Source organism: Telopea speciosissima, chromosome 8 (assembly GCF_018873765.1).
Source record: "Telopea speciosissima isolate NSW1024214 ecotype Mountain lineage chromosome 8, Tspe_v1, whole genome shotgun sequence".
NCBI classification, from domain to species: Eukaryota; Viridiplantae; Streptophyta; class Magnoliopsida; order Proteales; family Proteaceae; genus Telopea; species Telopea speciosissima.
This window is the reverse complement of record NC_057923.1, coordinates 2816340-2887570: the sequence shown is the minus strand read 5'-3', so window position 1 is coordinate 2887570 and position 71231 is coordinate 2816340. Positions and strand designations below refer to the sequence as shown.

The 71231-nt window shown below is 39.4% G+C and overlaps 4 protein-coding genes and 1 long non-coding RNA gene across 12 annotated transcripts; 2 read left to right on the top strand and 3 right to left on the bottom strand.

Annotated features, from left to right (window-relative positions):
* The first annotated feature begins 11628 nt into the window (after nucleotides 1–11628).
* Nucleotides 11629–20328, top strand: LOC122672649. The gene is made up of 5 exons (XM_043870110.1): nucleotides 11629–13096; nucleotides 13211–13462; nucleotides 15506–15586; nucleotides 17322–18038; nucleotides 20112–20328. The coding sequence occupies exons 1-5, from the start codon at nucleotides 11789–11791 to the stop codon at nucleotides 20166–20168; spliced, it is 2415 nt and encodes an 804-aa protein (XP_043726045.1). The 5' UTR covers nucleotides 11629–11788; the 3' UTR covers nucleotides 20169–20328.
* Nucleotides 20329–22843: 2515 nt separating this feature from the next.
* LOC122672651 (leucine-rich repeat protein 1-like) lies at nucleotides 22844–24317 on the bottom strand. The gene is made up of 7 exons (XM_043870116.1): nucleotides 24146–24317; nucleotides 23877–24009; nucleotides 23712–23783; nucleotides 23477–23620; nucleotides 23321–23392; nucleotides 23129–23200; nucleotides 22844–23029 (listed from the first exon to the last, which is right to left on the bottom strand). The coding sequence occupies exons 1-7, from the start codon at nucleotides 24240–24242 to the stop codon at nucleotides 22957–22959; spliced, it is 663 nt and encodes a 220-aa protein (XP_043726051.1). The 5' UTR covers nucleotides 24243–24317; the 3' UTR covers nucleotides 22844–22956.
* A 678-nt stretch (nucleotides 24318–24995) lies between these two features.
* Nucleotides 24996–41014, top strand: LOC122672652. Its single transcript, XR_006334450.1, has 3 exons — nucleotides 24996–25006; nucleotides 29262–29263; nucleotides 40754–41014. It is a non-coding gene; the product is annotated as an uncharacterized LOC122672652 (long non-coding RNA).
* LOC122672650 (acyltransferase-like protein At3g26840, chloroplastic) lies at nucleotides 28871–49402 on the bottom strand. 5 transcript variants are annotated; one of them, XM_043870112.1, is made up of 14 exons: nucleotides 48910–49402; nucleotides 43048–43099; nucleotides 42794–42849; nucleotides 42240–42398; nucleotides 40756–40860; nucleotides 40235–40341; nucleotides 39263–39384; nucleotides 37465–37573; nucleotides 35895–36025; nucleotides 34848–35214; nucleotides 33597–33710; nucleotides 31639–31724; nucleotides 29735–29844; nucleotides 28871–29076 (listed from the first exon to the last, which is right to left on the bottom strand). In XM_043870112.1, the coding sequence occupies exons 1-14, from the start codon at nucleotides 49112–49114 to the stop codon at nucleotides 28886–28888; spliced, it is 1914 nt and encodes a 637-aa protein (XP_043726047.1). In that variant the 5' UTR covers nucleotides 49115–49402; the 3' UTR covers nucleotides 28871–28885. The 5 variants fall into 5 exon arrangements, 4 of the variants coding, with proteins under 4 accessions (XP_043726047.1, XP_043726049.1, XP_043726048.1 ...); XM_043870114.1 differs by lacking the exon at nucleotides 48910–49402 and adding an exon at nucleotides 44320–44689; XM_043870113.1 differs by lacking the exon at nucleotides 48910–49402 and adding an exon at nucleotides 43847–44152.
* Nucleotides 49403–61451: 12049 nt separating this feature from the next.
* LOC122670455 (zinc finger protein CONSTANS-LIKE 15-like) lies at nucleotides 61452–64981 on the bottom strand. Of its 4 annotated transcripts, XM_043867333.1 has the most exons (5): nucleotides 63998–64981; nucleotides 62338–62538; nucleotides 62021–62086; nucleotides 61824–61942; nucleotides 61452–61693 (listed from the first exon to the last, which is right to left on the bottom strand). In XM_043867333.1, exons 1-5 carry the CDS (start codon nucleotides 64916–64918, stop codon nucleotides 61576–61578), a joined length of 1425 nt encoding a protein of 474 aa, XP_043723268.1. In that variant the 5' UTR covers nucleotides 64919–64981; the 3' UTR covers nucleotides 61452–61575. The 4 variants fall into 4 exon arrangements, with proteins under 4 accessions (XP_043723268.1, XP_043723267.1, XP_043723270.1 ...); XM_043867332.1 differs by having other exon boundaries at nucleotides 61824–62086; XM_043867335.1 differs by lacking the exon at nucleotides 62338–62538.
* Between the last annotated feature and the right edge of the window lie 6250 nt (nucleotides 64982–71231).

Genomic DNA, 71231 nt, shown 5'->3' with positions numbered 1-71231 from the left:
CATGAACAAAGCTTATGACAAACTGGAATGGAATCTCCTTCGAATGACCCTTATACAAATGGGCTTCAGGGCGGATTGGGTGGAAAAAATAATGTTTTGTGTGCAGAATACCCAATTGAGCATTCTTCTCAATGGATCCCCATTTTCTTTCTTTCGACCGTCTAGAGGTCTCCGTCAAAGGGATCCACTCTCCTCTTATCTCTTTGTATTATGTGCAAAGGTTCTTTCCACAAAGCTCAATAATGCACTGGCAGGTAGGAAAATCAAGGGTATTCAAATCAGTAGAGGAGGAGAACGCATTTCTCATATGGCATTTGCAGATGATTTAATTTTGTTTGGTGAAGCTACCATGACTGAAGCTAGAAGGTTGGCTGAGGTAATCAGATCCCATTGCAATTTCTCAAGGCAGGAGATAAATATTTCAAAAACTAGAGCTCAATTGAGCTCTAATGTTGATTCTGAAATCAAGAGGAGATTGCGAGAACATTTTCAAATCATCCCAACATCACATTTGGATAAGTATTTGGGCATTCCTTATGTTGGGGGAAGATTAACTAAGGCTTACTGCCAGGAGCTCATTTCCAGAGGGAACTCCAAACTACAACATTGGAAGTCACAATTCCTCAGCCCAGCAAGTAAGACTGTACTCATACAATCTACTCTCTCTACAATGCCACTCTACACCATGTCGTGTTTTCAATCCCAGTTTCCATTCAAAAGTCCCTTGATACAATCTGCAGAAATTTCTTTTGGTCCAATGGCACAAAATCATTGACTCCAACCATCTGTTAGAAAACTATTTGTCAAACCAAAAGATCGGGAGGCCTCAATATTAAATTTTCTGCTCCAATGAACTTGGCCTTACTTGCTAAGAAGGGATGGGAACTCCTCCACCCCCTGACTCACTCTGGGCCCGCCTGATGAAGGCCAAATACTTTCTCACCACCACTTTCTTCCATGCCAAGTGTTCCCAATCAACCTCTTGGGGATGGAAATCTATTTGCTCAACTAGAGCTCTTCTTCGGAAGGGCATTTTCTTCCAAGTAGAAGATGGCAATTCAATCAACCCCTGGCTTGATTATTAGATCCCCAATCACTACCCCTCAGCTGCCCCATTTCCACAACCATCAATGGCTCCTCCTACTGTGGCTTATTTCATTGATGCAAGTTCTCACTCATGGAATCAGGAACGTATCTTTCATTGGTGGCCACCAGATATTGCCTACATCATCCTGTCTATACCTCTGCCTTTTTTCCCTACACCTGATAAGCTTGTCTGGGTGGCCACGGCTTCAGGCAAATTCACTGTGGCATCGGCATATTAGATGGCGATTTGTGAAGGAGTCTCACCTCCCTCAGGCAACTGGCTAAAGATATGGCATCTCTCAACCCCTCCTAAAACACAATTTCTCCTTTGGAAGATCATTCACAATAAATTGCCTCTCCATGATCTGCTCAATTCCAGAGGGTTCCAATTGAATCCCACTTGCCAACTCTGTCATTCCAGTCCCCAAACTGCCACCCATCTCTTCCTTCTCGGTCCGGTGGTACAGTCCATTTGGTCTCAGACAGGCTTCAATAACCTGCTACATCTTAATACCATAGCGGAAGGAATTTTATATATTATCCAAGTCACAAGGTTTTAGGATCGAGCTCATAGACTTAAATCATCCCTTTTCTACAATCTACTCTAGCACATTTGGAATAGCTACTGGGATCTTGTCTTTCATAATTCACCCTTCAGTGCTACTTCTATATTCCTCAGAGCCAGTAGTACAGCTCATGATTTCCTGTGAAGATCACAAGTAACGGGCTTCAGGAGCACCAGATCAGTCTTTTGGTCGCCCCCCCTCGATCCTTTCTGTAAGTTCAATGTGGATGGAGCTAGTAGAGGTAATCCAGGTCAGGCTGGCATTGGTGGAATTTGTCGTTCATCATCCTCCTTTATTGGATGTTTCGCCTTTGGGATAGGACACAACTATGCGTTAGTTGCAAAAGCCAGCGCATTCAGACAAGCACTTTTATTGGCTTCTAACTAGAGAATTTCCAATCTCATAATAGAGAGTGACAACCTCTTACTGAGAAGCATCCTAACTTATAAGACAACTCACATACCGTGGCGCGTTGCAACGTTGGTTCAAAATTGTTTGCATCTATCTCGGCAATTCGAAGCAGTTCATTTTCAGCACATCCTTAAAGAAGGAAACACCACAGCAGATATTCTGGCTACTAATGCAGCTGATGTTCAACCATCACGAATTTGGATGTCTTATCCCCCTCCCTTGATCTCAATCCCTTTGTTTGTTGATTTGACTGAAACACTGTTTCTCAAATAATAAATTTTGTTTACCAAAAAAAAAGTATTGCAGCTTGTACCCAAATACTCCTCCTCCCTTTGGAATGATCGCCATAAAATGATAAAATGAAAAATCTCCCTCATTGATGTCCTTGTGTGTCCCTTTATTGGCCCTCACCTTAGGAATTAATATTAGATACAATATTGATCTTGGTTGATTTTTAGCCGGATTAACCCTTAGTGATCTGGATCAGATGGATCTACTGTATTTTTTTCCTTCAAAAATCAAATTTTTTTATTTTTTTTATTTTTTACTCTTGGTTCGTACCAATTCATCAATACGTGATAATTTAGAAAATGGTATTGGCCTTTGCTGATATTGATATGAATCAATCAATTTGATACCGAGTCCTCAAACCATGCACCATACTAGTGCAGGAGCCACACGTCCTAGCACCACTCTTCTTCCCAATGTTTAATGGAATGGTTTCACATATGGGAGGGCAACGAGTTTGTTTCGTATAAGGAGAGAGACAGAGAGAACGCATCCTCTCTCTGATTGTTGGGGAATATTTTCCTCAATTTTATTTGAATTGAGAAATCTTGATGTCTACTAATACAAAATTTCAACCTCATTTAATTTGATATGTGGCAGAACCGCAACTAAGTACGCCTATCCATGAATTTTTTTCTTGTGTTGCCTATATAGGAAACTCACATATCATTAATTAGTATTATTATTTATAGTAATATTTGAAATTAATTTGGGTTGTTATTCATGTAACAAGGGTAGGTTACGCTCGGAAAAATAACAAAATGGTGAAAAGACCAAATATGCAATAACCAGTGGGATATTAAACGATTAATTATTGGGGTAATTTTGGCATTTCATTTTCTTTTATTAAAATCACAAGATTGTATTTAAAATTAGTATATAAAATGGCGTTTCTGTCATTTCATCGTACTCCTGTCTGGATTTTTATCCAACGGTCCAATTTAAAGTTCCCCTAAAGCGCAATCATTCACTTCTCTCTTTAAGTTTCCCGCATTTACCCCTCCTCTCTCTACTCCTCCTATGAGAAAGAAAGAACCACTTTGCCGGAGATAGGCAGTCTGAGATCTGCAACCCGCGCCACATCGCTACCACTCCTCACAGTCTCAGATGCGATAGGCGGTCAATTCTCTCGCAAGCGAACCAGGTTTCTCTTCCAACTCTTAATCTCTCGTCGTCGGAATACCATCGGAGATGGCAACCAGAGCCAGATCCGTCGATCTGCTGTTGTTCCCATCTGTGAAAAAACCGAGATGTCACGCGAACTCCTCTCTCTCTCTCTATCTCTCTGCTGTTCCCATCATTTTCTAATGATGGGTAGAGAATTATAGAAAAATCAAGATAATAAAGTCAGCAAAAATTCTCTGGTCATATCTCTCCCGCAATGTGCCAACAAAACTTTAATTTTTCTTGGGCCTGAGGTTGATCAGATTATTCATTTGAGAGAAACTGAGTTTTTTTAAACCATTACAGTTCTAAGAGTGAATGCACAAATAAGCACTTGGGTATTGGCAATAGTGATCAAGATGTGGTAGAACATGGTGCTGGCTTGTTAGGTTGGAATCAAAGTTCCTTCGCTACCACAATCACCTCATTCAAAGCTCTAAATCCACGATTCTAAATTAAAAATCCTAACTCATGATTTCAGAATCTAATCATAAAATAGAGAGCGAAGGTGGGAGGAAGAGATGGCAAGTTAGCCATGGAGTATACCTGGAGTGATTGAAGTTGCAGGAAGGTCCATTAGTAGAATGATTGAGTTGTAGAAGGAGATTCCTTTCTCTACTGTCTGGTTTGGTCGTCGTGAGAGAGGAAGAAATTTGTTCGGCTTAGGACTTTTATGGTAGAAGCCGCCAATGGAAGCAGCTGCTTTGACGGATTCCTTTCTCTACCGTCGCGTGAGGGTGCGCCGGCATGAGGGTGTTGCACCATCGTCGGAGAGAAGCCTGGAGAGGAGACAACGGATTCTGGTTTGGTCGTCGATCGTCATGTCGTGAGAGAGGAGAGTCGAAGGAGGAGCAACTCTGATAGGTGAGGTGACTTTTTGGGTAATCAAAATTGACTGTTAGATTGTAGTGCATAATTACATTTTAATCCTTTTTAAAAAAATTAAATTAAAATTTGTGGGTTTTCTCTATTTTCAAGCAATAAATGTGATTTTACTCAATTATCCATATAAAATTATTTTCAACTAGTCCTAAACTGTAGTTTGAAGAGGGTAATAGGTGTTTTGTTATGTTTGGATAAATAACAAACCCTTGTTACATTAATAATTCCCCATTTTTTTATTTTGAACTTCATATTTTACTTCATTCCAATTTTTTTTTGGCAAGTTTCAATGGGTGTTTGTTAAGGAATGATGATGCATCATAAACACAACTTAACTTTATCAATTCAAATGTTGAAAATAAAAATTTAATAGCATTTGTGTTACATGAGATGAATGAAATATAGCAAGGCAAAACATTTTTTATTGGACTCAACCATGATTATTTTTTATCGACACATCTATTTGTGTCATATGGAAGGATGATGTGACAATTTTAACCATTAGAAATTTAAGGAATAGTTTTGAATTTTTCCATGAGGCATGAAAACTAAGAAAATTTATAATTATTGAACGGAAAAAATATATCATGACTTAAATTTTATCATACTAATTCAATCAAACTGTTTCCTTATATTTGAAGAACTTTTTGAAAATCTCTTTGTTATATATATATTTTTTCTTTTGGATTTTCTGGTGACACTTTCATGGTTAGGTTTGTCTCAACGTGAGGGTAAAAGTGACAATTAGTTTTCATTTGTGATCCCCACTAAAAAGTAAAGGGTTGATTATAGTACCAGACTTATTTGCTCACCTCATTCTATTTATCTGAATTTAAAGATACAATATTTTTGTAATTTTCGTGTCCTTCTCTTTCTCTCCAGTCCACCACACTTAAGAATTCTAATGGTCCACTCAACACTTGAAATGGCAGTGACATCTTTTTATCCTTTCTAGTGTTGGGTGGATGGTTGGATTCTTAAGTGTGGTGCATTAGATAGTGCACTGCACTTGAGAGGATAAATTTTCCTTGTTGACTCTATCTTCCCTGACCCAACCCACCCCTCTTCCTTGTGCACAATACCTTCTCTCCCCGTGCCCTGCTTTATGACACCTTTTGGATTAGATTGTGTGGCTCCTATGCTCAAGACACTAAGGGGGTAAAACGATGACTCCACCCCTATGAAATAGGGAAACCCATCTCTAAGGGAAATAGTTTTCTATCTATGAGTGTGGTCTATGCCAACATTCTCATGTGTTTGTCTCTCTCTTCCTCAAAATAAGGGGGTGTAGAGAGACTCATTGGAGTACTGACAGACTCATTGGAGTACTGGCATAAGCCACACTCCTGAACGGAGAACTTTCTCCCCCTTCTTAATTATCCTGCCCATGGTCTCATTGGCCTACACTAGTGTAGCAGCCACACAACCTCACGATCTGCACCCAAATTAAAAAGAGGAAAATAAATTTATATATTTTTAACTGAAAATGAATAAAAAGAGAGACTTATTCATCATCATTAAAATAAGTGTTAAGCCCACCTGTTCGCCAATGCAGGGGAAAAGAAGCAAACCCAATTTTTTTTTTCGATTAAAAAATCAAACGGATAAGATATGCCTTGAGGATCCAAGAAATAAAGATAAAGGTTTCATAATTTTATGGGGAGAGGGTTATCCAAACAAATGGAATCGGGGGGAGCACACCAGTGACGTGTGATCAAAGGGCTGATTACAGAAAAGGACAGTGAGGTCATTTCAAGTGAAAAGGAGAGAGACAGAGAGTAGATATAGAATACCCTCCACTAACGGCTTAGAAAACATTTTCCAAATTGTATTCAAAAATTTTTTTTTTTTCGGTAAACAAATTGTATTCTATTGGTAGTGTATCATTAAGCTTTTTTTTTTTTTTTGGTACATGGAAAAGGCCAAAAATACATGATGTGAAGTTGTTCACGTGAAATGGAGTCTCCCATGCCCAGCGAATGAGAGCATAGAAAAGGGCACCACACTGTTTATATGTATCGGAACCCACATTTCATTTTTTTCGGCAAAACTGAACCCACATTTCATACAAGGGAGAAAGAGTAAAATCTCACGACCTAGGGAGGAATGAGAGCGAGGGTGCATGATATAATTCTTATACACAATAAAACATGGGGGTAATTCGATCAAAATAATAGTAATAATAATACATGACGTGAAGTTGTGTACAACACCATCTCCAAAAATAAAAGGCATATCTTCTCATATATCACTGTTCATTTGAGGAGATGATAGGTCATAAATGCCTTTCTTTTTTGGGAAATTTACATATACCATCCTTGAAATTTGATGAAATGATATTTTTACCCCCCAATTTTAGAAATTCTACGTACCCCTCTGAGGTTTGCAAATGGTAACAAATAAATCAATTTCGTCAGTTCATGACTAACACTGTTAAAAATTAGACTTGAACTGACAGAATTGCCCTTTTAAGAAGAACAAAAAAAACAGCTGCAACTCATCTTCCCCAAATCGTTTAGGATTTGAAAAAAAGAGAAGATCAGTTGCACTAAGAGAAGGGAAGCAATTCTTACCGCCATTAATGCTTCTCAGGAAGAAAACGTGACCTATTGAACTTGCAAATCTTGTTGAAGCTGTTGTTAAGGTAACTAATTCAGAAACTTATCTAGAAAATTGCATTTTATCTATACAAATTTCTATACAAATTTCTTCGATTTTCTGCGTCAGAATAAGAAACCCATCACAATTTAAACCACAAAGAACTCAATTAAGCAGCTTCAAATTCATTCACAATTCAAACCAGAAAATCCCCACCTAAGGATGGCACATAAGATGAGAGAGAGAGAGAGCAAATGGATATACCAAATGCCATTCGAATATCAACTAACACCCCCAAAGACCCACTCCAAAAAAGGGGATTGTCATGCCAAATACAGAATTAACTTGGGAGAGAGAAGAAATTCCATCAAACAAACTCAGAAAATGAAATCAAAATAATGATCCGGATAAACAACAAATACGCGCCAAAAACCAGAACAATTTGAGAAAGAAAAATAAAGCAGCACCCATAATTCAGATTTAAGAAAGGTAGAAGTGGTAGGGGAACAAAACCACAAAAAAGATTGGGGCTGTCACAAAATATAATCTTAGAACATTTTCTGAGATGCCCACTTCCATTATCAAAAACAATTCCATAGACATTTCCAGGAAGAAGGCAAAACAAAATTGGCCCTAGAAAGAGAATGGGGAAATAAAAATAGAACAGCTCACCTCCAATGTCCAAAGCCAAACGAGATATGTCATCAGACTGGTTAGGCAACAGAATTGTTGGGCCTCTCTCCTCGAAATTCCCCTGCATTGCAGCACCGCTGAGATCGAGCTGAGACCGAGAGCTCAATCGGTGAACTGAATTCGTGGCCGTCATCGCCATTTCACTGCCCTCCGGTTTCTCACCTTTCTCCACCTTCTGCTCACTTCCCTCTTTTATATTTATGGTTTCAGGAGCTGGGCCTTCACTTGAACCAGCCATTACCAACTTCCTTCACTTGACCTAGCTTTCTTCTCTCGCTTCTCTTTGGGGAAGATGAGTTGCAGCTTTTGTTTTTTTGGCTATTCTTAGAAGGGCAATTCTGTCGGTTCAAGTCTAACTTTTAACAGTGTTAGTCATGAACTGACGGAATGGACTTATTTACTACCGTTTGCAAACCTCATGGGGGTACGTAGAATTTTCCAAAACTAGAGGATGAAAATATCCTTTCGTCAAACCTCAGGGGTGGTATGTGTAAATTTCCCTTTTTTTTTTTGTCAGGTTCCAAAGAGTGTTCCTTTATTTGCCCAACACTGCACTCGAACAATGTAAGAAACCCACTCCCATGATATATTAAGGAAAAATTTTCTTTGAACAATTGAGGTGGCTGGATATGCTAGGGATTAGACTCCTCTCCAAGGAGGCCAGTGCCTAGGGAGTATCCAGGGGGCATCCAACGGTTGGGTTGTGCCGCACACATCCTGATGCTGACACATCCCGATGCAAGTCAGTCAGCATCAGGATGTGTGCGACACAACCTAGCCATTGGATGCCCCCTGGGCACTCCCTGGGCATTGGCCTCCCTGGAGAGGAGCTCGATGCATATGCTAACACCTTTGTCTATCTCCATCCTCTTCGCATAGTCACATGGAATGACTTTGCTACCCTCCTATGTACGATGTTATGTTTTTTTTTGGTAGAAATATGTACGATGCTATTTGTTGCATTTCATTAGTACATTCTTTATGCCTCTTGCTTAGAAAAACCTCTCCCTATATTAATACATGGGTTGACGTTCTTTGTGGAGGGAGCGTGGCCTCTATGCATACGCATGAGGGGGGGGGGAATGAGAGCACGCACATTGGCATCATGGGGGTAGTCATTTCGCCCTCTTTATGTCTAGATGTGGGTTTACTCCTCCCCCCCCCCCTAAAAAAGAGTCTAGAGGTGGATGGTACACACCCTCATAGAGAACTTTTTTCCTTAATACATAATAAGGGATGACGCTTTCCTTCAACCAAGATCATCCCTTGAACGAGACATTCGGATGGTGTGAAAAGGCATGAGGAATGGTAAATGGGTATTATCAACTTCATATTATAAGGGAAGATATTAAAGACCCTAGCGAATTTTTATCCTCTCCTGTTACTGCACAGTGCAGTGCAGTAATGCATCGTGCGGCAGCTACAAAGGCCATGTGCACCATATGGGGCCTACTGTGCCACATAGCCTCTGTAGCGCCGCACGATGCAATACTACACTGTGCAGTAATAGGAGGTGATAAAGATCCGACCCTAGATGGATATACTTTGCTTGCAAGTACAATATGGGAAAATTCTCCTATTGAAAATATGAAAAAAGGTTCTATGCATGGCAGGCTACATTACCACCTGTGTATCTATTTCTATCCTTTCTATGAAAAATGATCTTGTGCCCTTTTATATATGATACCATTTTTGTCCCACTTGATTAGCGACTGAGTGTGCTCTCCAACAATCAGGATCCTTTACTTCCGCCTGCGTGGTATTGTCGTGTACATCCTAGACACAATAGGACAGTGTAAAGACCACCTTAACCCTGCTCAAACGCCTTGCCCGAGTTGGGATAAGGCGGTCTTAACTCTTTACCGCCTTGCTATGTGTAGGGCACACGACAGCACCGGACAGACAGAAGAAGAAGATCCGGATCCGCTCTCCAATGCCATTTGCTCAAAGGACCCTCTCCTATGGGATATTCTAAACCAACGGACTTCGTTGCTTTGCGGGAATGATTCTGTGTTCTGGTTCATTCACGGGCTTTAACACAGGGCGTTACATCATCCGATTGAGGATATAGACGTCTTTGCAATTGCAGACGAGAGAGAGAGAGAGAGAGAGAAGAAGTAACTGACTTCATTCCTGAAAAAGTGAAAATTTATAAAATAAAATACCGCTCTCAGAGCTCTAAAACCTTGGGCAGAAATGGAGAAGAGAGAAAAGAACCAGAATTTCTGCCACAAGTCACAATGGGAATGGGGATGGGGTCCATCTCTGATCAGTCGTCACCATGAAAGAAGCAACAAAAGCGAGGCGAGGGGGAGAGAGAAGAAAAAAAGAAACCGAAATGGTAAAACCTTAATAAAGGAGTCATGTGCATATTGGTTTTTAAAATAACAAAGCGGCCAAAAAATTCTGGTGGCAGCAGGTGACGCAAATAATCTGGTCCTTTGGGGGTGGGTTGGGGGGAGATATGAAGTATTAAACAGGAGGTGACTGGTGAGGTTGGGGAAGAGAGGTATGGTAGTACTGCGTGGTACCACAGGAAGAGGAGGGGAGACCAGAACCAACAGGCGAAGAAAACGAAGAAAAATTTTCTTTTAAGAGTCAATAACGAAATAGTGGAGTTTGTTATCTTTCATACACCAGGGCTCCTGCAATCTTCCTTCATTTCTCTGGGTTTTCAATTTTTGATTCCAATATGTTACACGGACGGACGATTCAGAATGATCTATCGATCGGATTATTGTTATGTGATCGCTAGCTTCTCTGGTGCGTCGAACATCACGCCCAGCTCATTTCCCTTCCCCCCCCCCCCCCCAAACCCCATCTCCTAATAATCTACTTTGATCGTTTCATCGATCGGTATCCAGGAAGCTCAGTTTATATTCTATGTTTTCCGGATTCGCCTTGGTTGTGTTTTTTTAAAATGCATTTCAAGTGGGTTTTCTTGTTCTATTTCTGTTTTGGGTCTTGTGTTTCGTCGTAGTTCTTAGGTAGATTGTAATGAAAAATTTCGTTTCCCACCCCCCCTTTAAGATATAGTATTAGGTGGACTATGTGCCGTAGAAGCAAACCTCCCTTTACTATGCTCTCATTTATGTGATTTCCGATCGTTTCAAGCAACCGATTTGGGTTCTAATTTATATTATGTTGGACTGTTGTTGGAATGTTCAGTTATTAAGACCGATCGTTGTTTGAACTGTCATTGGTTTTATTGAGGTAATCTGTTTTTGCGTTTCCCAATCCCCCAATGGTCAAATGGAAAACGTATTTCGGTTTCATTCTCACCAAGATTAGAGAAGAAGAAATAAAATGAATAGACTAGTAATTTTTTTCTTCTTCTGAATTTCTCATGACATTCTTCATCAAAGTTCAGTTGATGAAAAATAACTAAAAATTGTCGATTTATGGATAAAACTCCCTTCTAGTATGGATGTGAGTTGCCATATCTCATTACATCTTCTGATTCTCCTTTCTCACCCCCCCCCCTCCACCTTATCGTGGCTATAATATTTTGTGTGCTTTGAATCAACGAACTCAGAAGAGGTCTACATGGTTAAATTGCCGAGAAGGGGAAAAAAAAGGAGGAAATATGCAGCTACATACTTCAACTCTGTACTGAGACTCCTTTACTTTCAATGTTGTTTCAGGCTTGTGCTTTGGTTTATTGAGCAACCATGGAGCAACAGTGTCTCTTGCATGCTGGTATGGGGGGCAGAGGCTGTGGTCTTCCCAGGCTGTTTGAATTACTACCGTGTCTTTGGGCTTCCCTGGTCGATAGTATAAGAAAATGATAATTGAGATCATGATGGTTTTGATAGATAGATAGTAGAAACTATTTGAAGTAGATTTGGGATTTTGTAGGAATTGATTTTGGTGAAAGTTTTCCTTAAAGCCATGGTGAACACTAGGGAGTAGGGAAGGATTGACTTTCTATTAATTTGCAAATACAATCGTTAAGGACTTGAGAGCAGATTCCCATTTTTTTTTGTTGAAATGCAACGGGAGAACGGAGGCTATATACGACAGTAGGGAAGTTGAATTGAGGAAAGAATTCACTTGGATTTGGAGGACAAAGTATTGTGGTTTATTGCAAAATACTATTCATGGGTTTGCCTCAAGTACCCTCTACCAAAATTGCTGAGGAAGTTGCAGCGTCACTGACCTCATTTGTGCATAGTCCTCCTCGGTTCAGCAGTTTGAGCAGTTGTGATCTGGATGGGGTTAACGGAGGAACAGCAGTTAATCAAATCTCAGGGGAGTTTCCATGCTCTTCTCTTGGGGATTTCCAGAGAAAAACAACATTGGACCTTGTGAAAAGCAAAAGCCCAGATGTTCTCTCTAAATGTAAGAGTCCCATTAATGGTGCATCAAGTGCTCATGGCTGGAAGATCGGCCCCATGGAGAAAAATGGTTTGTTTAGTAGTAAAATTGGACGCAATATTCAAATCCCTGTTTCACGGATTGTGGGTTTTGACTCTGGTGGGTCTGATTCCTCTGTTAGTGGGTTTGATGGAGTTTCACCTGATCATTTTCCTTTACCTGCTGTGGTTAGTATCACAACTTGTAATGAAACTGAGCCACAAGGGTCAGTAGTCAGGAAGAGGTTGTTGTCCCCCTTGAATGGCATGCTTTGCCCAGATCAATTCAATGGTGATCAGCTAGACATTGGTGGAAGTGATGGTGAGATTGATCTCCCTATCCCTGGATATGCCTTCAACGTCTTTCTGGCACATGACCATAAGAAAGCTAATGTTGGGCACACGGACTGTCCAAGCACCCCAGCTTGGTCTGTATCTAGTTGCCAAAATTGGAATAAGATGCTACATAATACCATTAGAACTGACTCTGTTTTATTCACTGATGGCCCTTTGCTTGAGAACAATGAGCCCCTACATCACAATAGCTGCTTATCTTCAATGGGGTTTGATCCCTTTGGAGAACCAAGCAAGATAAGAACCCGAACTGGGGCAATAGCCATATCTTCAAAAAAGTTTATCTCACCTTCTCTCTCTTTGTCCCCTCTTGGTCCAAAATTCTCTAGAGGAATGAAATCTGCAGGAGAATGCAGGCATATCAGGAAAGATATCACAGGTGACTATCTAACCTCAATGAACATTGAGAAGTCACTTGATGGAACTGTCTCAGGGTTTTCATTTTTTCCTGAGGAAGAGGTGTTTAGTATGACGAGCAAATCATTTCAGGGTCTTGATATTCTACGGAGTGACATTGATGTATTTCCCCTGGGAAGTACCAGAGGCATATCCCGGCATTCAGGTCCTGAATCAGCCCCTACACCCCACTGCATCAAGTTCGTTAGAAGTTTGAGTGGACTTTCTGTGAGGAGGTCTTTGGTTGGTTCTTTTGAAGAGTCCCTGTTGTCTGGTCGGTTTTCATCAGGCAAAGTCAGTCAGGTTTGCGTCCTTACTGAGAAATTTGTGTTATCCCTTGTTTTACTAAAGGTCATTTTGACTTTCTATTTCCATTATGCATTGTATACTCATTAAAGATGGTTTATTCTCCTGCAGAGAATTGATGGTTTTCTAGCTGTCCTGAATGTTACCGGGGGGAGCTTCTCACCATCCTCACAGAAACTTCCATTTGCAGTAACTAGTGTGGATGGAGATAATTATCTACTATACTATGCATCAATAGACCTTGCAGGAAATTTGCCAACAAACAAGTGTAGAGGCCCCAAATTGAAGAGAAGCTTTAGCAATGATGAATCTCGAGCTGCCAAGAGCCGCCTGCGTATCCCTATGAAAGGGCGCATACAACTGGTACTAGGTTTCTTAGCCCTCAAAAAATTGTTTGATAATCAAGTTAGTTAGGCTATCTTCAATGCATATGGCATAATATACTGATCATGGTTTTATTTGCACTGCCTCGTTGTAACACCTTTACACATCTAACAGGGTTTTTTTTTTTTTTTTGGTGAAATGCTATTTCTTGCAGTTGATTGTAGTTACCCATAAAGAATTTCTATTGCATGTTTATAGAACCTTGTTCTTAGTTGTATTGTGACTTTAGTGTCATATCCCCAAATATGCTTCCGAAAGTTGATGGCCTTTGATTCCTCATCAATGTGGAGTTCTTTTTGGCAACCGGAGGGGATTGAGGTCTGTAGATAACCACTAAAGTTGGAATGCATTGATGATCCTATGCCAAGCTTTAAGATACAGTCTTTAAGAATGTGGTTGACAGATTGTGCTTAGCTCTGTGAGGCTCCTGGTGCCAGGGATTGGATTGGCTTCAAATTTACAAAATGAAACTCGTATTTTTTTTTTTGGTGGGGGGGCGCTTCTTCTAGTTGGATCTGTTAAGTTGAGAAAGTAAAATCATTAAGTTATGCAGGGCATACTTTGGGCTTGCAGGTGTGAATTCTGGAAGCCAGGATGCTTTTATATTATTTTTACTCATTACCTCACCATAGTTTTCATTGCTTGCATGACATAACGTAGGTTTTGCTCTAGATCATTAGTTACTCCTTTCCCAACATGAAACTTTTTTGTAGTGAATATAACGGTGCCTTCGTGTATGCTTTCCTACCAATACATCATGCAACTTCTGGTGTATGAAATTTCCATTACGTAATCCTTCAAAATCTTATTGTCTTCTATGATGGTTTAAATTTAGAGCATCCCAGTGCATGAGGCTCCCGCTACTGCAGGGTCTGGGAGGGGCAAATGTACGCAACCTTTACCCCCTTTCTTCCATGATGGTTTAAAATTTAAAATTATTTATTGCTTTCTTGAAATTCTCCAGAATATGGCGTGGTTCTGAATACCAATTTCATGTTAGAGAGGGTTCTGTGAAATGTAATTTATGTTTTTGGGTGGAAACTTATTGGTATCTTAAATTAGTGGAAACACAATGGTATCTTCAAGTTGGATGGTTGTTTTTTGGAAACTCAAGTGGTATCTTTAAGTTGAACTCAAAGAAGACCAATCAAATCATATATTCTCATTTTCAGTATATTTAGCATTAAGCATCTGAAATTTATTGAAACTATGCTTATAAATGGGCAACGGAAAATGAACAAACAAAAACTGTAGGAGGAGAAGATAGTCTAGTCTATGGGTGGGTAAGACAGCAAGGCTATTGTCCTTTATTTTCAGTTGAAGGTGCTTGAACATAGTTGTTAGGAATAGCAAGGGTTAGTATTCTAAGTATGTCAGCTTTTAGTCACACCAAAATGGGTACTAGTACTTCTACAACATTATTACTTCAAAAATCTTTTTGTCTGGAAACTTTTGTTGCTTTGAAGTCATTATGAAATTTGGCAGCTTAGATGGCAGCCTAAAAGATTTCTATAGGATCCTCATGTGGTCCTCTCCATATGCCAAAAGTTTCATTTTTAACTCTTATGAGTTAGCTACTTGACAAAAAGAGCCTCTTCTTAAAGTTATAAATTTAGGGAAAAGCAATTATTTTTTGTTTTTGAGGGAGTGTGTGTTAACAAGGATTGCCCTTGTGGTTTATCCTGAGGGTTCTTGTAAGTTGAATTCTCTGGATATGTCCTGTTAACATGCAGCAGAAAACTCCATCTACTACTAGCTTCAAAGCCTAGAGTGTCATAAAAGGAAAACCTTGGCATTGATTTGCTAGCAAATCTTTCTGTCCTTTTAGCTTGTATGCAATAAAATGATTATGCTTATTCAGTTATTCTGCTTGCCTTTTGAGGAATTGTACAGTATTTGGTTAATTGCCTCTTAGGATAAGTATGTAATTGAGATTATGCTTGCACCAAGAAATTTACACTACCTTTGCTTATGGCCCCTGAAATGGCTTTTTTTTGCTGATTATCTGAATTCTTTTGGCAGGTTCTCAGCAACCCAGAGAAGACACCTCTTCACACTTTCTTTTGCAATTATGATTTGAGTGACATGCCAGCTGGGACCAAGGTGTGCTAGAATCTTCATCTTAAAATTTTTTTTATGGAGGAAATTCGATCTGAACCTTTCCCAGGAATTTGGAAATTTTCAAAATTAGCATCATAAGAAGATTACTTGTAATAGACACATTGATTAATTGTTCGGACACAACTTAACATATAATACTTCTATGAAATTTTTTCTTATTTATTTTTCTTTGATTTTTAATTTACTTGTCTTTGAAATGTTTGGAAGTAATTTTGTATGAATATCCATAATCTATATGTTAACTAACTAATAAATCTTGTATTCCTTCCTCCTACCCATGTTTTAGGCCCATTTAAGTGGCCAAATGCAATTAAACCCATTGGATAAAGGGCCTAACACATTCATAACCCAACCTAAGGCTTATTTCCATTAAAATAAGTCCACTTTTCTGATTTAGCTGCTTCAGAACATGGCTATGTTGTCTCAACATCATTATTATGGATAAGGTCCATTAGGTTTCCTAGCCTTTTAAGTGCCTCTATCTTGTTCAACATCAACCGTAGGGAAGAACAAACTACCCCATATTGACACACAGAGAGTCTGCCTTTAGTTGTCTCTTTGTCCCAAAAACCTCCAGGTTCTTAAGAGATCAAAAACCGACTACAATGATTCCAATTTTTTATGCATGTGGGATGTTTTGCTTTTCATTTCCTTAGGGAAAATATCTTAGTATTGTCATTTCTCAGGGTGCTCCATCTTGCATACCACAACCATACCTATGAAGAAACACACCCATATGCTCTGAAACATTCTTTTAGCAAAAGGTTTTATGGGTGGGTACACCTGTACTTTTCATGGAATACCTAGTTGTGCCATGAGGAAGGATGATGTGACAATTCCAACTGTTGCTAGGGAATGATGTGGATTCGGCTAATTGGCCACGTGTCAAATTTCAACCTCAAATTCAACGATTAAAAACTCCAATGTAATGGCATACCATCACATTTATGTCTATTTACCCCCTCCCTAGTCCGATGCACCCTCATCATATTTTTAATGATTTTCCATGCTTCTTGGCCAATGTCATTTAGGCTGAAACTTGACAGGTAAGAAGGGGACCCATAGATCTTCCACGTGGTAGTTGATTCTAAGAGTAGCTTGGTTCTAGTTCTATCTGGTTTTGACCAATCAACCTGCAGTTGTCAAACAGAGTTAAAAAATATTAAAAACTGGGAAATTTTAAAATAAAAATAGGAAAAATAAAGATATCCATCGAACTGAAGCGGTTATAAACTGGATGGGTTGATTTCGGTTTTAGTATGAGACAAGCAGGCAGCTCTTTGTCGAAACTGAACAAAAAGAGGCACTTCCAGTCCTTGATGATGTTGTATTTTACTGGATGTATGATGTTCAGTGCCCATAGCTTGGCCTTGATGTTGCTGTATTATCAGGTTGTATGATTTTCTTGTACCTCTTTTTTGGTCTGATAAAACTTTCGTTATCTATATAAAACAAAAGATGGCAGTTCCAGTCTACCCGGTTCAGTCATCTGGTACGGTTTCTAACTATGCTTCAAGTATGGACAAAAGGAACTGAGAAATTAAGATGGAACTATCAGATCTATAATGTGTGGTTGTCACATATACGATGATGAAAGCATGCTCTTGCAGTTGTAGTTGTTATCTTTGACATACCCTATTCTTTTACCTTCTTCCAGTGATTGCTATTTATATCCTATTGGTGACGGGTTTGTGATCTCATTGTGTACTTGGATCAGACATTCTTGCGTCAAAAGGTCACACTAGCCTCTTCGGGAGCAACTTCTATCCCTGTTAAAGGTGGGAACAGAGATTTTGACATGAAACATTTACCCGAGGAAACTGCGTCCGTGAAGGAAGGTCATCCTGTACACCGTAGAGGGGAAGCTGCCAAGCTGGATGGAGTTATTGATGTACATAGAATGAGATCTCAAGATCAACATGCTAAAATTATAGAAAATGTAGGTACCAAAGCTAAAGGTTGTGTATATAGTGGTGATATTCAGCAACATGACCTGCGCAATATATCCCAGAATAAGGGAGGGATAGGTCCCTTGTTATTTCCACCTACGGAGTGTCTGGGGCAGCCGAATAGCATTGGGCTTGCTATAAGCACCGAGAATGCAAATGGGTTCAACTGCAGTGATTGCGAGAACATTGATGGGGAGGACGATATCATGATGGATGACTGCCATGAAACTGACAGGAAATCTGTAAATAGTTCTTCAAAGGTCAATGAGAACAGTTCTGGTGGTGGTGTTCTGCGTTATGCTCTTCATCTCCGTTTCCTCTGCCCTTTTCCTAGAAAGGGTTCAAGGATCCGGAAATGCAAATCTGATCCTTTATCTGCTCCGGAAACAAATCATTTGGATGTTGAAGGGGAGCGGCGCTTCTACTTATACAATGATTTGAGGGTTGTGTTCCCTCAGCGCCATTCAGATGCTGATGAGGGCAAGGTAAATTTGGTAACAGATTATTAGTATACAGTATGAACATGCATTTTTCTGGAGTGAGTGTGTGTGCATGCTGGGAATCTAAGCCAATGGAATTTAGCATTTTTCTGAAATTGGTTATAGTTGTTTATGTGATTTGCATGTGCGAAAAGTGGTTCTAAATGTTTATTATATGAAGATGACAGCATAAAAGTTGGGTGTTGATAAGGACCCCAACTTGGGATTTGAATCCTGCGATTTGGCAAGGGGAAAAAAAGTAAGAACAAAAATGAACTACACCAAAAAACTTGGTTCTAATGTGTGAATGGCTGCCAAAATTTGCTTTTGAGAATCTTTTGTTTCTATAAATTTGGTTTATGGTTTGGATCCATAGAGTTTGGGCTATAAATTTAACTGTATGACCGACACTTATAAGTTTCTTGGAGGGTCAGGTGAGCTTCCCCCTGTCCCTCTTGGGAGAAATGAACTACACGGGTTTGATGTGGTCGACCCTTGCTTCCTGTGCCCTCCCCAACGTCCCTAAGAAAAAAAAGGAAACCAATGCTTATCTAGCATGATGGATTGAACTGGTGTGGAAAGATGAGTGCTTGTGAGGTTATGGCTGATGTAGCTTTACATACATGCAGTCAATGTCAAATAATTGGAGCAAGGTTTAATGAGTTGAATGGAATCTGACTCTACTGGGCTTTGAATTTAGGCAGATAATCTTAACAGTGAAAAAAGAGCTACCCAGTGCACAAGGCTCCCGTTACTGCAGGGTCAAATCTAATCACCTGATGTACTTGATAGTGCAAGTCATTTTTGAATGGGACACTGATTTTGTTGTTGCTTCGTAAACTTGTCTGTGAATGCATCTGACTTTTTCTGTTGGAGAGCTAAAATTTTACTGTTCAATGACGTGTGGGTCTCATCTTTGTATTAGTCATTCTTGTATGTTGATGGTAGACGTGTTCTCTCCATGCAATGAGACAGTGGAGGACTTTTAGGCAAGTTGTTGACTTGGCTAGCCTCTGCTTATTTCCTAACATAGTTTTACTGGTGTTGAATAGTTTTTTCTTTCCCCTCCTTTCCTGGTAGTTCTTTGGCTTCTCTTTGATAATTTTTTCACATATTATTTACTCTGGAACTTAGAGATGCACTATCACGATCTATGGTTGCTCTCCTTGATTGTTGAAACTGACCCCTTGAGTCTTTCTGTTTCGTTGCTACTAATTGTTCAAAAAGGCTTGTTTCTTGAACTCACTTTTTGGTTAGTCTGATTGGTTCTAGGGGTGACTAAACAGTAAAGTGACAATTGGAAGTACAATTGCAACTAACAATGTTTGTGTCATTCATATGTTACTAGTAAGGTACAACTTTAAAGAAGCTAGGTCTTGAGCTTGTTGGGTGTGAATGGACTTCAACTGGAGAGTCTATTTGGGTGCTAAGTTCATGCCTCATGTTGGTTTACTTCTTAGTAGCTTGAATATCCAGTGATAGTTACCCATATATCTGCAGTAAACATTCATTTAGTGAATTAGTAAATGCTAGGTGAGGGATGAACAAATAAAAATAAGTAGAAATGAAAAATAAGGAAAATAGAAGAGGCTTGATGATACGTTGGTTCTGTTGCTAGCTGATGATATTAGCACTTGTAAAAGATCCAGAGGTACGACTAGCTGTTTGTGACTTTTGCCTTTGTTCTTTGTTCTTTGCACTTTGCTATTTACCTTTTTCATGCAGAGAAACTTTTTCTTCACCGTGGGTGAAAAGAATTCCACCATTGTGATCTTATAATTACTCCTCCCTCTATTGTACCCTTGGGATTGTTCCAGGAGTCCTATCCAACCACCATAAGTGGTGGATGAAGATATTCTCTCTTCACGATGTGTGGAAGAAAACTCGGTCCTTTACATGTTGCAGGCCCCATTGTAACTCCCCTTCTACGGGTGGTAAACTTTTACCATACTATGTCTTATACAATGAGCTGTTATTCTTCTTCCCGGCGTGGTGCTGGGTTCTGCTTCCCTTATTTTATTAAATTTTTTTTTTCCTGTTTTGGTTTCTCTAATGAAGCTTTTTGCTGTGTGATGGCAGTTGAACGTGGAGTACCATTTTCCAGCAGATCCAAAATACTTCGACATCAGTAACTGACTTCTTCGAGTCCAGTCATCTCCATGTTGTCTGGTTCGTTGCCATGTATATATTGTCTTCTTAGTCCTCATTAAAGTGATGTGGGGCAGCAGGTTAGCTACCCCTTATTTTACTGTAAAGGATTCAATTTTCAATTAAATTATTTTAGATTTATTTTCTTATTTAGTCCTGATTATAGTGATGAGGCATAAGCCTTCTAAAACGATGGACTAATGGAACCTATGCACCGCTGCCTTTGAGGTCCTAACAAACACCCCCTCACCTCCCTCTCCCCCCCACCCCACCCACAAAAAAAAAAAAAAAAAAAAAAAAAAGGAAAAAAGAGAAGACGATGAAAGGAGAAGAGAAGGTTGTACAATTCACAATTGTAGGTACTTTTACGGTCTCCCCCAGTCCCCAACAATGTTTGTTAGGTTTAAATTGGTTGGTCTTGTGGACTCCGGTCTGCGCTTGGTTGGGTCCAGAATGGCATGCCAAACCCACATGGTTCATTGAAGCAATGGCGAATGGTCGATTGTGCTGAGAATGGTTTCAGATGCTATTGGTCCATTCGAGCTCTTAGTGGTAGGGTTTTACATTGGATGATACCAGAAATAGGAAAAACATAGCAATAGTGAATAATTAAGTGTCATGGTGAGACCTCACTTATTCCCCTTCCTACATGCAAACCCACCCATCCAACCCTCCCCCTCCCCCTCCCCCTCCCCCTCTCCCATCCCCCACCCAAAAAAAAGAAAAAGAAAAAAAAGAAGAGTGTTGGGGGGGGGGGGGGGGTTGAAGTTGTAGGTCTATGATCCTCTCTCCTTTGGCTGTTTGGTGTCAAGAGGAGAATTGATTAGACTAGTTCGTTGTTTGCCTAATTTGGCATTTTTAAAAAATTTAATATAGGAATAAATGAGGATATCGGTGACTAATGGCTCCTTGGACCCCTGCGTATTCAAAAAAGAAGCAGGGGGCCTTGGTAGTCATTACTAGCCGATGTCCCCAGAGAAAGGAACCCGAGAAATCGTTTCTTCCATGCAGCCCTGGGACGTAAAACCGAGTTTGGTCCAGGGTTTTAAAAATCAGATCAGAATCGGTGGAATTGGCCAATTTAGTAGGAATCAATGTCACTCCGATTCTTAACTTACTGAGCCTGACTGAGTTAGGCTGATTCCGATCAATTATTGGTCAATTTTGGGACGATGGGAGACCAATCCAGTAGAGTTGCTAAACCTTGGTTTGTTTTATGGTGCTGCAGCCTTGATCACTGCATGTACCACCCAACAGTGAGCGTCTGTAGATCTTTCCAATGTATTCTCCTTTTCTTTTGAACTCCGACGGCCTTGTACCCATAAAATTGTGTCAAATTTTGGATATCCAATGAAATCGAGTCTATTTGGATCCATTTCAGAAATATGATGCTGCTATGCAATCTCAGCAGTCAGATTTCTGCCTGAGTTTCCCTAGTCAGCTATGTCGGAGTATCGTTGGTGAAATAATCTGCAAATCGTGTGTAATGCTCCCAGATACATGAGTTGGAATTGCAGAATTCAAGCTGCAAATTGAACTACCCCCTCCATTCCCTAAAGACTCTTTATTTTGGACTTCTTAGCTGCTCAGTATGCTAGTGCATTTCAAGAATTTGATGCTTGTAGCACCCAAGAAAAAGAGAAAGAATAAGTGGGAATTAGAATGTCTGCTTTATCAAAATGTTATGACTTTTGCGGAACAAAAGGAGTACAGGATTGGGCAGCCAACTCACGAATCCCTTGATCTCACTTCCCAGAAGATAGCTGATGGAAAGCTCTTGTGAACCGAAGAACAAAAGAGGAGGTTTTGGGGAAGCTCGATAAATCAGAAGAACATGTTCTCCTTATGACTGGTACGTATCTATTTACTTAGAATTTAGCTCGTTTCCAGGGAGCCCAGCATGCCCAGGGTGCTGCCAGCCATAGGGCTGTGCCACACACATTCCTAAATGTGCATCGAGATGTGTGCGGCACAGCTCAACCGCTGGATGCCCCCTGGCAGCACCTTGGGCGTTGAGCTCCCTGGAGATTTACTCATCTATTTGACTGACTCTGAGGCGAAGCCTAGAAAAATGGCTATTTAAGGATAGACTATGAGATACCATACTTTCATAGTATTATTACAGGTCACTAGTGTAATTGGGATGGTTCTTGGTCTCAATCTGTTAAAAACAGCCTGTGTTTTTTCGGAATAGGTTTTGGGCGTAGAACGCATTCTGAAGCATAGAGAAGGAATTGAGTTTTAGAATGTATTCAAGACCTGGTATCTATTTCCAGAATGCATACCCAAACACAGAAAGTCAAGCTTCATGGAGGGTGGTGGTGGGACTATTAATTAATGCTGCATAGTGTTTTGAACTGTATGTTCTGTTATTCTTTATCTGGGTCCATAGTCTAGTATCCATTCCAGTTTCTGTCCTGTCATTTCCTGCATATTCTTGTTCTGCCCAGTTGCCTGAGGTATTGATATGATCTGTTGAAAAGATTAAACTTTGGCTGTGCAATGCATTGAAACCATACGTGTGGGCTCCTCTGGAGGAATTGGAACTGGGATTTGGTGAGAGGTGAGTACTGTATGGACCTACTCAGCTGCTTATAGTTATAGATGAGATAAAAGATTTGGCATACATGGTTTGTGGTGGGTAGCCAAGGCTTCCCCAATTCTAAGTATTGAACTGAACCCAGGATCTCCCGAATACATTTAGTCACTCGCACAAGATCAAAAAGCAATTACAGATATTCTTCTGTGTGCTTTTGAGACTTTTGCCGTTTTATCCTTAGTCGCAGCCTAGCTCGTAACTCACGGATCCCATCAGTTCTGGCCCTTTCAGTCTTGGATTGTTCTCAAAACTGCACCAGTCAATCACAAACAAAAGACCCATTAAGCTGAGTTGGTTTCAGGCACACAATGACCTCTACACACGATTACAAAGAGAGTGGGAGAGTTACCTCTTCTCTGAGAACTTGTAGAAGGAGCCAGAAGTTGGTATTGTACCGCAAAGATCGTTGTTTGAGACATCACTGCAGACATTTCCATGTTCATGTGAAGGGGATTTCTTTCATTCTTCTGGGTTTACTTCTTTCTCAATATTTTTAATAAGTTACATCTTCATTTGTAGTGTAAGGTTTAAAGTAACTTACATGATCTTGAGGTTTCGTAGCCTGGTAAGTTGTCTTGGTATTCTTCCGGTCAGCCTGTTCCTGTTCAGACGCCTGCATGCATATCCATAAATATAGAAAGTGTTACAAAGGAAGTGAGCAGATAGACGATACAATTAATTAATGGCAGATGCTTACAGGAATCTGAGATTAGAGAGGGAGAAGAGGGAGGAAGGTATGGAGCCGGTGAGGTTATTGTGGTGGAAGTCCAAACTCACTAGGCTCTTCAGTCCTTCCAGCTCCTTTGGTATGGAACCCACCAAGTTGTTCCTGTACAGCTCCCTACACAGTAATGGAGGAACTTTACTGCTTCTAGGCTCTAGAGTAGTAGTAATGGGAAGGACGAAGAAGAACCGAAGAAGAAGAGACTTACAGGTATTGAAGTCGCTCAAGTCTCCCCAGCTCAGGGACAAGTTTACCAGACAACTTAGCGTTTCCCAAGTCTCTGTTCATAACAAGTGAATGATAATAAATAAATAATTAACTACGAGAATGGCAAAGCCAATAGGGAAGGAAGGAACATCGATCGAACACCTACAGTCGGGTAACTCTGTTTTGAGAATCGCAAGTAACGTGAAACCAGGTGCAGGGATTCACTAACGTAGGATCCCAGCTCTGTAGCACATTCCCTGGGTCCTTCAATGCTCTCCTCAGTGCATATAAGGCATCACCTGCTCCATCCACATTCCCACATAACAAAACCCACTCTCTGTTAGCTTCCTTAAACAAAGTAAGAAAAAACAGAAGACTCAGAAAGAAACTTAAGACTTGAAAGAGAGAGAGAGAGAGAGAGAGATCGAACATCACCTTCGACGTTGGCATTCGTGAGCGTCAAGGTAAAGGACGTTGATGTCAGAAACATAAGAAGCAGAAGAGTCCTAATTTGCACGGCTAGACCTGCCATGAAACCTTCTGCTAACTGGTTCCTCCAGAACCAGAGGTCTGAGGAAGATGGTGAGATGGGATGATTTATTTATCTTTTGAAGAAGGTTGAGGTTGGAAGGATTAGAAGAAGAAGATGGTGAGGTGATTCTTTGGAACACTCTTTACCTCTCTTTCACTAAGCAATGCTGTAAATAATATAGCAACAAGCGAGGAATCGCCATTAAATCAGAACCATGTTAGGGAATTTATAGACAAACGACACTAGTGCTCTGCTCTTCTGTAATCCCTACTATAATGCTATATATAAACTATGGGAAAAAAGAACCTTTTTCCAAAAGGGCAGAGTGGGTGAAGAGGGAATTTCTTAATCCATTAAGTTTTAGGTTTTAAGATTAAATAAGACAAAAGGTATTGGTTGTGAAACTTTTTAAATACAAGACACAAGAAAAAGATTACCCTTACTGTGCAAAAAATAGGGCATTTCTAGTATGGTCAGAGTCTCTCAATATTGTATGGCTTTTCTGTATTTGATTATTCTATTTGTCATGTGTGTGTCATAACCATTGCATGGATGTGTCTCATTCTAAAGACTATATGGGCATCTTAAATTAACAAAAAAGTTTTGACTAAATGGAGGGGGAGGAGATGATTAACAAAGACATGCTTGACAGTTCAAATTCGTTTATACTGTAGGGTTCACCAATTTGATTCACAGGTGCTGTAAGCCTGTAAGCACTAAGGACAACCCTATTGCTATTAGTGGTGGTACCATTTCTCAAAGTAGTCCAAAGTTCAAACACCTTTTTTGACCCTTTCCCTCCTCTTTGAATTTGAATCTCTGCTTTTGCCCGTCTATTAGCTTTAAAACCCTTTCTGACTTACCTTAAAAGAAGTGTGATCTGCCCCTTTTCCTCTGCGCTTTTTGAGAAGCCCCTTTTTAACTTTTCCTAAAGTTTTAAAAAGGCAGATAAAAGCTTTCTAATACGGATCATCAAGTGTATAATCTCACTTGGCGCGTCAAATCCTCCTCCACTTGATGTGGTCAATGAAACTAGTAAACGACCTCACCAATGATTTCATAGACCCCACCGACCAGGCTGGTCATGGCCTCATGGGTCTAAGTTGTACCCCACCTTTCCCCAAACAAAGAGACCATGGCCCCCTCAAGGTCCGGGGTCAAACCGTTTGAACAAACTCAATCTGAATCAATTTCCTATAGGGCTGGTTTCGGTTTGAGCTATTATGAAATAGACTGAAAACTGGACCCCACCAAACCAAAAACTGAACTGAAACAACCCCCCCCCCACCCCCCAAAAAAAAAAAATTTATATGGTAAACTGAACCGGACTGAGCCTGATAAGAGAAAACTGAAATAAACCGAAACCAGGTCTTCCTTTATTGGGCAGATTCCTGTTTGGTTTAATTCAGCCCAAAGACTGATTCAACTCGATCAAATTGGACCAAACCGACCATTTGACACCCCGCCACCGAATCGATATCCCCTCCAATTCGCTGCCCACTCCAATTCCTCACATAGGAGCGGAAATGACCTCCCTACCCCATTCCCGAATACACTGCCCAAGGTGGAGTAGGGTGGTCATTTATGCTCCTATGTGAGGAATTGAAAGAAATTGGAACGGGCAGTGAATTGGAGGTGATAATTATTCCCCCTCCACCTGATCATAAGATGTGGCAGAATGATGTAATAACCCAAATGCCTAGGCCGTAGGGTAGGTTAGGCCCATTAGGGGTCCATTGGGCAGTCTGTTCTGGTCCATTTTTTTTGGAACCCAGGCCTAATACAAGGTCATCTATGCCCAGCCGGACCTGACCTTGGGCTGGGAAATCTGCGTAGCACATTTGGGCTCAGGTCAGCTAGGCCCATCCTTGGAAGTCCATTTGAAAATGTTAGCATATCTCCAAGGAATACAAGAATTAATAAATCTGTAGTTACTGTCGAATTAATAGAGTTAGCAATCCTAAGTAGTGACTGTCGGATTTTGGAAGGGTAGTCCACCCCTAACAGTAACCTCACATAAGGCTGTGTTTGGAGCACGCAAAAAAAAAACATAGGGCAAGAGATCGATGTCTGATCGTGTAGTGTCTACACCAGCATAGGGGTCCAGCACAGGGGTCAATGAGAGCATGCATAGAGGGATCTATTTGAATGAGACATTTTATTTCACTAGGGGCTGAGTGATACTTTGATTACTTTCTGGGTGCAAGAACGAATTTGCGTTCTTTTCACAAAAACGCAATAAGACATAATTATGAGTTTGTGCGGATCTCATTCTTTCATTTTTATTTGGGAAATTATCAACGTCACCCCTTGACGTTTGCCTATATTTTAAGGTTTACCAACTAACTACCATAATGTCAACGCCACCCCCTGCTTTACCAAACTAATTCCACCCAGACCCTCTACCGTTAGTTAAGAACTATTAAGTGGTGATGTCAGCTGCTTAATATTTTTTAAAAGACAATTCTGCCATAGTGGGTGAAGTACCTAATATACCCTTTCAATTAAAACACCCACATACCCTTCTTCTTCTTCCTCACACTCAGCTGGCGACCTTGGAGAGCAAAAGTTAGTTTGGTGTGCAGACATGCCCATCGAGATTGAGCCGTGGAAAACCCAAAAGTAAATTTTCATTGCTTAGTTCTACGAAAATGCTTCTTGTAATTCAAACCTCTATTCATCCAACAGGTGGCCCCTTTTATAACAAAACAGAGGTCTTCTTCAACCTCTCTTCCAAAAAGCAAATTCCGCAGCACTCTTGATATGTTTCTTCTATTTTCGTTTTTTTTTTAATGTTCCTGAATTTGCAGGTCTTCATCTTCTTCATGCTATTTTGATATTGTTTTTTTCTTTTTTATAATTTCCATCTTGCAAATTGGGGACCTGCACAAACACAAACAGAAGAAGAATATTTTTTTATGCAATTGCAGCGGCTTGTGGCAGGGTTGGGGTATTGGATTATAGTATTCTTTTTTTTATTTTTCACCTTCACCATCTCTCTCTCTCTCAAGTTTCAATTTTCTCTGGGACATATGACGTCAACAGCGGAGAACCAATCGAAACCAGTGACGGGGTATCCACCGGCGGTTTCCCAAACAACCACGCAGGCACAACTTAACCATAAGCAGCTTCACCGCTAGGGCCAAGCCCATACTACAACCCATCCTCCTACGGCTACGACCAGCAGCGTCGACGTGCCACCTTCCTCCGCCGTTTGATAATCATAACCATAGCGTTGGTTGTTATCATTGGTTGCATCACCTTCTTCGCCTGGTGACTTGGGTTAGGTTTAAATCCGGGCTGTGGAGGACGAGGAGGCAATGGATGTCTGTTTTCTGTAGAAACGTCAGGTTCTAGTTTTCATCCAACTCTCGGGTTGGGTCGTTGTCCGATGGATCCAGAGGATATGACGTTTATCTATGAATCGAAGATGTCTTCTTTTTCAGGTTAATTAGTTATAGGGATTTCTCTGGTAGTGAATGTTGGATGCGCTAGGCGCTAATGGCAGCAGCGGGCGGGGGAGCCCAGGGACAGGGGCGGGGCCTCGCAGGGGTGGTGGCGAGAGAGATGGAGCAGAGAGGGGGCGGGGTGAGTTGCAGGTGGAGACAATGTGGCCATGTCGGACCTGCTGTCGAAGCATCTCTCCATCTTCTCCATAAAGAACGTTCTTTCCCTCCACGTCCTCCTTGACTACTTGGGCACCAAGAAGCTCCACTAGATCACCAACGACACTGCTCTCTCTGCCACCATGTATCAGGCCACCGGTTCTGCTCCTGGATCCTCGGGGTTCGTTAACATTATAGATCTCAAAGGCGGCAAGGTTGGCTTTGCTCCTCAGCAAAATGATGGGAAGCTCAACGCTTACTTCCTCAAGTCCGTGAAGGAGATCCCTTCAACATCTCCCTCATCCAGATCAGTAACAGTTTTTCGTTTTTTTTTTTTTTTTTTTTTTTAATGTAAAAGGTGTTTTGGTCAAAAACAATTTAGAGGTTAACACCGTTCAAATATAGGTAACGATTGATATTATGATACTTAGTGGGTGTACTTTAAAATATATGCAAACCTCAGGGGGTGGGGTTGATAATTTCCCTTTTTATTCTCTTTTCTTGCATTGAACACATAGCCTAAGGCTGTCTCCATTAAATGAATCTCACCCTAGCATTGATAAACCAAAGGTACTAATTGCTCACCTGTCAATCCTTTTAACCTTGTTATTGTCATGTGGTAAGAAGAATCAGCGTAGTAACTTACCAGTTGGATAGATGCCAACGTTTACAAAACACAACAAAATTTGAGCACCAAAACAAAAAATGGTTAAAGGCATATATGTAGGGGTCATATAGGGAGCTTTTCCTTTAAGATGATTAGAGGAGATAACAGAATTGCAGCACATGTTGCATGCTCCCCATCAATTCAAGCTCTTCCACATGCCACAAATTATTTGAAATAAATACTTAGAAACAGAATGAGGGTTTATTCATAATTCAGCATTGCGCGATTGCCTGCTTGTTCTCTCGGGCTATGCCCATTTCCAATGAATGAACTAAGTGTGGACTGATTCTCATGATCTCCAAATGAGGCCACCTGTACACCGAAGAAAGGCCACCGGTCATTGCAGAGAAGGTATGCTTCAATTGGACCATTCAAATTTCAAATGTGGGAACTTCAGAATCAATGCCATGAATGGCTTGGTAAAATAGTCTGGGCAGTATATTTCTGAATGGGTCCTTTTCTCGCTTCTCCTTCAAATAAGCAATGGAATTCTCAACTTCTGACTTAACCTTTAGATACACTTCATGAGCTTGTTCCTTATCTCTTAGCTCCATTTTTCTCCCTTCAAACACAAAATAATTTGTAAATAAAAAGTTATTCTGCAAAATAAAATTGCAGATATTATCCATAAAACTGATCATATGTGGATGCATCGAAAGTGATGATGACAATAATAATAATAATAAAATTAGCATCATTGAGACGAAGAGCATGAACAAGAAAAAGAAGTTGGATAAGATCATCCAGTCGTATTCATTTTTAAGCTAGGGGTTATTCTAAGTTTGATCCATTAAACTAATTATTCTTGTCTCTGCGCCGACTATCCAAAATTGCATGATGCAATGCCGTAAACTATTCAAAAATGAAACCATGATATCCAACACCATGGTTGATGACTTGATGTGTATGCAAAAAGAAATTATCAGAATAGAAACCATCTTGAGAATTTATTGCAACAGTGGCTCAAAGAGAGTTTCTTAACTGAATGAAGTCTTACTGACACATTTCTCAATTATGATTAGTTAACCAAAGAGTTCCACAACAAATCTATTGATTCAGAATTATGGGATGGATACATATCATCCATGTCTGAAATGCAAAGGGGCATTCATGTAAACGTTATTTCAAATTAACCAAGAAGTACACAATTAAAATGCTTCAAGATGAAGATATTAAACGAGAAATAAATACATGAGTATAAACTGATACCATAGGCATACCTTCTGTTTCAATTGGCTTTCCAAACAAGTAATAAAAACGACCCGGAAGCTTTGGGAGAATTCCTGGGAGGTGAAGGTCTTGGTTTCCAAGTTCACCATTAACATCAGTCCTATCAAATAAGAAAAGGGATCTCAATGTAATCACAGAGAGAGAGAGAGAGAGAGAGCATTAAATGTCATTAGCAAGGACAGTTGCATTATCTTCTTTTTTTTTTTTTTTGGGGATGAATAAAAATTATATTACGAAGAAAGAAGAGGGGATATACACGCCCTAGGGCAAGCGACAGTTATAATATCTTAATATACCATGCATTTACGAAACCATCCAGGCTGGTGGACTCCCACAGTAATAGTAGGAAAATATTATACAGTTTCTGCAATGTTTAGAATGCAGATATAAGGCAGGAATGCAGGATCATAGACCACACAAATAGGCATCTAACCCTGTTCTAGATACAATGGACCTGGCTTCCAACAGTGGAAAGTGGACCTAATGGGCCACAAATTGGACTTTTCAACTTGGGCTTAAGGTTAGAGCTCCAACTGAGATTCCACTGGGTCTACACAAAGGCTTCACAATTATCCTCACAACTACCATTTTATCCCAAAAAGCTTCCAAAGAAGTTCTTTGTTATGTAAGCTTCCAATCACCCTTGCTTCTGGTAGGTGATTGTATAATCAATATAAATTTTCAATGCAGTTCCAAAGAGATAATTTGCAGAGTTATTCCAATGATTCTGACTAATCTTCAAGCTGACTGCAAGCCTATTCTGATCTATATACTTTGAATTACACACTTTCTCCTATTTCTGGCCAAAATTTCTTCTGTTTCTGCAATCCATTCTGTACTAGTCTCTTACTAAATTTTCTGGTTCAGGATTTTAGTTCCCAGATAGACATTGAGAGGGGTGTGGGGGTGAATCAGGATCTAAAAATTCTTTCCAATTTTTACTCCCAACTGCGTTGCACTGAATGTAACTGTTGACCTGTAGCTCTCAACACACAACTGTTTGCCATTGAGCTTGCTTGTACGGACAATCACACACCATTCGCATGCACACCTGCACTGCAACCACCATGTGGCCAGGCATACCAGGCTGTGCACACCCATCCTACAGCAGTGCTACACTGAACCACTGCCACCTCAACCAGTGCTGCCATTGGATTATCAGCTGTGCCAAATTAGCAGACTGCCCTTAAGCACTGTAAATGGACCAAAATGCCCCTGAACACTGCCAGAATCACCTCAGAACTGGTCTGCACTTGATTGCCAACAGTGACAACCCACTACCAGTACAGCCAATGGTCCAACAAGGATTAGTCTAAATTGGGTTTATTATATACTCTTCAAGCTTCAATGTCGTCCAAAATATCCAGCAAATTCAGATATTCAGACGGTTCTATCTATTTGCATCAGCTTGGTATTAGAACTTCAGCTTTTGTCTGAGGTATTAAATAGACAGGTCAGAGAAAAATGTTGACTCATGCATTCTTTTCTTATGGGCTTTCATGTAGGGATTGACAAATTAATATATAGTCTAGATTACTACAAAGAGTAGGGCTTATTCCTCTAATTAAATTATTTGTTACCAATCAAACCATTGGCTCATGCTTTTCCAATCAGCTTCAAGTAAATAGGAAAGCAAGGTAGGGAAGAAAACTGAAGTTTTACGGTTGCTGTGGTAGAAGCAAAGCATCCTTGGTTACATTTTCATGGAGGAAGCACATTCAATCACGAGAACAGGTATTACTGAATAACATGAAACCATGACAGAGACGGAAGAAAAGCACTAATCTTTGACCCAGATAATACTACAGAAAACATAAAAGGTGACACTAAGAATGAGAATCTGCTAAGATCTACAAATATTACAGTATTTTGGTGGGGGAAGAGGAGATAATACCTCAACCTCACACCAACTTTATTTAGTTCTTGTATTTGAGTCCTGAAGTATGGAATCTTCATGAGATCATTATAATCAAGAAACACCTGAGAATAGCAGACATTGAGCGAATCATTCATTAGATATCCAATTGAAATAAACTCAAACATAGTTGCGGCAAATGTGAATCTAACAAAAAATTTATGCATTTCTAACTGGAGACAAATGCCAAAAAGTAAAAGGAAGCATAAATTCTTGCAAGTGATATAAAAGTTGAATGCAGATTTTTGTACACTGCAACTTTTGTTGGCACTTGAAAAATTGTTCATAGAAGTAGTTATATCTAAAGGATAAAGTAAAAACCACGCACTTTCCCAATATAATATACATCCAGATATAGATAGTTTCAGAGTATCATTGCAAAGGAAAACCATATATAGGCAGAAACATCTCATTTGGTTGACTGGCTTTGGAAGTCTCATTTTCTTTTCCTTTATGTTTTCTTGAGTTCAAAAAGAGGAAAACAGTGAACATGATTTATGACTAACATGTCTGATGTATAGCTATGAAGCTTTTCTCCATCTTTCAAAATTTTACTATTATTAATCTTCTTTCTTTTTTTCTGATTATGTTAAGCTACAAGAGAGTCGTTTGAGGTGGCATGGCCCATGTTCAACGGAGGCCTAGGGATGCTCCAGTTCGGAGGAGTGATTTGATTCAAATTGAAGGAACTAAAAGAGCCAGGGGCAGGCCTAAATTAACTTTAAGTGAAGTGGTGAGGAAAGCCATACATAGTTTAGTTCTTGTATCTTGTATGACTTTGAATAAAGCTGATTGGAGAGCATGGATCCAAGCTGCTAACCCCATTTAGTTGGGATAAGGCTATGTTGTTGTTGACAGCCATAGAAAAGAGTCAAAAGTCTGAACAGGGTTTGGTTCGCTGACCAAAAGTAGTTTGCAATAAGGATTTATTGAGTTGAATTAGTGTCTCTCTTTTCATTATTATTATTTTTCTTCTCCTTATCTTAATAACTATGCTTTCCTTTTTTAAGAAAAATGGAGAACTGTTATAGCAAACACCAACAAAATCATGAAAAGAAACAAGAACCAAGCAAAAGAACACAGAGATATAACGTGGTTCACACACCAGTATGGTTCACACTTGCATATTTCTTTGACATCATTATTGTCAGCAAAGCTTTGAACCAATATTTGGGCTTCTTCACAAGATTCCTTTTTTGACATTCCATTATGTTGGGCTATGAACTTTGTTTCATCACTTCATGTCTGTGGCTTCAAGTCATTTCTCACCATCACTTTATGCAGAAAATTTCTTGCATCATCCTATTTTAGAACTTTCAACAAGCTTCCTCTTAAAAGTATGTCTTCAAGGATTAGTACCTTTTCCTTCCCAGAAATGGACTAGCCTTTATAGGTGAGACAATGAAGGCTAGTCAACAACAATACTTGGTTTATGTTTAATGAAGACGACTAACTGCAGCATTGAGAAAAAAGGAAACTGATACAGATTCAAGGCTCGAAAGGAAAAGGTGAGCCAAAAAAGAATGAGGCTGAGGAAGCGAACAAGACATTATTTATTTGAAAAGGTCTGATAACTTGGATCTGACAAAGTGAACAGACAGAACAGAACGAAAGTTATGCAGCCAACCCAAATAACAGGGATGAGGCTTTATTAAGCTGTAGCAAGCAGCTTATTCTCCACCATCTTGGAGCTAGACATCATGTTACCATCATTAGATCAACTCATATCATCTTAAAAAATTAATGGATTTACGAAAAGAATGAAGCTTATAAGCAATGAGAACCATCTTCTTTTCTCTTCTTCATTAAGCAGCATGAAAATACACGTGTCATACTGGATCAAAAGCTACTGTGCATTGGTAAATATATACACATGTATAATGGAACTGAAAAATCAATATGTAAGACCACTACTAACTGAAAATTTTCATTCTTACTTCAGAGATATCATCTTCTCCAACGACACCAAAGGGTATGATTTTTGCTCCAAATCTAGCAGCCATCCTGACAAATTCTGAGCGTTCTGGCCAAAATAACTTGTACTCCTCACCCTGGAAAATTTGAAGAACAAAGTACTAAAAGTTATTTCCATGTTAAAACATTATGGAATTTTAAGTGTGTATAACTAGCACTAATGTTTACATTAGATATATGAGCAGTCTTGACTGCCTTGTCAGACCTATTAGTAAATATCATTTTGTCTGCTGCATGCATGCAAGTGCAAGGTCTGCAAGCTTGGAAAGCCAGAAGCTGAGGTGGCAGCTCAAATTGCGTCTATTGTTTCTTGGCATCACTTTTTTGCCTCCGGTTCAAGGCAACATCCCAGTGCCAGGTGGAAAGGGAAGTCACCTTTTTTACCAAAGCAGAAAGTGCAATGCACCAGTGATTTATGAATCTTTATGGACAATGGTGCCATAAATGTGGATAATCCACAGGGTCCTCATCGAATGAGTGGCCTGGAACTGCCTTGTCAGTTTATCTGTTGCTTCACACTAACTGGCATGACTCTTTCATTTCCGTCTCTTTTTGTTCTTTCTCAAACGCAGATAATAAAGACACATTTACTCAATTTGGAGAGAATGGACTTGATGGTACTCTGCATTATAAATGCATTTAAATACAAGATGAAGTGAAAGTTCACATAAAATGAAAACTATTCATGTTATTCATAAAAGAGATTATTCTTTCACAATTTTAGAGATAGTGAATGAATTCCAGGATGGAATGTTAAACAGTGTGTTAGGACTCTATCATCATTCCGTCCAGTAATTAGCTACTATACTGCTATCACAAACTCAACCACTTACAGCACAAAATTTTTTTTTTGAGGGTGGGGGGTGGGGGAGGGAAGGTGAAAAGCCACACAATTATTAGTTGTAGATGCAGGAAATACAACTTTAGACTTGACAACAAGGGAGATAAAATCTGGATAAGACTGCTCCCAGACTTGAGAAAAAAAAGACATAACTGCTAATTAAACTAAATATGCACAGCACTTTTCCAGTTTTGAGGTATGTTGGACATTGACAGATTGAAAAACAGAAGCAATCTGTTTGTGTCTCCAGCGGCACATATCAAATTCAGGAAAAGAAAAATTGCATATAATTGCTCTTAATGTAGGAAAATAAAAGTTGCACATAATTGCTCTTAATGTAGAAACTGATGAACCAAAAACAAATAAATGTTACCTTCCGATGAAGAGCCTCACGTACACCTCCTGGGTATAATAGGACATGAGATTTTGTAGAAAAAAGTTTGTACAAGTTTGTTGCTGAGACAGGAACAGCACCCATAACTCTGTAGGTGTCATATGCTGATACATCTGGCATCGTTCCATCAGATCCACTCCACATCAATGGATGTGCTACTCCTCGAATATGAATATTTCTTTCAATCAAAATTTTGCATACAAGTGGAGACAATTCCCATCCCAATAACATGTGATAGCCCACGAACAGAACTGGTCCCTCGGAAGGAATTCCTGTAAGGCCCCTTACTATTTTTCCATTCTCCAAAGTTGAGAGCATAACAGGGCTAGTAGCTATGTCAAGCCACCTATGATACACCATAAAAATGTGGTAACTAGATTAAAATTGAAGTATTATACATGCATAACTGACAAAATTCGAGGACAATGTAATGCAGAAGCATCCTCCAGGCTGTCTCTTTATGTGTCCAACATAAGCAGGGCTTCAGTAAGTTTCCTGATAGAGAACCTTGGGGCTTATCCAGCAAAGAAAGGCTATTGGGATAAAAATATACTTCAAAGAGGGAAGAAGAAGAACTCACATAACCGTGAGCAGTCAATTGAATATTTAGAAAAAGGATGTACAAGATAAATATAGGGTTAGGGGCAAAACAGTAAAAGACTACCTCACATAAGTTGAGGCTAAGAAGGTTCTCGGTATTAGCGCCAGCCACTAATCCCGAGAGCCATTATTGGCCCCACACACTAATATCTAACATGGTGATAAGCATCATTTTGATCAGCCTCCCATTTATTATATTAGGATTGTCAATCAGTTTGCTGTCTGCTCTTTGGCCAAGAATAATTCTTAACCAAGAGCATTTGATACTGATGCATGCTCATGCTCAGGCCATCAAGAGACTGACCAAGTAACATCAGATTCTCTCCCCATGGATACTGGATAACAGAGTTATATGCTTCTGGCTTTATTGCACCAAGAAATTAATATAAAACAAACACTTCTAACTTTCTTTGAAGTATACTTTACCTGTACGATTTGGATACTTCCTTGAATTCAGAAGGGGTCAGTGGCACATAGTCTCGGACATGGTCGATATGTCTCGTACGGCGATAAAAGTCAGCACCTTTAATAATAGTTACCAGATCAACACCATCTTCCTGTCTCATGTAGACATAACTACCTTTGTATCAACAAGAAGGGTTCAAAGCAGAATATTCAACGCATCTTACATGAGTAAAAAAATGATTGCAAAGGCAACAGAAGAGTCATTCTACTTTGAGCAATCTCAGAAGAAATTCTTCATTTGTTGGTGGATGCCAAGAGTTAGGGGTTGCCAGTCCTTAAATTGGTAGGTAAGACAGGTTACCCAGGTCTATGGTATTTACATGCATGGAAGAACACCTCTGAACTTACAGTTTCATTCACTTGGGATGAATTTGTGAGACACAGTAAATAAAAGTTTACATGAACCATAGAGCATGAGTTCAACAATTTTCTTAAAGAATCACGAAAATTAGAAAAATGTATTATGATTCAATAATTATGAAGTACAGTAAGCACCTTGATCATATTCTGTTAACTGTTGAACAGGTCTGGTTTCCAAGTTCTTTTTAAGATTTGTTGTGGTTGTCTTTTTTTTTTTCAACTACTAGCAATTGAATATTCCAAAAGAGAGTGACCTAGTTCAGGAGTGTAGTGTTCAATTACCCAGTTTCTTTTATATTATATGTAGCCAAAGGCCAGGGAGAAGGGGTCATTGCTTGGTGTAATGATAAAAGCTCGTGCTGCCAACATGAAGAACCATAAATCATTCAATCATTTGTCTATCGGTAACATTTCATTCATCTTATCATTTTCCATTTCATTTCAGTCTTTAACCTCCGTCCAGTTGTACTAGTATATCTTCAGTCAATCAGTTGTACTACCGAAGTAACTCTAGTTACAAACCACTAGAATGGGTTCAGTCGTACCATCGGAATGGCTCCAATTACAAACCACTGGAATGGGTTCAGTCGATAGCCTCAACGCCCTTCTTCATAGGCACTCCATGAACATCGGGTCGTATGTTGGCCGTGCCCATCGGCACATAACTTTTATTTCATATTTCTTCTTTATTAATCATTCACAATCATCATACATAGGGTCATGTATCATTTACATTCTTATTCATAATTACATGAACATCCATCCATTAGGTTCAAGTCTGAGAGCAGCCACTTTGTTCAATATGCCGTAAGCAAGGACTGATCCCAATGCACCCTTCCTGGTACCCATATGAAAGCAGGACTTGCACAGGGTTACAGCCCTTTGACCAGTGATATGAGGAAGAAATTTGTTCAGATTGATCAATCTGTCCATCATATCAATGCTATGGAAGTCAAGAAAACTGAGAATCTATCCTCCTCAATAAAACGACATCAAAAGCTGGTTGTGGCAAGGAAAAAAGTTTCATATTCTATGCATAAATTACTTCAGTATAAAACATGCTAGTTGTGGGAGATATTTCACCATCGCTTGAGAAGCAGGAAGATAAATTTCTGCATATTTTGTATACTCAAGGAACATCACATAGAAGCATAGAACACCCAACACTTACCATGAAAAGAGTGTGACCAGAGTCCTTGAAGTTACGGATTTGGCAATTAGGCAGTGTACGGCGAAGCCTTTCAGCTTCCTCTTGACTTGGTAGCAACAGATCCCTTCCACTAAAACATTAATATAATAAAAAAATGTCATTTAAGGAGACAGATAATATCATAGACACTAATCATGCAAAACAAAATTACAAAGTGACCGAGAAAACTGCCTTAAGAGGAACCCAATTTAAAGCTACAAGCACTATGTGCATTCACTATATATTTACTCCACATACTACATCAGAAAAATCAAGTGTGGAAGCACAACATAGTGAACTAAATAGGGAAACTGAATACCTCTCTGTTAGCATTGTTTCTCTTCATAATCACTGCATTAGTATATTGTATGATAGGCAGAAACAAAGGAGACCAATACAGAAACAAATGAAAAAGAATTCAGGTCACTTTGAATATAATGGTCTGTGCTCAGTTTTCATCTCTGTTGTTATAACTGCATCATAGTTAGTTTACTAGGAGACCGATCATATGAGGGGGTTATGGCTTTAAGATCCATAACTTCTAAAGCACTTCCATTTCAGTAAATTGTGATACTGTGTACTCAACTTGCATTTGCAATCTCTTATGCATAAAAAAAAATTCAGAGATATCCCTTTTGTATACATAACGAGAGCAATGAGGACAAGTGGTGAAATCATTACCCATCAGGAGGAGGTGAGAGTGTGAGACATAAGTGGATGGCACCACCAATGAATTCGATGAAATTTAATTCTGATAGACGTAGTCAAGGCAACCCAGGGTCTTAGGGAATAAGTGATGTTTAAAGATCTGAGGAATGTTTTGTTAGAATTTTTGGGCCACATTGGGACAGTGGATCTGAATACTGCAGAAGCAGTGAGACACCACCAATGAATTTGGTGAAATTTAATTTTGATAGACGTAGTCAAGGCAACCCAGAGCCTTAGGGAATAAGTGATGTTTAAAGATCAGAGGAATGTTTTGTTAGCATTTTTGGGCTGCATTGGGACGGGATCTGAATACTGCAGAAGCAGTGAGGCTGGGTCTACAATTATTTGTTTCATAACCATGGACTCATCTCATCATAGCAGTAATAAAATGGGATGTCCACAGATGTTTTAAGTCCCTTGGAAGCTAGTGCATCAGGTTTGGAGAGCGAAAGCACTAAGCAATCATGAGAACATATCATTTTCTGCCTTCCTAGAAGTGAACATCCCTTAGCAGATGTTCTAGGTCTGAGAGAAAGCACATATATAGGGCCACTTAGATGCAGGGACTGAGAGAAAGTACATATATATCCCTTAGCAGATGTTCTTTGTCTTGTTTTGACTTTCCTATCTTGCTTTGTAGTATGACACTAGCGCCATGTTGTATGTCTTTTGTCTACACATGTATACGGCATCTTGTACAAGTCTTATATTGGAAAAATGCCAAATAAATTTTGTTATTCCATTAGGGAAAAAAAAAAAAAAAGAAGAAAGAAATAAAACATTGTTGGTGACTGATTGTTCTGTGTGGGGTATCTTGCTAAGGTTATGAATTATTGTAGCAGATTTTGACCAATGAATCCTCAGTAAAGATTCAGTCAAAAAGTGGGAACTAACACACACCAATGTACAAAATGTCAAGGTTTCACATGAGTCATTATGGCAGTAGATATCTTGGAGAGTTCACCAAACCAAACAGATCCCATTAACACACTGTTCCAAACGTTATCTGATTGATTTGATTCGCTCACACAAGAAACAACATGAGAATTAGAACTGTTGAAAGAGTATAGACCTGGAAAGAATTAATGTTTGAGCTTTAACGGCATGGAGACGTGAATTGACAAAGGACGAAGCTGATCTGACCATGCGCAGCTTCCAGAGAAGAGTTTCTCTAGGTAAAATGTCAGGAAGCACCTGTGAGTAAAATAATGTAATTGCTTTGCACAGTATGGGGTAAAAATAGCAGCTAGGTGAGATTACCAATCTGTACCAACAATCACTCCAGTAATAAATGGGCAAGAGAATGCTACCTGGTCACGCGGATCCGGCGCAGGGGCCAATGGGAGCATGCACGCAAGCATCAGAGGGAGCGGGATTTCCACCTTTCCATGGGGGTGCGATGGTCATTTCGCGCCACCTGTGTCTAGGCACAGTGGCCACGTGACCAGGTAGCATTCTTTTCCCCGTAATAAATATACATGCTTAAGAATAGTGAAGTTATAACAATTATCTGTAATGTGTTACAAACAATTCATCTCTCTGTTATGTATTTAGAAAAGACTACATATACCACTTATTACTATCCTAATTTCAAGAAGAAAACATGAATATGAGACCCAAAAAATTGAATGAAATCCGGAATATTATCCATCCTTATGAGATTGTCTTTTTGAGAGCATAGTTCAAAATTTTGGTCAATATACCAATTTCAGTTACATACTGAAATTTTGAACAAATATTTCTGTTTTGAAACTTGTTGAAACGAAATGGCATGCAAATCGAAGGTCTTCAATGTTTTATTTTTTCACCAAATTGGACCATATTTCGGTGCCATTTTGGCCACTTCGGTGGTATATTTCAATGATATATTTAGATGCCATTTCAGTGGCATATTTCGTTTTAGACTAGGGGTCGAAATCCCTGTCGAAACCGAAATCTTGAACCTTGTATGGGAGTTCTGTAAGAGCATCAACAGATTTACAGAAATTTTCTCATACACGAATCCATTTGCTGTTGTATTAAGTAAGTCCAAGAGTTAACTTACAGAAAGGCAATGCAAAAATGTACCAAGGCTCTCCGAAAATTCTCCAACTGTTTGTTGAAAAGGAAGTCCTTTTCCCACATTAGCCATCAGCATCCTCAAGGGAGGGCCTAAAAAATAGCATTAGTTGCTCATATTAATCAGAAGCATACTATACAAATTTGCAACAAGTGCCTATTTTAGGATTTTACACTATGAATACTACCAACCCCCATGAATGCTCAAATATATTTGTCCAAACATTGCTATTCTATTGTAGCTTGATTCAAGTATCTTTGCTAATAATTTTTTCTTCTGTAATGAATGAAAGTTACAATAATTCTTCACCAATCATTTAATAATGACCAATATGGAAACTACGATAATATGATCTCCAGAAATCAAAACACCGAGAATGCAATGAAAAACGATCCTCCTACAAAATACAAATAACAAACAACCATGTATGTATACTGGAAGTAAATACTTATTGCAGACACATAGCTTGGAAGGAAAACAGGAAAAATTAGTGCATTGGAACAGACCTTCAACTATTCTTGTGTCGTAAGGAAGGCTAAAGGGGAGTTGTTCAGGCATGACTTCCAATAAGGTGCTTAGTGTTTGCAGTTGCGAGTTATGGAATGATGTAGCTGCCATAAGAACAGAAATGACTACCATGAATAATGTACCAAATAAGTCATCATCTGTAATATCCAATCTTGCATTTTAGAATCATGCTGACAGTGTATAGGAGTATGGTTCAAGTATTGGTATGCATTTCAATGTTGATTGTCAGTTCCCAAATATAATGAGGCTTGGGAAAATAACAACTATTTCAATGTTTTCAATCTTGCAGAGCTTTCAACCCAGTATACTGGTCAAGCCTTCCACTAGGAGTCAACCAGAGATTAAATGCACCCAAACTTGAGAATAATCGTTTTCATTTAAATAAATTCAAGAAGATTCAGGAAATACGAGAATAATCCTGAGGGCGCCCAATAAGAAGGGTGGTTAGGATCTACCACTTCACCCTTCAACATGTCAGAAGAATCCCTCATCACTGCCAGCTTTAAAGCCCGTAATAACATCACATAACACATTTGGCTCCCAAATTTATAAAGGAATTGATTTCAAATGCAACAGGTGGAGCTAAATCTTGACTCCACAGAACCGGTGAAAACTTTCAGACAAAAACTTTTACACCATTACCATAAAAATGTAATAATAGTATGTCAGCACCTGGAAAACCTGGGGCCACAAAGGTCACAGCAAAAGAAGAAAGATAACCAGTAAAGTTTGATGAATACAAAACAGACCCATCTTAGGGAGAAACACTCTCTCATAAACTGAATTTTATATCCAAATCTCTTGTCTTTTCTCTTTCTCAAGAGATATGAGGCAAAACCCAACACAGTTGTGCTCAAATACCCCTCATATAATGATAACCAGTAAAATTTGAAGATACAAAACAGACCCATCTGATGGAGAAACGCTCTCATAAACTGAATTCCATATCCAAATCTCTTCTCTTTTCTCTTTAACAAGAGATATGAGGCAAAACCCAACACGGTTGCGCTCAAATATCCCTCATATACTGACAACGTCTAAATACCACCCCTTTCTCCCCAAAAAAGAGGACAAACAGGAAGATACAATGCCGAAAAAAAAGAAGAAAGGTGTGGTGATTTTTATATCACCAACGCCATTTAGGAAACATTCATATACTGAGATAGTCATTCAATGAGGCAGAGAACTCAGTAAGCTTACATGTTAGTACAAGATGATGCATATCGGTACTCCTTTTACAAGTGCAATAATTCATAGCTACAATATATCTTTTAATAAATCTTACAACTTAGCTTAGTAATTTTCAAGTTTCAACATGGATATGAAACCCATCTCCATATATTGGTTTGAGACAGGTACTTAAGGGGAGGGGATCCACAGGATCCAAATACCATAGTGGTGAAACTATTATCAAAGTGCTCAGACCTGTTATCAACAGGGATTGTGGGAACCAAATCCTCACCTGGATTAGACAATATCAGTATAAGATCAATATCTGGATTAAGGGCTGCAACAGCTAGTGCAAGGCAAGCTCCAAGAGATTCTCCAACAAGATAAATTGGTCTATTTGGTGAACGAGAATGCTCTGACTTAACTGTCGTCTCAATGAGTTGCACCAGGTCTGATAACATAAAGATAGTGAAGAAATTATTCAATTACAAAAGGAATATATTAATTACCAATCAAAACACTTTACGTAAAGGCAAAAATAATTAAAATGGTGCAACCTTTTTTTGTGCCTGAAAGTTAATTCATTGGGCATTTTCTCAACTGAGCTTTGGAAAACCAAGGGATGGAATTTTCAATTTTAAGGTAAACTGCAACCTTTTTTGTGTCTGAAAGTAAATTCATTGGGCCTTTTCTCAACTGAGCTTTGGAAAACCAAGGGACAGAACATTCATTTTTAAGGTAAACTGCAATTACAGGATACAAACACCGCCACATTCATAGTTTCTGTAGTTTGTGTAGGAACTAAATGTGTGTGTGTGTCTGTTAGAGAGAGAGAGAGAGAGAGACCTTGAAATGGTGTCCGATTCATCACAGGTATATGCAAGCACCAAATATCAAAAATCCTTCATCCAAAGGAGAAAAAAAACATTTCAATTCTATCCCCATCAATTGTTTTAAAGATATTCAGATCAAAATATCTTCTAATCTAATCAATAGTAATAGATGCACCACAGTTGCAATGATAGTTTTGAAAAATGGTATTTCACATAAAGAAATATGAATATAATTTCTTTTACTTTATTTACCTACAGAATACTTACTTCCCTAGTCTTTGGTGGTGCAAAATGAGTCCTAGTCCAACACCATCAATCCCTGCAAAACAGTGAAGGAGGAATGATAGAGATTAAAATTAAGTTTCACACTTCAGTAGGCAGCAGATAGAAGATTCTCTCAAAGATTCTGTCTCAAGCATGAAATAATCTTGCAGGATATAGCCTCTCTTGTGAAAGGAGGGACTCATAAAGTGGCATGCAACATTTGATGAAATTATCCAGGGGAATTGAAAGTGTGAATTCACGTAAAAAGTAAGACACCCAATGGCAAATAGAAATCTAAAAATGGGGCTGTTGCTTAGCGAAGGTAAAAGCTCAGGCTGCCAGTGCAAAGATGCAGGTTCAAGTCTGAAGGCAATGGGCAGCCACTTTGTGCTAAAAACGCGAAATGCTAGGACTGACTCCTGTCAACTGCTCTCAGGACCCTGTGAATATGTGACTTGCACCAGATTGCAGCGTTTTCAATCTTAAAATCCAAGGCAGTTACGGGCCTAACTTGACATGCTTCCATTAATCCCAGGATTTTCCCATATTAATCAGATTTTTTAAAAGTGGGTGTCAAAACTCAAAAGATATTGCTTTGTGGAAGCCTGAACTGGAAACCAAATTGATTTCTATCCAGCCCTGTATACAACATTAATATAACTCACAAGCCCAAATACGAGTTGAAGAATACCATCAACAGGTATACAAGGAAATTCTCATTTGACCAAAACAGCTTCAATCAGCTAGCAAGAAAGAAAATTTTCATTAAAAATAAAGGTAAACAATTCTCAGACACCTGAACTTGGAAGCCATAAGGATCCTTAAGTGAATAGTGTGCTCCCATTGAAGCACCAGCAACTTATTCTGCTACTAGTTGTTGGCCCCATCAAAGAACGTTATTGGAACTAACATGGACATCGCCTTGCAGTTGCAGGGAGATCCAGTAACTCCTTGGCACATCCGGACAAACATCACCTATTGCCGCTACTAATGGGTTCCTTGAACTATAAACTACTCCCCAAGAAGGTCCAGTAGGAGCAGCCTTAGGTCTTGCCAGTTGCCACTACCCAGCTATTGGAGTGTATCTCGTTGGATTGGATTTCTGGTATCACTTATTTTTGGAGGGTGGGGGAGAGAGAGTGTATTTCTTCAATTCTTCTATTGGCAGTGATGAACGATGACATTCTGTTACTTCCATATATATTTTTTTAGCTAGATTAAAATTCTGTTCCAAAAACACCAAAATCCGTTGCGGTGCACCAACTCAATTCTTATCATAAACTGATAACCCATTTGATGGTTGATACCTCTTCTATTTCCGATCAAGCATTTGTTTTAGTCGCAAAAGACAAAACCTCCTCAGAGTTCACAGCGTCACAATATTCACAACTCAATTCCAAAAACATTAGCGATCCATTACCTCCATCTTCCGTCAAAACGAAGGAGAATCAGGCACGGGAACGTGAGATGAATTCGTTCGCAGTGTAAATGGCACTCGATCTTTGTAACCAAAAAGATCAAGCAACAACCTTGTTGGTTGATATCCCTCAGAGCTCCGGCCCAGAAAGTACAGAAACACTGGCATTCTGGATAAGAGATTTTTAAGAGGTATAGTGAAAATTGGAACAGAGGGTATCATCATCTCGTAATCACTAATCAGGAGTCAGGAAACTCTCAAGGTGGAGCCATGGAGCATTGGCTTTTCAGCAGAAGCCACCAGGAGGCAGATCCTTAAACCTGGACAACGAATCGTTTTTGGTATCAAGATTTCAGAAAACAGAATCGGGAATCGGCATTCCGATTCCGATCAAAATCAATTGGAATTAGTCGGAATCAATCAGAACCAGCCGGAAATGGAGCTGATCGGATCAGTTATGGCCGATTCTGTTCTGAGTCTAGCCAATTCATCTATGCAATACCCGATCTTAAAAATTGTTTTTGGTATCTGTCGATTCTTCTCCAGTGCTTGGATGCGAAGTTGAAGGTTTTCCTTCACCAAAAAAAAGTTGAAGGTTTTCGGTGTTTTATGCAACTATGTCAATCTTTAATGCAAATACATAGAGAAAGGTTCCAATAATAAACTTGGAAAAGGTTGGGCACGCGGACGAGGAGACCAGCCTGTCTCTCTCACTCTCTCTGTGCCCCCTTGCAAAAAGACCCCTGACCCTCCACGTCCAGCCCTACACTACACAGGCAATGTCGTAGCGTGTCCACGTTTTAAAAAGGCAGGAAAAGGAACAGTAACCACATAACCGCCTTGAAAATAAAAGCCTTGTCACATAGGATTTCTGCCCTTTTCTTGGGGGCAAGGCATTCATTTCCAAGGCAGTTATGTGGTTACTGTATCTCAGCGTTGGAGCCACACCTAAATTGTGACCGGTTAGCATTCTTTAACTCTAAAACAGCGTATCATTTTTTTTTTTCTTCGTTTAAAACGTGTTCTCCCAAACTCATCCCAAACGAACAGGATTTGAAGGCATGGTTCCTATATACATCATCCTTTTAAGAATGTTTTAAATTAAAAAAAAAGTGGGCACCTCACCCAATACTATTATAGAAAAATTTTGCTCTATGTAACCATAGTTAGTTACATTGACTATTCTAGCGTAATATAGAATTTACCTTTCTTCGTACGATATGGGGTTTTTGTTGGAAAATCCATGTATAAGGCAGAAAAAATAGTCTATCATCAGATATGAATAGGGATGTGGGTGGATTAATAGGTACTTGAACACCTTCTTCTTAACGGTTAGCTTTTGAGGATGAGACCCAAGTCCCTAACCAGTGGTATCAGAACTGGGACGTAGAAATTTTCGTTTGGCTGAGAATTCTCGGATTTGATCTCAAGCTCCACGTCAGCTCCCGCGTGGAGAGAGAGACCGGGATCTCAAGCTCCACGTTTGTCTTCCACATGGAGAGGGAGATTATTGGGATATCCACACATAAGACAGTAAAAATAGTCTCATGTCGGATATGAATAGAGATGTGGGTAGATTACTAGGTACTTGGACACCCTCTCCTTAACGGCTAGCTTTTGGGGATAAGACCCAAGTTCCTAATAATTTTTTTATTCCATAAAAATTAATAAGGTAAAAATACGTTGCCTGCTTGTGTGGAACTTGCACCCAAACACAAGAGCATGCAAAATGATTGCTACATTCTTGTTAAATAAAAAATCTCATCCATGTTGATCCTCTGTGTGTGCTCTCATCACGCATCCTGGCAACGTTTTTCTCTCCAAAATAATAATATTGAAAAGCAATGATGTTATTTTTGCAACTAATATTTATTTTAAGGATTGACATATTCTTTTAAAATTTAAAAGAAAATTTTTATAGAATAATCATATAAATAAACTCAGTGTAGTAGAGATTTTTTATTTATTTTTTTGGGTAAAACAGTGTAGCAGAGATGAAATGGATGTGTATTAAAATTAGAAAGGATAAAGTAATGAATAAGCATATTAGATCAGCTGGTTTGGAGTAGCTCTAATACATGATAAGAAAATTGTTTGAAGTGGCATGATCATGTTCAAAGGAGGTCTTTGGATGTTCTAGTACAGAAAAGTGATTTAATTCAAGATTGAAAGAACTAAAAAAAGCCAAGGATAGACCTAAAATGAGTTTAGAAAAGAGGGGATGAAAGCATGTATTAGGCCTTCTATCAAGTAAGACCTCGAATACAGCTGATTGGAGGATACAGATCCATGTATCAAAATCCTATTTAGTTGTTGTAAAGTTTTTCTTAATACTGCAAGTGGTTAAGGAACCATACAACCATTAATGATTATCTACCCTCTATAGACATCATTCTAACCTCACTATTATGCAATACCATATGGACATCATCCAGAACCCCTCACTTAGGGTGAAGGAAGTCGATCCTTTTACATAACACGATACTTTTTCTTTTTTTGGGTTGAATTTACATAACACGATACATTGTAATCATTATTGGTAAACACAATTCATTGTATTTTATTTATTTATTTATTTATTTATTGTAAAATTCACTGTAATCATGCATAGCTATATATGGAGAGTATACTTAGGAGAAACCTTTTCCCAAACAACTCTATAATAAAAAGTTAATAACTCATAATAATTGTCATGTGTTAAAAGAAACTGTAAATGACTGTTTGGTGAAGGCCCAAATTTAAGGATCATTATCCTCTGAGGTTTCTGTCTGGTACAGTTGTCCGGTTCCTCTCATAGAAAGGCAAAAATGACGACCTAATCCCCTGCCCGAACACACTGCCCAAGTGAGGTTAAATCATCATTTTCATTCTGTATGAGAGGAATCGGACAACTGAACCAAACAACGAACCTGAGAGAAAAAAAAATTCCAAATTTAATGCTCATGATCATCACATCATTTTGCACCAAAAAACTATCCTCACGTCATTGTCATATCTCGGAGGAACTCAATCCCTATATGCTTACCAGAGAAAAACAAAAAAAAAAAATTCCCTTATTTATATTTTGTTATTTAGTGCTCTTGACCTTTTCCACTAATATACCGTGTCCCTTTAAAGCTCTGAAAAGTTGCAAGACCTATGGTTCGCTTGTTAAGAATCTTATGATTATTTGCCATTTACATATGGTAAGGTGGTCAACTATTTCAAGATTTTTTTTTTTATTTTAAAGTTTCGGTAACACGTAACGTAACACAGGATATTCTACATCAAATAGAATAGAATAGGGAAATAAAAGTTAAGGATCTAAAATCTGATTGGCCATAAAATATTACCTCATATAAAATTAGGAAATAGAGAATTACATATTATTTACTTGTAGTGAATCGTATATTTAATGAGGAGAGAGAAAGAGTACCACATATTTAATAAGAAGAGAGTGGGATGAGGGAAGTATATATTGACAATGGATACTTCTTTTTCTTTATAGAGGGAGCACACGTTGACACCGTTGACGATGCAAAAAAGAACCTTGTAAGGCTATGTGGCCTCTGCTCTCTCTTATGAAAATTAGAAATCCTATTTTTGTTGATGCTTTTGTGCAGGCTTCCATTGACCTCGTTTTGAGGCATGCTGCTTGTTAGGAAACCCTCTCCTCATGTGAATGCAAGAAGGCAGTACATGAGACAACATATATCAAATTTAAAGAATTCCCTCACCATGAATGGTTTCATTAGATGAACATGAAGATGGGTAGTTTAGAATTTGTATAATAGGGAAGGAAGTTAATGATGACACAAGGAGTATGGTTTAAAAAAATGGTATTGGTTTAGACGATTGATTTTTATTAATATTGATTGTGCCTGATACTCGTATATCGATTGGCATACCTAATACACAACGCTCCTACCATTGTTAGGTTTGAATAGAATCAAAATGTACTTACCCCTTCTCTTCAAAAAACACTAATCTATTTTGCGACAAAAAACTGCGACCACTAGATCCCAATTCAGCAACTTCACGATTGTGCCAAAGTGTCTTTACCAAAAAGGATTGTGCCAAAGTCTGCCCTCTACTCATGTATCAATGACCTATTGTTTCACCTATAATTCAATGTACCTAATTGATTTATCAACGAAAAAAAAAAAAAAAAAAAGACCTAACGCCCCACCTTGGGCTGGGGTCCTACGCGGCCACGACAAGCCGAACCGTAGACCAGTGGTAGACTTGTCGTTTCCCAAACAAAACAAATGCGATTTGTTATTGGTTTTGAATTTTGGACTTTGGAGAAAGATTGAGTTTTGAGTTTTGAGTTTTGACGGAGACAGAGAGGATCGGAAAACAAACTTTTAAGGGGCTAATGGTTAGAGCTGAATCTGAATCCCAATCCCAATCCAAAGAGGAGTTGCACTAATGGGTAAATAAGTAAGTAGGAGCAAAGCAATACATACCTGGCAAGAAGAGCAGTAGAGGTGAGTCGTTCGATCGAGAGGCGCATTCCAGAGGCGAAAACCAACGAGGAGGTGGGGCTCTTCCATCTTCGTCCCACTTCCTGCTTATTAGATCCTTCGTTCCCTCCAAGTAATCCTGTATGATTAATCGCCGTTCCTTCTCTATGTCGTCGTCCAAAGCAGGTTTCAGACTTGATGAAGCCATCTCCGTTACTCCAATTTCAGATTTGTTGTTCTTATTCTTCTTATCCAAACTCCCTAAGACGGTCCTCCCGTTTTCTGAAACTGAATCAGAGGAGTAGAGATGATGAGATTCTGGATCTTTCTCTACTGACGATGACTCCGCGATTGATGCCTCAGTTCGTATCCTTCTCGCTTTGCGTTTCCCGGCGACTGACGACGAGAGTTTCAGGCGGCGAAGAGAAACCGGGCAAGACACAGGTACCTTACTTCTACTACTACTCACTTGAATTAGAGTTATTCCCACCGCCGCCATGCTTCGATTTTAAAGCTAGCTAGCTCACAGAAATTAAACGATCGATCCAAAGTACAGCTTCTCTGTTTTTTCTTTTCTTTTTTTTCAAATTTCTTTACTTGATTTTTGTCTATCCCACATGAATTCCGACTCCCGAGTCCTCTCACTGTCCCTCTTTCCTCCCTCTCTCTGCGCCTCGGTAGCTATTGGCCTCAGCTCATTTTATGCGTCTGAATCCGTGTTTCTCGGTCTCCTCTCCTGTCTTCTTGCCTCCTCTGGTATAAATTTTTGCTTGTATTAAAAATGTACAAGAGATTTTTACTTGATCGTATGGTCTATACACAAGCGTCCAAACCAATGGGTGAACACTTCTGCGTATCTACCCAGGGACAGAAGCGTTATCTCAAAATGCCTGTGAGAAGGCGTATCAACCCTGATTTTGTACGCTTGATTGGGAGGGTTTGATAAGTAAATTCGCAGAAGGCAGAAAGCAGAAGGTGTAAGAATCCGGCGGGTCATCGGGTAGGAGTAAGAGTGGAGGAGCTAGCGAGCATAAAATCAAATAAATAACTAATCAGTGGTGGTGGTGCCGTGGTGTTGGATGTGCCAAAGCTCACATGGACCGGGATAACCCTTTTTCCGAATCCGACAAATTCTCAATTCTCATTTTTTATTATTAAACTATCAATTCTTATACAGCTAATCAGCTGCTGTCTTATAACTAATGATAATTAAATTAGTTGAAAAATAAAAAAAAAAGGTAAGATCAATGCAACAGCTAACAGTCAAAAGAGGTGGGACCTGGAAAAGAGGAGGGGGAAGGAGATTCCGTTTGGGGAAGGAAAATAGAGTTGTAATGGAATCTGAATTTGAATCGGATCCGAATCGGTGTTGGCGAATTTGATCCGGATTAAAATGAAATCGATCGAAAATTAGTCTTAACCAATTTCAATATGGATCGACGGATCCAGCCGATCGAATGCCGTATTGTGAAACCATGGGTGGAATGGAACCCGTTGTATAGTTGAATTCCACTATTCCATACGGAAAGAAAAGCTTGTGCGACCAGAGCAACACGTAATCTCTCTTCATTTGCCAATCATGGTTCATTGCCGTAATGGAATTCCACAAGTGCGACAGCTTGTGCGAGGAGCGGAAGATGGGGGAATTCACGCTTCCCTTCATTTGACCGAAAAACGCAGACCTCACGCATTCTGTTACGTTAACACTTACCACACAGTTCAATCGCTTTCTTATTAAAATATTGGAAGAGAGTTTTCCACATCGCCAGTTTGGGAGAGAATCTACATATCACACCAATGGTTGTTCTAGAAAAGATAGATATTTTTCATAGTTTCATATACACACGTATTTAGAATAAAAAAAAGAAAATAACAAATGGCAAAATGTTATTGCACAGGGTGCACCATCCCACACACACGGGGTAGGCAAAATGATCGATCCAGCTCCCCTCTAAATGACCAAAATTGCTACCTTGTCCTACCCTATGTGTCTGGACTCTAGATGCAACCTGTGCCCCCAGACACTTTCAAACAAATAACATCACCCCTAAAAAGATTTATATAACATCGACGTGTTTATAGAGGTGGGGTTGATTTTCTTTAAGGTTTAAATATTTTTAAAATATTCTGCCAAAAATTTAAAATATAATCTTAACAACCCTTTTTCTTTTCTAAACCAAAGATATTTGGTTGCAAAATAAAATAAATTTTAATAACTGATTGCAAAATAAAATAAAGTTTAATAGCTAAATTTAAAATATATTAGAATTAATTATACAATCATGTTAAGTAAATAATTTCAAAAGTTTCTATTTTAGTATCGATTTGATTTCAATTTCTTTCCTTATATTTCATTTATTTCTTATTAATTGTATTTGGTCACTTAAGATATCTTTATCCCCTATAATTCACTGTCCATCCATTTCTTGCAATTCCTCTCATAGGGGGTAGAAATGACCACCCTACCCCCTGCCCAAAAATACTGCTTGGGTGGCATCTACCCCCTATTGGAGGGATTTGGGAAAATGAACCGGACAGAGAATTTCAGGAGATACTTTTCCGTTATGATGATGGGTGAGAAAGTGGAAAAATCCGTAAGATGTGTTTTACAATAATAGTGTAAACATAGGAATATTTTTTGTTGGACAAAGTTTTCCTCCATCCATAGAGGAAGTTCACTCACCATCCTAGGGTTCTCAAACCCCTTCTAGGCTTTGGTATGTTTCAAAATACCCTCCTGATGCCCATTCTCGCCCTCTGCCACCCCTTAGTGAATGGAATTCCACCGTAGGTGGAGAGAAACTCAGTCATTTTTGTTTACATCAAAATATAGGTTTGTAAGTAACTATCACAACTCTACCCAAAAAAGGAGTTACGATCAAAATTTGTAATCATACTTTTTTTGGATTAAGTTTCTTTCCACCCATAGAGGATGGTTCACCCACCATCCTAGGGTTTTAGTATGTTCCTAACTTTCTTGCACATGAGTTAAGGGTTCTTCTACTCATAGAGGATGGTTCACCAACCATCCTTGGATTTTAGTATGTTTGCAAATGTCCTACCAATACCCTTTCCTATCCGGCGGATCCCATTCACCATGGATGGAGGTAAACTCGATTGTACTTTTTCTTGTTCGTATGAATAATGTGTTAGTTATTTAGAAGGTACTAAATTCGCAAAGACCTTCATTCCTCCCCAAATCCGCAAGGGGTGGCACCATCATCTCCACCTGCCCATATCAGATTACTCAACAAGGGACATTGAGATTTCATAGCCGTAGAGGCTACGGTTCCAATGGTTGGATAATAAGTCAACTCTTGTGAGAGCTAATTGTAAGAGAAAAGTCTCCATAACAGGAATGACTTCATTCCACCAGAAAAATAGGGATTTAAATAGATATTTAAAAATTCGAATTGGATTCACATCCGTATTCATTTGGGGTATGTATATTTGAAAAAATATTTGAATAATCCAAAAAAAAAAGTTATCTCATCCACTTAAATGGTTGAATGTTAGCTTAGGATGAGATAATGGCCTAGGTGAGGGCTTGGACCTGTTTGGGTCCCTAACTCATGTCGTAAGTGGTGTCTCACATGAGCCAACTTTTGATTGGGCTTTGTCAAATCGCACCACAAATGATGTACCATAGTTTTCAAAACACCATGCATAATAAAGTGTTGCTTTAGTGAGGTTTTGCTGCTTGGAAGATTAGAAACTTGCGTTAAATGTTGCCGGTACCTAAATGGTAATAGATATCCAATCAATAATAAAAAAATTAAATAACTAATTATTCTAAGGATTTTTGAAGATTCAACATTCTAAGGAATGGGGAAATGAGAATCATGAAACTACAGCTGAGAAGATTTGAGTTACACAAGTCAAGGATGTAAAAAGATAGTCAAAAATTCAAAAATTCGAAAATCCGAATTCGATTTCCGTCTGTGTCAGTTTAGGGAAGACAATTATGAATAGTGGAAAACCAAGAGAGAAAATCTTGGTAGCGTACTAATAACACCTTGAAAATCTGTCTTTCCATGTTCTCTCTCTTAGTGGTAGAATTGAATGGTGTCTTTATTATAATTTATCTTTCAACTGATTCAATCCCTCTTGGATTGCCATACCGGTCCAACATGTATGTAATGCCTTCTCCATTTCTCAAACTCGACAGCACAAACTGCAACTCCTACAAGGATGAGCAATGTGATCAAGAAACACGAGTCTCCTATCACAGTGCTAGTTATAACCTAAAAGTTCGAAGGGCAGAGAAAAAGGATCAGTGCACTCAAATCTATTGCGGTGGAAGACGAAAATTTGATGAACGGGAAACCATACCCCTTGTTTTAGACTTTTAGGTAGTGGTGGTGAAGCTTCGTGTTCTTAGTCCACTCGTTGAGTCAATCGGGGAGAAAGGGACATGAATCTCTGTTCCAATAAAGTTCGCACGCATAGGAAGTCTGATACAGTGAGGTGGGGAATCTTGCCAAAAGAGATTGTCTTGAGCCCTTGCTCCCGAGGAAGCTAAGCAGTCCGCTACAGAATTGGCTTCCCTAAGAGGGTGCTTTAAGTGAATTTCCTCAAACAAAAACGATATCTGATGATAACCTGTGATGATCAGGGCAATTCTCCAGGGGATGGCTCGAGACCCGCTGCTTAAGAGATGCACAACCAGCAAGTTATTGCTCTCGATGATCAGCTTACTGAAGTTCAGCGTTAACGCCGACAATAGTGCATACCAAACAGCCGTAGCCTCTACAATGAATGCATAGTTCCATCCAATGCCAATAGAGAAGCAACAGATAAACATGGAATTGGAAGCGGGATCGACACCACCAATACCAGCCCTGCCAGGATTACCTTGACTAACTTCATCCACATTGAATTTGACAAAGGAATTAGGTGACAGAAACCAATGACAGATAGCCCCATATATGATTTCTCCCTTGAATTGAAACTTTGCTGCCTGAAGATTAGATCCCAGCATCCGATCCAGATGTTCCAAATAATGCTGCAGCTTAGAGCAGTCTTGAGGGTGCTGTCTCTATTATAAGGGATCTGATTGGTGATAGTATTGATGATACCAGGGCTGATGGTCTGATCCATAAACTGCGTCAAAAGAACCGCTTGATGCCATATTTGCTGGATCGAAGAGCATTCCAGAAAAAAGGTAAATGGCAGTTTGAATGTGTTGCTGGCAGATATGACAGATCAGGAGCTATTCTCATCTGTAATGGAGTGACTCTCCCCCACTGGTGGAAGAAAACTTTCTCAATAAAAAAAGCCTTGTCACTTTTCAGTCCTTTGTACAGTCCTTCAATAAAGTGGTGTAGTCACTACAAAAAGCGGAGTGTGGGCCTGTGGGGTTTGAAATCAAGAGCTCCCCCTTCTTATGTTTCACCAGTATACTAGAATTATATTTGGAATATAATTTCATATTTTCTAATATGGATTAATACTAAATAAAGTGAAATTCAGGCTAATTATGGTATTGGTCTAATTAAGGGGGTCATTGAGTTATATCAGAAATCCTATGTGGACTGACTTTAGTGTGGGCAGATAGATTCCTATTGGGACTGTGATGAGTCAGACCCTTTAGGGATTACTATATAAGGAGAGCTAGGTCCCCCCTCTACCCATAATAACTAATTATTCTCAATCACTATTGAGGAGTGCATTCTAGAAAGAGAGTGAGATATTCAGTGTTCATCGTCCCTGCGCATACGGTATTCTCATCAGGCCAGTTACTTTGGGAATAGAGGGGAAGCACCTAGATCTTTGTTCTTTATTTTCCGCTGCAATCATCATCACTATGGATGTGAAACAAGGTTGGTGGTTCTATCGCTGTTTTCTATTATTTATTTGATTGTGTTCTTAAACGCCCTATGGAGATCCTGGCTTTTGGTATTTTGTCCCTATTCGGATCGATTTATTCTAACATGTGGTATCAAAACCTCCATAGATCCGTTCTTGAACCTATATGGATTCAAAATAATAGAACATGCTAAGGGAATCGAAATTTTTTCAATTTGAATCAAGGTTTTTAGGGTTTTTTAAAATTTTCAAAAATTCGTATGGACACGGCTTACTGCCGGAATTTTTCTCCGACGAAAATCGAAACAGATCACATAGGGGTGTAGAGCTCGGAGAGCTGAACATTTGAATGGGTGGATCATCGTCGCCGGCCGCCAGACCTGCTCTCAAGCGTCGGCGGCAGAGACGAGTGGATCTCACTTTCCGGTTGGATTTTTTTAAAAAAAAAAAAAAAGGATTTCTGGGGTTTTACTATCGTGCGCCCCTGCCTTTTATATAAGCTTGCTAACGTGCGCCGTCGGGTCAGGTCTACCTGTTGACCCGACAACCCAAATTTTTTACCCTGGCAGAGTTGACCCGGATAGGTTTGAGCGGAATTGAACCGTTTTGGTTGAACCGGGTTTGATTCTGAATTGGTTTGATTGAACTGGTTTGACCATTTGGACCGGTCAAACTAGTAAAGTCAACCATTATGGGCTGAAAACTTTGACCGGGCTTTCTGGGGGCTACGAGACTCCGTTTGGGATCCCCTTTTTTGCATTGGCTTTGTTTTTCTGTGCTCTACACAGTGGTGCCCTCTGTTTTGATCAGATATGCATATTTTTTTATTTTTTTTGGTATTCTTTTGATGCATGTCTTTTTCGAAAATTTATCTTTTCTTTCCATTGGGAACCAAACCAATTTGTTGACTTGCTGGAATACCTACCTTGATGAACAGAATCGTTGGATTTTGTGCTAGTTTTAAGACATTAAAAACAAATATGCATATTTTAAATATTCTTGGTATTCTTTTGATGTATGTCCTATTATGAAATTTGTCGGTTCGTTCCATTGGGAACCGAACTAATTTTTCTGACTTGCTAGAATACCTACTTAGATGAGCAATACTGTTGGCATATTTGTGTTAATTTTGAGACAGTTAAGCCCCTTGTCATAAATTATAAAATAACACAATTTGTTTAAGGATGTGAGTAATTTTGGAAAATCCCAAGAGAGGGTTCCATGGGTTCGATAGGATGCAGCCGCCAAAGCGACCTTCCTTGTTAGATTTATGAAACACCGGTCTCATACAATTATAGGATGTCCTTCAACTCTGATGTGTGGTCATACACCCAAAGGTGGTGATCATGTATTGATACTTAAAGGGATACATATACAGTATGCATGTGAATATGTTGATCCTAGAATTTTGCACACCCAAAGGTGGTGGATTTTGAAAGTTGAGCTGTATTCTCATGGCCACTGGTATGTAGGGATTTTTACAATTGCATATTGGGAATTCAGCCCAAAGGTGTTTTCACAACGATGTGTGTAAAATTTTCATTTGCTTATAAGGTTTCAAGCTATACTTGCATCATGCTGATTGTTGTACTGTTCATTGTTTAAATTTTCAATCACTTTTTCTGTCAACAATAACATTGTCACTATTGAGATTCTTACTGGGTCAAATTTTAAGAAGTGGAAAGAGGACATTATGTTTGCCATGGAGATGGCAAATGTGCTTACGTCCCTTGTTATAGATAAACCAATGGACCTAACAGCTGACAGTACTGAGGATAAAAAATTTGTGCATTCTGCATAGAAAAAGAGTAATTGCTTAGCTGTACTATCTGTAAATAGGTCAATACCGGAACACCTAAAGAGTGGTCTGCCTGATAAATGTATTGCCAGGGAATTGTTGGATGCAATTTCCAAGAGATACCAAGTTTCATCGAATGCTGAGATTGGGAGACTTCTGCAAGGGCTATTTAATATGGAATATTATGGTTTTGGGGGTGTTAGAGATTATATTATTTGGATGGTTGACTATCAAACCAAAATCAAAGCCTTGAATATTGCTCTTCCTGATGCCTTGATTGTTTATCAAGTTCTTAATACCCTACCTTCTAATTTTGACATCATCAAAACCAACTACCTTTCCCAGAATGGTGTCTGGAGTATCGATGACTTTATTTCTAGGATTGTATCTGAGGAAGAGAAACTACTTGTTATTTCCAAATCCCATGAGAGTGAAAAGTCTAAAACCATACTCATAAGTTTGCCAATAAAAAGTACGATCGGATTAACAATTTGGGACCCAAGAAAGACTCTTTCAAGAAAGAGAATGATCGCTGCTTCTTTTACAAGAAGAAGGGTCACATAAAGAAGGACTGCATCAAATCTATCATAAGCCTCATCCAGTTCTTAGAGGTTAGATGGCGGGGCAACTAACTAAGTTGCTTTTACCATACAGGGATTCATAAATTGGAAGAAGCCAAATCAGGATGAATCAAGGCTTGTCAAAGGAAACGATGGATATGATTGACGTAAAGTTCGTGGGAGATATCATTTTATTACTAGTTTCTAATTTTAATTTGACTGTAAAGAACACTTTTTATGTATCATCCTTCAGGCGGAATTTAATTTCGATTTCAGTATTGGACATTGGTAGTTACCATTTTGAAATAAATAACAGTATGATAAATTTGTTTCAAATAAAGTTGGTTCATGCATTACGTCCAATGAATTTTACAGACTGTGTTTATCTCCCAATGATATCTATGCCTTCTATAATGTTGAAAACGTTGTTTCCAAAAAACCCTTACCTAAAGAACGGTCTTTCACATTGTGGCATAAGATGTTAGGTCATATTTCTAAGGCAAGAGTGGAAAGACTGATAAAGTCTGACATCCTACCTACTCTCGAAAGTGATCTAGAAACTTATGTAGACTGATGTAAGGGAAAGATGATCAAGATAAAGAAGAAAACTGTAGTCTATAGTTCTGACCTGTTGGAGGTCATTCACATTGACATCAGTGGTCCCTATTCAGCCACATTATGCATAAATTTTTTATTTCATCACTTTTAACAGACGACTACTCCCGATATGGCTAACTGTTCTTAATTAAAGAAAAGTCTGAATCTCTTGACAAGTTCAAGATTTTTGGGACTGAAGTTGAGAAACAGTTTGAAAAAGTTATTAAAATTGTTAAATCCGATTGTGGGGGTGAGTATTATGGCAGACATGGCGATGTTGGATATCTTAAGGGCCTGTTTGCCAAATATTAAGAGGACTCTGGGATAGTTGGTTAGTTTACTATGCCAGGAAGTCCTGAGAAAAATGGTGTCGCCGAAAAGCATAATCGCACTGGTGAGGAGTATGATTAGTAAGACAAATTTTACCTAAGTTCTTATGGAAGAAGTTTTTGAAAATTACTTCTTGTATCCTTAACCATTTAGTTACTAAACCCAGAAACCATCTTAGAGTTTGGGGGTGCCCTGCAGAAGTAAAACTATATTATCCGACTTGAATAAGTTGGATCCCAGGACTACTCGTTACTATTTTGTAAGCTATCCAGATCATTTGAAGGGATATAAATTTTATAATCCCTGCAGAGGCACTAGGATTGTGGACTCATAGACAGCGAAGTTTCTGGAATTTGATGTAACCGAAAATAATGATTGTTCTCAGACTGTTCAAGATAGTGACATGGTTGGTACATTAGTACCTATTCAGAAGGATGTGGGGTATACTATGCCATTGGTTACACCTGCTGGAGTTCAGGATCCTGATATTGATACGGTCCTTAACATTCATGTAGCACCTGATGAGATTCCTCTTAATCAGGATGCGGTTGAAGATCCTATCATTGATGCAGTTCCAGCTGAGATTCCTCAGATTCAAGGTGAGGCAGTGGTAGCACCATTATGAAAATCCATCAGGGAGAGAAATTCATTTATACCATCTATCTATGAGGTCTATCTGGGAGAACATGACTACGACATAGGTTGTGTGGTTGATCCAGATACTTATTCGGGCGTTGTTTCTAGTCCTCAGTTAGATTTCTGGTTTGATGTAATGAGATATGAGGTGAAATTGATGAAACATAATGATGTTTAGGAGCTTGTTGAATTAAACTTGAGGGTCTTGTGGTGGATGGTTCAGACCATCTTGCGTGGACTCAAGAAGCCTATTTACAGTCTCAAACAAGCTTCCAGGCAGTATTATTTGAAGTTCGACAGTGTCGTGACTTCATTTGATTTTCTGGAAAACAAAGCGGATCAGTATATATATCACAAGGTCAGTGGGAGCAAATCCTGTTTTCTCATATTTTATATGGATGACATCCTGCTTGCTAGTAGTGACCTAGGGATGTTGCATAAATGAAAGCAACTATTATCTAGGGAATTTGACATGAAGGACCTTGGTGAGGTTTCTTTTGTCCTTGGCATTGAGATCCATAGGGATCGTTCTCGTCGTTTACTAAGTTTTTCTCCGAGGGCTTATGTTGATCGTATTCAAGAGAGGTTCAGTATGCTGGATTGCAAACCTGGGAATGTTCCTGTTCTCAAACTGAGCTCGACACAGTGCCCAAAAATTGAAGCTGAGAAGGATGACATAATGAGATGCCTTATGCTAGCGCACTAGGTAGTATCATGTATGCTCAGGTCTGTACCAGACCGGATATTAGCTTTGGGACGGGTCTTCTTGGCAGATATCAGTCAGATCCTGGTCTTAGCCACTGGGTTGCTGCCAAGAAAGTATTACAGTACTTGAAGGGGACAAAAGATTATATGTAACATAAAGACACATTCCTGAACTCAAGCTAGTAGGTCATATAGATTCCGACCTTGCTAGCTGTGAGAATGATAGGAGATCCACATCTGGTTATATTTTCCTGATGGCAGGAAGGGCAGTATTATGGAACAGTACAAAACAGACATTGGTAACCACATTGACTATACAGGTAAAGTTTATAGCATACCATGGGGCTGCTACTCAGGTTATTTGACTCAGGTATCTCATAAAGTAGTTGACCATTTTAGATTTTGTGAATATACCCATCAAGATATATAGTAATAACAGTTTTGGGTGCATCATGGGATGCGGTTGGTTAGTGGGAGTTGTTTTGCTCCATTGTAAAATGAAGTTTATTTTCATCTGTAATTTTTACCGTGTGGTAAATCTTGGCTTATATGTATGAGCTGTCATTGCATGCAAAATTCTTTTGAACACTTGGGTGTTTCATTTATTGACGTGATGTATATATATCTAGTTTTAAAGACTTAAGAAATGTATTAACCTTAAGCAAGGCTGGGGCATTAAGTTATTAGCCTAAAGGTATGTCTTGGAACACATAAAGTAAAATTCGAGTTATTCAAGATGAGACATACAGATTCGTTGGAATCATAAAGACTATTTCTCTAGTGAGCCTGTGCCACTTAAAGAAGAGAAATTTTGGACTGACAAATTGATAATACATAAGGAATCACTATGTGAGTATTATCTCGTTGCCACACTACCACATTACATCCATGTTAGTAGAGTTGAAGGCTCTCGTGACCATGGAAGGCTCTGTGTCGCTTGATCATAGATGCAGTTACCACCATGATTCGGTGTCTAAAACTCTATGGGACAGGTTTGATTTTCTAATACGACCTCTAGACCAATTTGTTTTAAAAAATTGTGCACATAAAGTTTTCTTAAAGAATTGTTAGCCTGTGATTTGTTTTGGTCAAAACTGTTTTTAAATCTCTTTAAAAATGTGTGATTTAATATAAGTCCAAGTGGGAGAATGTTAGAATTATATTTGGAATATAATTCTATATTCCCTAATATGGACTAATATTAAATAAAGTGAAACTCAGGCTAATTATGGTATTGGTCTAGTTAAGGGGGTCATTGAGTTATATTAGGACTCCTATGTGGACTGACTTTAGTGTGTGCAGATAGATTCCTATTGAGACTGTGATGAATCAGACCCTTTAGGGATTACTATATAAGGAGAGCTAGGTCCCCCCCTCTACCCATAACAACTAATTATTCTCAATCACTATTGAGGAGTGCATTCTAGAAAGAGAAGGAGATATTCAGTGTTCATCGTCCCTGCGCATACGGTATTCTCATCAGGCCAGTTACTTTGAGAATAGAGGGGAAACACCTAGATCTTTGTTCTTTATTTTCCGCTGCAATCATCATCACTATGGATGCGAAACAAGGTTGGTGGTTCTATCCCTGTTTTCTATTATTTATTTGATTGTGTTCTTGAATGTCCTATGGAGATCCTGGCTTTTGGGATTTTGTCCCTATTCGGATCGATTTATTCTAACACAGTACTCTAAAGTGGACTGGAGAGGGGCCACATCGTCAACCCAAAGCCTCACAAGACCCAGCTCTTGGAACCAGAGAGATTAAACTCTCAATGTAGCCCAAGTTTTGCTTAGAACATTAGTAGTTGGATCCACATTGACTACAACATGTTTGATCTTCATCAGCAAGCAAATCCTATGATTTCGAATGGAAAACTGAGCCTAACCAAGTTGGTGAACCACATTAAGATTAGAAATGCACTGTGGACCTTGAGGAGAATATCCATGTTCAATTGCTCATGTTACAGTCAAGGAACCCGTTCAAGTTGTTTTTCCATCTACAACATCCAATTCCATGATTTGCACAAGTTGGCACTGCCATCTAATCTCTTTATTCGTAATGGTTACCATCACCCAAGCAACCCAACACAGACAAACACAAATACAAGAGAAAGAGAGAGAGATTACCGTGCAGTAATGGAGTAGAATACGTGAGTAATATACATTCATGGTAGAGAAAGTACTGGTTGCAGTATTTACACAGGATATGAGTAGCTCATCCTCAAAACCCATTCAACTGTCGATTTCAACATCTGATGAAGCTCCACTAGCCTTGGCAAACCGACCCTTCACTCGTTTCCGAGTATCAGCCCTAACCTTCCTCGACTCATAGCGGATGTGGTTATCATATCTAGAAACAGTTCCCAACATCACAATTAGAAACTAGAAAGAAAGAGTTTTGCAAGAACAAGCAAAGGAACTTGGACATTAATTTAAAAGCTGAGAAAGAAAGTCAAGAATATGAGAGGGGCAGAACATGCCTTCGGGTTTTCTTTTTCTCCTTGTAACGTAACATGGCATTGCCCCTATTCTTTGTCAGCAACTCCATGTCAACCTCCATTATTGCTGCTGGCATGGTTTCATCTCTAGTCAGTACAGGCTGTTGCACGAAATGGACATCTTTAGAGCTGCCACTGGCTTTAGGTTTAGCCAAAGTTGAACTTGATGATGCCCTTACCATAGGTACATTATTGCTTTCAGCTATTGTTGCCCCCTGGCTTGCAGCTGGGTTGTTTGAGTTAGTCTGCAGCATGCAAATAAGAGAGAAACACATCAGCTACCTGGGAAGTGCAGCGGAATAATAAGCTCCTTCCAAGACAAACAACAGAAAGACCTCATTCTGCTCCAATCCACACATATGATGCTATAATATTGTTGCAAGGTTCCCATCCACCAGAGAGGAGACATCTATTAATTTGGATACCATCTTGCAGCAATTGCAGCTCTATGTTCAAATGCAATTAGTTCCTATCAATGACCATCAGAATGGCTTACATTTTGTGATGAGAATTCACGTGCTGTAGAGCAATTCATCTGGTAAATGTCTTTTAGAACTCTCATGGTTTCCCAGGGAGGTTCTTTAATAATGTCACTATAACTTTTGATCACAAAACCTGCATTGCTTGTACCATATCCTACATCTAATGGGCCAGATGCCTCATGATCCCTTGATCTTCCTAAATTAAAATCCCAAATCTGCAAGAAAAATGGTAACTTTGATCACAAGAAGCTTTATATAAGAAAGAAAAGGTCATGGGAAGAGACAAACCATAAGCGAATATGAAAAAAGAGGAAAGCAACATAACCAGTTTCATGAAAACCAAAATCACCAACTTTCCTTCCCAAGAAAGCTACGCATATAATGTTTCACTGCATAAAAGGAAGAAGAAACCTCATATGCCTAAGTTTATTCTTAAGTGCTGCAGAGAAAACTAAGGTTGTTTTTGGTATGAATTCTTAGAATAGACTCTGGGTCTAGAACATATTGTGAAGCGAAAAAATAGAGAAGAATCGGGTTTTAGATTGTGTTCTAGATACAGAATCTATTACAAGAATGCATACCAAACACAGTCTAAGAGTTGCAGAATGTGGATAACAGTCATTTAATAAGCCATCATCTAGTCTGGATTAGATTACCCTAAGGAAGTCCTCCCTAAATGAAAAGACTGGCAGTTTACCTTGTTCTCGAAACATTAAATTCTCAAACTTTCCCAAAACATAAGAAAAAGAAGTTAACCCACCTACTTCAATATTTAAATGAACTGTAAGGACTTGGCTTTTCCTTATAATCAAAATTAACTGAAGAAGGTTATTTCCTGATCAAAATTTCAGTACACAAGAACCAAGTAAGCCCATCAAAAGCTATCTCAGCAATCACTCGCCTCCAGAAAGCTGCAACACCATTCAAAATTGACCAACAGATCTAGATCCCAGTGCAAATTTTAGAATTCTCCAAGCCTTCAGGTGTACAAATGCACAGAGGCTTAGAGAAGAAGAAATGATCACATGGAATCAATCATAGTTCAAGAAATAAGAACATTCAAACAGATGTTGAGTGTTTAAACACAATGGAGAAACAGTCATGAATAAGGTGAAAAATTTTCATGCTCAGTGTCACATGATCGATTTCCCTTTTTTTTTTTTTTTTTTTTGGGGGAGTGGGGTTTGAATCAATGGGCTCTATCATCTTCCACAAGAGAAGGGGTCGACTTTTAAAAAAGGAAAAAGGACAAAAATCATCATGCCAACTCCTAACACCCAAAGGATCTTTAAAGCAGACAGCAAGCAGGCACACAAGAATTAATTTGGTTGAACTGAGGTGGGTTCATTAACTATTCACAGATTCAAAATGCCAAAAAAGAAAACTACTCAACAGAGTTCTAGATTCATGTAACTATGCAAGGGAAGTTTCGATCTGGTCAACAGGGATGGTGATCGATGCTGCCCCGACTGTAAAGCCAAAAGCACAATAAGGTGAACTATTTAATCGAACAAGAACCGAGACCGGGTACACCAAGAAACAGTATAGTTCTACGAAAGCAGATAAAATGGGAATTGAAGTACAAAGAATTATACTAGCAATACAGAAAATGTGGAATCGAAACTCATAAGGTACAGGAACACAGAGAGGGAGTCAGATGGGAAGTGAACGAACCTGACTGGCCTGTTCGGGAGGATTAGCCCATAGAATATTATTTTCAGCCAGACCGTCGTTCTGTCTCAGAACAACACTATCCGGAAGCATAGAAGTGTATGGTGCTTGGTGATGCAACGATATGTTCTCATCCATGGCCCTGTCAACCTTAGAACGAAAATCAAGACCTTCAACTTTCCCCTGTTGCGCACTAGTCCTACCAGGCGTCCCTGGGCGCAAGTCGTCAGGAAGGCCCCGCCCGAGCAATTCAACCAGCTGCTTAAGAATGACGAGCTTTCGCTTTCCGTTGCTGCAACTCTGCTGCCGCTTAGAAGTGGCTGGGGTCATATCGGCGCATGGAACATCAGGGTACATGTGAGACTTCTTGTCATTCGGAACCACTAGTTCCTGAAAAGTAGTCGTTGCGGCGGATCCTGATTTGTAAGCCAAGGGATCTACCAACATAACCAGATCCAGAGAAGACCAATCTGGGAACACCACCATATGGTCACCCGTTGGCGGCATCATGGGGGGTGGGGGAGATTTCTTATCGCCGCCGAGATCCAAACCCCAGATGGAAGCGAGTTCGAGTGGGGATGGGCTGCCGGAGAAACCCTCCAGCGGACTACGGTCGTGGGAAGCGGAGACAGAGGAGAGGCCGTGGGCGTCCCAGTCGCACTCCTGGCAGAGCACCAGATTGTCAGTGGAGCAACGGATGGAAGCAAGCTCGGAATTACAATTGTCGCAGATCTGAGAACGTAGGTGCTTACTGGATACAGCGTTAGCGGAGTGGACATGCCTGTCGCAGAACAAACAGAGCTTAGCAGAATCCGCTCTACAGTACAAGACTGCTATCTCTTCGCTGCAGAAATCGCAGGGGATCCTTTCAGCACTACCAACTAAATTAAGGTTCTCGTTGTTCTCCATTGCCATAAACACCATCACCGTATCTCAGAACTCAGTACGTAATAGACGTTGAAATTCGAACCAAATGGAGAAACCATTGATCCTCTAGCAACAGGGAGAACAAAGTGTGGGGGGAAATCCAAAAGAAGCCAATGAAAATCCCCAACTTTAGCCGACACCTTTTTTTTTGCTGAGCTGGCAAAAAACCACCACATCCATTATGGATAAAATATGGTACTTGTTGCGTCAAGAAATCTATTGGAGCGAGCTCTGCCTGCAAGACAAGATTAGCAGAGAGTATTGGGCGTTGTCGGTGATCACACTCCGATGCTTAAGTTAGATCTCTGAACAACAGATAATCCAAAGAGAATTCAGATAGATGCATCGAGGGTTACCTCCCTTACTTAATGTGGTTGGGGGTAGAATCGTGCCTGAATAAAAAAGCTAGATTTTCAAAGTGGAGTGAGACAGTTTCGGAATGATATGTGAGATAATATTTATCCCTAACTTCCCACAAGCCTGTTAGGCGCGATGCGGGCGAGAAACTCAGGCCATGCTGGCCCTTGGTACTTGTTGCGTTATCTACACGAAGTATAGAGGTCGTTCCTCCTGCACTGGCTGTGGCCAGGTCATTGTCGTCTCTGTGGATAGGCGCGATGCACCCTAGTAGCGGTGCGGGCTGGAGTTCGACCTGACGTCCAGCTCTGTGTGTCGCTCATTGCTTGGCAGTTTACTCGAGCCGAAGGAGCTCGCTGGCTTGTACTTAGCTGGACGCGATCTCATCCCTCGACTCGCGATCTTACTAGCTCGTCCTCGCCGTGCCAACCCATCAGGACTAATTTACAAGAGGGAGGACTCGTCTACTCTACTAGACTACAAGTGGTCTACTCTATTAGAGAGAGCGACAGGTCTGCTCTAGATTTTTTAAGGGTAAATTTTACGTACAGCCCCTTACATTTAAGCCTAATTATACAAACATCCCAAGAACTTCCAAAATTTCAACCTTCCCTTGACGTTTTAATACCATTTACTTAAAATTTAAGAAATAGGGTATCCATTTTAACCCCCATTACTTAAATACATAAAAGAACATTCAAAATGTTCTTCATCTTCTCGTCTTCTTTTTCTTTGAACAGGGTGGTGTGCCCCGTCTGCAACTCCTCCCTCCTCTGACCCCTCCCCTTCCTTCCCTACAACACCACCCCTGCCCCTTCTTCTTCATGCCTTCATGGGATTTAGAAGGCACCCACCCTCACCCTGCCCAGCCACCACACCCTGCCCCGTCATGAACCTGTATAGAACTTTACATTGGATATGTGAAGAAGAATGAAAGAACTTTACAACATCATGGATCTATCTAAACAAGAAATTCCTAGGTTGTATCTGCACCACATTCTTCCAGCAGCAAATGCCTTTTTGATGAAAAATAACTTGTCGGACAGATTCAATAGCCAAAACCCTAGAATCGTTCAAATTTCATATATAAGGACTGATTCCAGGGTTTTTTGGTACTCGATTCCAACCCAATCCGTCCTCGATTCTGTAGTTTATAACCTTGCCCTTGATCTTAGAGTAATCAGTATGTGAGTCTACGTGATACAGGTACAGGTAATCACTCCTTTTTAATTGTTCACAAACATATGCCAAGCCAGAAAGGATTTGGAACATTCTGAGGAATAAGAATTTTATAAGATCTCAAAACGTATATTCTTATTTCAACGTGATTTGAATCATTGAAGTTGGAATGTAGAAAGAGCTCAATCAAATGTGCGGCGAGTCAATATTTGCAGGAAGTCATCAAATTAACTTTAGGCAAAAACAGAGAAGTATTCCAGAGATGAGAACCATTTGTCGTACAAGAACTAGAACCCAACGGAAGAAACCCCTATGAATTGGTGATGGCTCTGTCTCCTTCACTCTAACCAATTTGCAGACATTAAGACTAGCGTATCCTGTGAATATGGGGCGAGTAACACACCCTCCCCATATCGGAGCGTGGGGTCGCCAACTACAGAAATCACTCCCTTTCATATTTCTTTTCAGGGGTTTTCCTTGCGTGTCAATTGAACAGTTTAAGGTTTTCAGAATGAGAAACTGTCATTCCATTCAATCCGATTGGAAAACCCCGACTCTAACAGTAGGGGAGGGTGAAAGGAATTCTTTAGAGAAGGTTTTTTAAGGTTCTATTCACTTTTTCACTTAAAAAGATCCTCTACAGATTGAAGGGTGGGGTCGCCATTAGAGCAATGAGATGAAAGAGATGACAGAGAGAGAGAGAGAGAGAGGTTCGTGTGAAAGGAAGAGAGGGGCTTGGAGACAGAATGGAGAGGCGGAGAAGTCTTCACCGTCTAGTTCATTAATAGATACAAGGGTATTATGGTACCATGTGGGAAGGATAGTTTCGCTATTTAGAAAGAGTTAATCCAATGACATCATCATTTAACTGTATATACCTAACGGATTCTTATCACCTCCAGTTTCCATCCCCCAGTTTTTTTCCCAGTTTCGATCTCAAAAGTTGACACGTGTCATATAAAAATCCAACCGTCCATTTTGAATTTTGGAAGTTAACCTTAGTTAACCCTAACCAAGGTCAAATCGAAAATGAGATTATGATGTTTCCCGCCCTTGTTTCGCAAAACTTATACCTAACGGATTCTTATCACCTCCAGTTTCCATCCCCCAGTTTTTTCCCAGTTTCGATCTCAAAAGTTGACACGTGTCATATAAAAATCCAACCGTCCATTTTGAATTTTGGAAGTTAACCTTGGTTAACCCTAACCAAGGTCAAATCGAAAATGAGATTATGATGTTTCCCGCCCTTGTTTCGCAAAACTCATCCTCTGCCACTGATACCTCTCATGAATATTCACAGTGACCAGCGTCGGTGATAAAGAAGACAGGTTACTTCTCACGGCGTCGGCGACGGCAAGCATGTTAGGGTTATCTTCTCCCTACCGCTCTCACAGACCATGCGATGGTGAGAGAAGGGTGGGATAAAAATCTTCTCGCTTCCCCCTCTCGAATCCTTAGGCGACAAAGGAAGACAGACTCCTCCTCCGAGATCCCCTTGCACATCTGTGTCTGTTCGGCCGACGGCGGAAGGAAATCTTGTGTCGGTTCATGCTCTGCATCCTTAGGCGACGGCGACAAAGGAGAAACCACAGGAAATGACTCCCTTGAAGGTACTCCATCTGTATATTGTGTTTGAACTATGCCTAATATTGAAGGATAGTGGTAGTCCTTGGTCCTTTGATCAAAAACTGCAAAAGATTCTTTGTGCGGAAGTATTAAACTTTTGACACCATCTGTTCGTATAAAGTTCTGGTTGAATGAATCCAAACAAAAGTTCCAAACTACATAATTCATATAGAGTAGTAGTCCTCGATCCCCAACCCAATGACCTTTAATGGTCTTCCCATGGTTCCACCACCACGTTCCATGGTTCCCACTTTCACCACCACCATTGTCATCTTCAATCATCTTCTCCATATTTTGAGTTTGAGATGTATTTGGGCTAAGCTAATGGCTATAGCTTCTTCAAATTAGTCCCATGTACATAATGTTAGGGTTAGGGTTTTAAGCACAAGGTTGCTTAAAGCATTACACCCTGAGTATCTAGTTTGGAATACCCAGACTGCTGCCTCCAGCTAGTATATATAGGAAAACTAGGGTTTAGGTCAGATGGGCTAATTACTAGATTGCTCCTCACAGCCTGGGCATTAATACAAGTAGGATTATATGAGAACATATAAAGGGATATTACATAAATACCCTTACAATCTCCTCCTATGTTCTACATATATCCATTACACATGTATAGGAACCATTGTTCAATCAGTAATTGAATCAATATAAATTGAATATCAATAATCCAATAAATCAAATAAGAAATAAGTAGACTTCAAGAAATAAAACTAGGGTTTTAGATCAAAACTAAACCCAACAATAAATCCGAAGTTCCACATGCAAGTGGCTAAACCAAAAGAAATAATCAAAAGAAAAAGTCCTTGCAATCCATGTGACTTTACTCATCAAGTAAGTCATCCTCATCGAGATCCAGATTCAACCGTTCTCCTCCATCTTCGCCATTCTCTGTAATTTGTCAAATATGAATTTCATAAGATATTATGAATTCAATCATTTGCACAATAGTATCTAGTTCAACAATAAGAACTTAGTACATTTCATATATGGCTGAAGGTAAATCAAAAAACAATAAGCATCATCATCAAGTTTCTTTACAAGAACTCGATCCTATATAGTCTCTATCATAAGGACCATACCATGTTTCCATTTGGAATACTGTATTCGTCATATCAGTCATAGATTTATGTTATATCATCAAATTTGGAATGGTACACCATACTATGAAAGACATGTCATCAAATTTGGAATGACATAAAGACTAGCACAATATCATTGAAACATATCAGACATTTTTCATATTCCTTTGTGGAATAACAAAGTAAGGAGACTTCACATGAAAATTTACTACCCCATCAAGTTTGGAATGGTTTCACAAACCCCCATACTTAGTAACCTAACTAAGTTATCTGAAACATGTAAACTGTCCCGAATGCTTACCAAGGCTAGATGAGATTCGAATAATTCAAAATAATATCGGGTTAGGTTAAGACCTGACTAAATGGTCTTTAACCCCATCTCCCCTGTAGTTTTGAATGTTCGATCTTTGTTCAATCCCTTTGTAAGGGCATCTGCCGTATTATCCTTCGATCTCACATCAATCAAAGTGATAATCCCTTGTTACTGTTCTATAATTCAGCATAGCTTTTTTCGCTGATGTGTCTCCTCTTACCATTAAAGAGTGAGTTATTCACAATCGTCTTGGTTGCTTGATTATCACAGAATATAGATATAGAGTTTAACTTAAAACTCCTCAATGGAATATCCATGATCGAGATCCTTTATCCACTCTGCTTCATCTCCTGAGAGCTAGAGCATAAAGTTCGATTCCATAGATGACAGAGCAATACTAGTCTGTCTTTTGGATTTCCATGCTACAGCTGCTCCTCCTAGTGTAAATACATAACCACTGGTGGATCTGCTGTCTCCCAAATCTGAGCACCAAGATGCATCAGAATATCCTTCCAAAGTTGGAGGATGTCCATTATAACATAAAGCATAACCTTGAGTACCCTTAAGGTATCTCATCAGCCTCGATAGGGCATCCCAATGCTCTTTTCCAGGATTACTAGTGAAACGACTCAGCATGCCTACCGTAAAGGCTATGTCTGGCTTAGTGCAACTCATTGCATACATGAGACTACCAATCAGTTTAGAATAATCTAACTGATTCATGGTGTCACCTGTGTTAGGTTTCAACCGTTTGTTGTAGTCATAGGGTGTCTCAATCGGTTTACAATCACTGTATCCCCAACTGGAAAGTAGCTTCTCAATGTAATGAGTCTGATTAAGGGTGATCCCTTGCTCACTGAAGCTTACTCTCATTCCAAGAATGGTGTCTACCACACCAAGATCTTTCATGTTGAATTCTTTGGACAAGGTTTCTTTAATGTCACTCACTACGAGAGAGATCGAACCTAGAATCAACATGTCGTCTACATACAAGCAAATAATCGCAACCTTGTTTGACTCGGACAAAAAATAAAGGCACTTATCCAGAGTTCTTTGGTTTGAAAACCAAAGCTCTTTCTTGTCTTGTCAAACTTCTCATGCCACAATTTAGGTGCTTGTTTAAGACCATAGAGAGATTTGTTTAATTTACAAACTCTTTTTTCAGAACCTTCCATGACAAACCCTTCAGGTTGGTTCATGTAGATTTCTTCTGTTAGGTCTCCATTAAGGAAAGCCGTTTTTACATCCATTTGATGCACAACATAGTGCTCAATAGATGCTATGGCAAGAAGAATCCTTATTGTTGCCAAATGGCAGACCGGAGAGTAGATGTCAAAATAATCTATCCCTCTCACCTGTTTATAGCCCTTAGCTACTAATCGTGCTTTATACCTGGCTATAGACCCATCCGGATTAAGTTTCTTCTTGATACCCACTTACACCCTATTGTCTTGGCCCCTCTAGGCGGATCAACAAGGTGCCAGGTCTCATTACGCATTAAAGAGCTCATTTCCTCATCAATGGCTTCTTTCCATAACAGGGAGTCCCTAGATCTCATCGCTTCCTTATAGGTGGATGGATCAGCCTCTAAATGGCAGGTCACAAAATCCTCACCAAAATTCTTGGGTACTCGATCTCTAGTAGATACTCTTCTAGATTCGATTCAAGGAGCATTGTGGGAGTAGTGTCGAAACAATTGGTTGATTCCAAAGGTGGTTACTGTAACCACTTGATCAAACCAGGCAAGGTC

Bases quoted from the DNA above. Each gene is read 5' to 3' on its own strand.
- LOC122672649 (XM_043870110.1), top strand. From the start codon at position 11,789: ATGGGTTTGCCTCAAGTACCCTCTACCAAAATTGCTGAGGAAGTTGCA. The intron at 13,097-13,210 runs GTTTGCGTCCTT...ATTCTCCTGCAG, and splicing joins CATCAGGCAAAGTCAGTCAG to AGAATTGATGGTTTTCTAGC. The intron at 13,463-15,505 runs GTACTAGGTTTC...TTCTTTTGGCAG, and splicing joins TGAAAGGGCGCATACAACTG to GTTCTCAGCAACCCAGAGAA.
- LOC122670455 (XM_043867332.1), bottom strand. From the start codon at position 64,918: ATGGTGTTTATGGCAATGGAGAACAACGAGAACCTTAATTTAGTTGGT. The intron at 62,539-63,997 runs GTTCGTTCACTT...TTTTTCTTGCAG, and splicing joins CTCCCGAACAGGCCAGTCAG to ATTTGGGATTTTAATTTAGG. The intron at 62,087-62,337 runs GTAAGCCATTCT...TGCATGCTGCAG, and splicing joins GTGAATTCTCATCACAAAAT to ACTAACTCAAACAACCCAGC.
- LOC122672650 (XM_043870112.1), bottom strand. From the start codon at position 49,114: ATGGCTTCATCAAGTCTGAAACCTGCTTTGGACGACGACATAGAGAAG. The intron at 40,342-40,755 runs GTCTGTTCCAAT...GCTATTTTTTAG, and splicing joins CGACACAAGAATAGTTGAAG to GCCCTCCCTTGAGGATGCTG. The intron at 29,077-29,734 runs GTATGCCTATGG...TTGTGTTTGAAG, and splicing joins AAAGCCAATTGAAACAGAAG to GGAGAAAAATGGAGCTAAGA.
- LOC122672651 (XM_043870116.1), bottom strand. From the start codon at position 24,242: ATGGCAGGTCTAGCCGTGCAAATTAGGACTCTTCTGCTTCTTATGTTT. The intron at 24,010-24,145 runs GTGATGTTCGAT...TGGATGGAGCAG, and splicing joins CACGAATGCCAACGTCGAAG to GTGATGCCTTATATGCACTG. The intron at 23,030-23,128 runs GTAACTCTCCCA...TGACTGGTGCAG, and splicing joins TACAAGTTCTCAGAGAAGAG to TTTTGAGAACAATCCAAGAC.